General features: G+C 39.4%; 1 protein-coding gene across 3 annotated transcripts; it reads left to right on the forward strand.

Annotated features, from left to right (window-relative positions):
* The first annotated feature begins 17912 nt into the window (after positions 1-17912).
* On the forward strand, positions 17913-36230 carry LOC140819923 (alpha N-terminal protein methyltransferase 1). Of its 3 annotated transcripts, none has more exons than XM_073180201.1 (9): positions 17913-18179; positions 18272-18416; positions 18742-18800; positions 19237-19356; positions 34660-34761; positions 35336-35390; positions 35513-35610; positions 35731-35890; positions 35992-36230. In XM_073180201.1, the coding sequence occupies exons 1-8, from the start codon at positions 17931-17933 to the stop codon at positions 35854-35856; spliced, it is 954 nt and encodes a 317-aa protein (XP_073036302.1). In that variant the 5' UTR covers positions 17913-17930; the 3' UTR covers positions 35857-35890; positions 35992-36230. The 3 variants fall into 3 exon arrangements, with proteins under 3 accessions (XP_073036302.1, XP_073036303.1, XP_073036300.1); XM_073180202.1 differs by having other exon boundaries at positions 35731-35879; XM_073180199.1 differs by having other exon boundaries at positions 35731-36230.
* The last annotated feature ends 35859 nt before the right edge of the window (positions 36231-72089 follow it).

Raw genomic sequence — 72089 nt, forward strand, 5'->3', positions numbered from 1 at the left:
TTTTGCAAATATTAAAGAATTTGGGGACTAGTTTAGCAATAAGCGATAATTTGATTGTTTAAATGATAAGAATTTTGAGGATTTAGACTTTTGAGAATATTTGGAACCTTGGGATATCTTGGTTTTAGTATTATAAGAAATTTTAATCAATGGTTTTTAGGGATGAATCGATGTTAGGCTTGAAAATTTAAGCGATAGCGATTGCGTTTGAGATTTTAAGATTTAAAATTGATAAGTGATGAATATTTTGGGTATAAAATAAGGAAGGAAAAAAAATTTGATAAGCGTGGTCAGCCATATTTTTATTGGGAATTTTAAGAAAAATTGAAATTCGAGGCCAAAATAATATAGCACTAAGAAATTATGGGTCTTTTTAAGTTGCGATTTAAAAATAAAGATTTAAGAAGGAAAATTTAATTGGGATACTAGAACTGATTCTAAACTTTGGTTAATTAAGGATAAGCGAATTTCGAGGACGAAATTCAATTTAAGGGGGGAAGATTGTAACGCCCCGAAAAATTTAAAGGGCCACGCGAACCACATGCATATAAATTATTAAATTCGTTGTATTTTGATTAATTTATTTTAATTACTATTAAATTATGTGACGAACATGCTTATTATGATTTTATTGTCATTGTTGCACGAAAATACATTTTTTAAAGGTTTATTCAAGTGACGATCGAGGAACGGAGACCGGGGGCTGTATTATGTGGAAAAAAATGTTTTAATTAAATAATTAATTTTAATTATTTAATTTAGGGGAGTTGTTTCTTATTCTTTTTAAAATCAAGAATTTTGAGGTGATTTAATACGCCGGGACTAATTTTATCGGTATTAGAATTTTTAACAAAAACTCGATCTTTTAGCAGTCCGGCTATTTAATTCACTAATTTATTTTATTATGAAAACTTTTTTAAATTTTATTTAGGCCTAGCTTGCACTAGTGGGCTTAATTAAATTTATCTAGCCTTAAGCTTAATTATCTTTGAGCTAGCTTATAAATAAAAGTGAGATTAACCTAAACCTATTCACTCTCACTCACTTTCACGCCGCCGAGAATTAGACAAGAAAGAAAAAGAGATTTCTCTCGGCAGCTTCATCTCTCGGCGTGAGTTTGTGGCTTGTTCTTCACGGTTTGTGTGCGTATAGCCTCGGTTCCTCTCCGTTCATCGTCGTCGACGGTATATCGTGCGTATTTTACGCAAAGGCACGCTAACATCTTCCCTTTTCTCATCCAATACATCATATATCGATCGCTGAAATGCATGTGTACAAATTGTGAAGTTTTATTACGGTTTTTACGTATTCGTGTTGCGATCTAACATGTTCTTGTATCGATTCATGTCATGCTTGTTTTAGGGGACTGCCATGGTGTTACTTGTTGTCTAGATAATGTTTTCGGGGCAAGACACAACCTCTTGAACGCACCACAACCAGCAGAAACAGAAAATAACCGAGGGAACCATAGGCAGTGGGTTGCTGTCTTGAGTGTTGGGGTTCGGGTTCCATGAGGGGGTGGCGGGCTTCGCCTAGGCAGGGGCCAGGGCTCGGCCAGGGGCTGTTCTTGGTCCAGGGAGGGTCCTAGCCATGCTAGGATTCAGTCTGAACAGCAGGGGGGAGTCCTTGCAAGCAAGGACTCCCACCCGTGAAGGGCACAAACCTGTGCAGTTTTCGTGAATCAGTCCAGGGGTGAGGGCTCGGTCCAGGGTTCAAGGGCTGGGCTGGGACGAGTCTTTAGGGTCTTAGGAAGGTGTGGGGGTGACTGGTTGGGGGCCTGGGCTCGTGGGCTGGGTCCTGGAAGCAAACCAAAGAAACCTGCCACACTAGAACTCTCGGCCAGCATAGGGTATTGTTGAAGGCTCACGTTTTCTTGGTGTGGGTCAGGGTATTGGCAATTTTTAGTGACCAGTAGGCTAAACAAACATGTTGGGCACCTTTGGGCTCGGTTTGGTTCGGGGGTAACTCGATAAAATTAGGAGATGGCTCGGGGTTGAAATTCGAGTGTCAAAATGAGTTTTAAAAATAAAGAAAATTGGAAAACGGCTCACGAGGATCGGGTCGTGGTCCATAAAAGCTAAAATAATATAAAAAGACTAAATTTAGAATTTAGGAATTTTATATTAAAGTTTGGTATTTTTCGGGATTAAAACACCGTTAAAATAGCTATTAAAAGATAAATTGAAAAGTCTAAGTTTTAAGCCAAATAAAATTACGAGAAAATTCTTATAAGCTTAAATATTTATTTGGGACATGTTAGAGTCATGAAATCAAGAAAATAGTCGATTTTTGTAAAAAGTCGAGTCCAGGGGTAAAACGGTCTTTTTACACCTAAAATTAGTAACGGTCATGGCAGTGCCCTAAATGCAGTTTTTATGTTATTATGTGAATTTTTAAATGCTTATGAATTGTTCATGATTTATTTATGATTTATTCATGATTTATTTTAAATGTCCATGAAATTTTATAATTAAAATTGACATTTAAAATACATGGTGCATGCTTGGTTTCAAAGGAAAATATATTCATGCATAATTTTATAAGGTGATGAAAACATGAAAAATATTGAGGAAAGTGAAGTAATTGTGACTATGAGGAATTCAGGATTCAAGTTTATGATCAAGATTAGGCCAAGGCTCAGTTGACGATCTTGTGTCGCTGATGTCCCCGCCGCCCAGTACTGTGGTTTCATGTAGATGGTACCATCGTCATGTCATGTCATGTCAGGAATTGAGGATTTGAGGTTACGATCAAGAATAGGCCAAGGCTCAGTTGACGATCTTGTGTCGCTGATGTCCCCGCCGCCCAGTACTGTGGTTTCATGTAGATGGTACCATCGTCATGTCATGTCATGTCACGTCAGGAAAGTCACAATTAACGATCTGAATTCAATCAAGAGAAAGATAATGTTGATCATGAAAAGAATCACGTCATGTTATCACGTCATGTTATTATGTCATGTTATGATTGAGGAAAAGGTAAAGGTTCAGGTTCATGTTATGCATCATGAAAATATTTACGAAAATGTTCATGCTCAAGTTTATGCATTTTCATGAAATGATATTTTAAGTACAAGTATTTTCACTGTTGCATGTGATTTTATATCTGTTACTCGTTACAAAGATTTGGTGTGTTGAGTCTTTAGACTCACTAGGTGTGATGGATGCAGGTGAGGTTGAGGGAGGACTTGACGTATGAGATGACTGGACTGAAGGTGCACACAACCCGAGGACCAGCGCTTCTATTGTTTTTCCGCACTCATGATATTGATTATGATTTTACGTTGAAGGATTTTTAAACCATTTATTTATGCTTTATAGTGGTTTTGGAAAGGAAAATACGTTTCACGATTATTGCTTTCTAGGTTTGGCAACTCATGCGATTATTTTATTTTATGACGTTTGCAATTGATTTTTAAATGCTAGCTAGCGAATGTTCGAGGTCATGGACAAAAATATTTTATTAAAATATTTTTACAAGGACCGAAATTTAAAAAAAAAAAAAAAAATCTAGTACATTTTAAACGCAAGAACATGGGACGTTTCAGTTGGTATCAGAGCAATGGTTCTGTAAAGGGTTGTGCCACCATCAGTGCCGGAAAGATCAGTCGTCAAGCCTCAAACTTGTAAGTTTACATGCTTTATATGATTTTGTGATGTTACCTGCATAAGTATATGGATCATATGTTTACGTCACATGTCTAATAGCATTATGAGGATATATGTTTTATATGTTTGGAATGTTTATACGTGATACGATATGAAATAAAAATTATTTTAGCGCTGGTTGGTTTGTGGTGGAATTGGTTTAGGTCGATTTTTTTGGATTTTAGTATTGACGATCTATTTTTGGGCTATAAGTTAATCGAGAATATTATGAATGCTTTGGGACACATAGATTTTCTAAGAAATTATTTATGATTCATGGTTACTAGTCGAATTAATTTTTGGGAATTAGACGTAAGGAATAATGATTTAAGGATTTGCAACGACTTAGGAGTAAGAAAATGTATAAATTGATTTTGGGAAATTAAGTTTAAAATTATCGAAAACTATGTTATGGGAAACTGTAGAAGGAAATTAAGAACGCCAAAAAAATTTATGGGTTAATCATAAGTGTAATGCCCGGAAATTTAATCCTAGTAATCTAGAATTATTGAATTATAATGTGATATGATTACGAAAGGATTAATCGGGACACGAAAGAAGATTTCACATGGATTGTGTACGTTTTGGGCAGAAACGTTGGCGCCCGAGCGGTAGAAAATGACCGCCCGAGCGCCAATGCTCCATAGGAAAATGTCTCGGGCAGAAGGTGTGGCGCCCGGGCGGTAGTTTTTGACCGCCCGAGCGCCAGTGCGTGACAAGCCGAGTGCTTGGGCAGAGGGAGCCGCGCTCGAGCGGTAATTTATCACCGCCCGAGCGCGAGTCATGCAAGGTGAAAAAGTGACGCGTTTCTTTAACCGACCAACTTGATATATATATATACATATATACACTCGTTTCCTTCAGTAGAAAAGGAAAAGAAGCTCGAGAATTCCTCTGAAAAATCCTTACGCCTTTTTCGATCAATCCGTCCGTCTGAATTGTAATCCGACTTCGGTACTGTAATCCTATCGACGTAGGCTACACTTTGACGTAAGTTTTACTACGTTTTGACATGTTTTGAAATTATGCTATTGTCAGAATTGAATGGAATTCAGATATGATGTTCCTGATATGTTAGACATCGTATAATCGAAGTCAGATTAAGAAACGGACTGATTATGGAATTATTATGAATTTTCGGGGGTATATTAATTTATACCAGACAGATTCGAAGTGTGATTGAATTACAGACTGTAATGGATATGAGTTATGATTGGTAATTAATGTCTGTTGATTTGGTATTGACGGGGATACTGATATTGTACCGTTATGCCGTTGATTTTGAATTCAATCCAAATTGATCATATTATTATTGATTTGAAAGGTGTATTGATATGAGATTATTGATATTGCCATTGCCAGATTGAGGGATTGACAAAGTTTGGATTCCAGACCGAAACTGCAACGAAAGGTATAAGTCAATGTGTATTGGGACATCGACTCAAGTAGGATGTACTTGAGTTTCCCTAAATCACATACTTATTATTTGTTTATCATTGTATTTAATGATTTGATTTAAATGCTTGTTCTATGGAGTCATAGGAGCATGCATTAGACGAGTAATCTTGTGACAGAAGTACCTGATAGTGGCAGGTAACCACGGGTACATTGCACGATGTCACAAGATATGGCGATAGACCATAGTCTATGACGGATGCGTCTAGACACTGGATGTTGGTTATATCGACTTGGATAGAACTGGAGTCTTTTCTATTACTGTTTGTCGATATAGGAATGCCACATCTGGACACCGGGATCCCTAGGCTAGGATTGAGTCTAGTCTGAATCGTGGAGTCACGAGTATTGTCGACAGAGTGATACTGTTTACATTTCTGATTTTGTTTGTATTACTGTCATATGCTTCATGCTTTATATTGATTGTATGACTGCATGGTCTTTGATTTATACTGGGATTTATTCTCACCGGAGTTATCCGGCTGTTGTCTTGTTTGTATGTGTACTTGACAACAGGTGGGACAGGTTCAGGGTCCAGGAGATGAGGAGAGATCGTGATTAGAGTGGAGGCTCCGGACTTGGATTGTGTATAGGTTGTGAACACTTGATAGTAGTGGTTGAACCTTAGTTTGTACGGATTTGTAGACGGTACATGACTTGTACTTTATTATATACTTAGTTGTATATTAGATTATTGTCACCACGTTCCGCATTTTAAAAAAAAAAAAAAATTTAGACCCTGTTTTATAATTGATTAATTAGTCCCAATGACGATTATGACTATGATTAGCGTCCGGGTCCCCACAACAGGTGGTATCAGAGCCATAGATCCTTAAGATAGAAGCTAGTGAGCGGGGTAGAATGAGGTTTCTTTCCTTGCTTTTGATTGCTAGCACGATTTACTGCTTTATAATACATGTTTATCTGTTTATCTGATTTAATAACATGTGTTATTGAATATGAATGGGAGCCAACTCTGGATCAGCAGTAAGATGATCGGAGGAGGGCTGGAATAGAAGTATTGTTTGGGGTTACTAATCCTTTTGAGTTTCAGATATGCCTCCCCGACATATACCGGAACAGGGTAGTACATCGAATCCTCCCATGGACGTTACAGCCACTCCCATGGAGACACTGTTAAAAAGATTCCAATCATTCCATCCACCCACTCTGAAAGGAACTGAAAATTCAGTGGATTGTGAAAGTTGGCTGGATGATATTGAAATGATGTTTGATTCATTGGAATATACTGATGAGAAGAGGGTGAAACTGATAGGACACCAATTGCATGACATTGCCAAGAATTGGTGGATCAACACAAAAAAGGCATTGGAACACCGAGGTACGATTATTACCTGGAGTGTATTTAGAACTGAATTCTATCAGAGGTTCTTTCCAGTGTCATACAGGAAGGACAAAGGAGCCGAGTTTGCGAACTTGAGACAGGGCCAAACTTAACATCGAGGAATACGTGGCCAAGTTCTCTTCACTGTTGCGCTTTGCTCCACATGTGGCGGATCATGACGAGGCTGTGGCAGATCAATTCATTAACGGCCTGAATCCGGAAATATTCACTTTGGTAAACACGGGAAGACCGAACAACTTTACCGATGCTTTGAATAGAGCCAAAGGAGCCGAAGCCGGTCTGATGAGACAGAGAGGAGCTTCGTTTATGCTTCCAGCACCGGGATTCCAACAACCACCTCCTCGATTTGAAGGTGGCAGCAGTAGTAGTGGAAAGAGAGACTTCTTGAAGACGAGAGGAAAGCAGTTCAAGAAGGCAGGGAGCAGTTCTTCTAGTTCTGGGAGTCCTCGCCAGAGCCAGAGCTATACTGGACCTATTTGCAATACTTGTGGAGGGAAGCACCCCACTGAGCAGTGCCGGGGAATATTTGGCAGCTGCCGTATTTGCAAGCAACAGGGACACTTTGCTCGAGTATGTCCCCAGAGAGGTGCCCAGGGATTTCAGATAGCTGAGTCATCTGGATCAGCGGCTCAGGCAGGTAGACGACCAGCTGCTGTTCATTCTTTTCAGCCAGCACCGTCTAACCAGTCCCAGCAGAGGCCCGGAGGAAGCCAGACGATGAGCCAGCCTCCGAGACAGCAGGCCCGAGTGTTTGCTCTGACTGAGGAGCAGGCACAGGATGCACCTGATGATGTTGTGGCAGGTAACTGTTTCATTTCTGGTTATCCTGCGTACGTATTGATTGATACTGGTGCATCACATACATTTATTTCTGAGAGGTTTGCATTGAGTCGTGCATTACCAATTGAGTCATTGTCTGCGGTAGTTTCTGTTTCTTCCCCGTTAGGAACAGGTTTGATATCAGTGAAATCTGTCAACCCGTGTATACTGCAGTACGATGGACATAGGATTGAGCTAGACTGTATTGTGCTTGGGATATCTGACTTTGATTGTATTATCGGTATTGATACATTGACCAAGTACAGGGCTACAGTCGATTGTTTCCACAAGATAGTGAGATTCAGACCGGAGATGGCTGAGGAGTGGAAATTTTATGGTAAGGGTTCTCGAGCTCGAATTCCTTTGATATATGCAATAAATATGACTCGACTATTGCAGAAAGGAGCAGATGGATTCCTGGTATATTCAGTTGATTTACTGAAGAAGAGTCCATCATTGGCGGATTTTCCAGTGGTGTGTGAATTTGCTGATGTCTTTCCGGATGAGATTCCTGGATTGCCTCCGATTCGAGAAATAGACTTCAGCATCGAGTTGACGCCAGGAACAGTTCCGATCTCGAGGGCTCCATACCGGATGGCACCGATCGAATTGAAAGAACTGAAAGAACAGTTGGAAGATTTACTGGCCAAGGGATATATCAGACCGAGTGTATCTCCTTGGGGTGCTCCAGTACTGTTCGTGAGGAAGAAGGATGGGTCGATGAGACTTTGTATCGACTACCGGCAACTGAACAAGGCAACGGTAAAGAATAAATATCCATTGCCTCGTATTGACGATTTGTTTGACCAGTTGCAGGGTTCTTCGGTGTATTCCAAGATCGACTTGAGATCTGGATACCATCAATTGAGAGTCAGGGACTCTGATATTTCTAAGACTGCATTCAGAACCAGGTATGGACACTATGAATTTATTGTCATGCCATTTGGTTTGACGAATGCACCGGCGGTGTTTATGGGATTGATGAACCGCGTATTCCAGAAATATTTGGATGATTTTGTTATCATATTCATTGATGATATATTGATTTATTCAAAGAATATGATTGAACATGCTAATCATCTGAGGATTGTGTTGCGAACTTTGAGGGCGGAGAAACTGTATGCTAAATTGTCGAAATGCGAGTTCTGGTTGAAACAGGTGATATTTCTGGGACATATCATATCAGGAGACGGGATATCGGTTGATCCCAGCAAGGTCGAGGCAGTGATTTCTTGGCCAAGACCTACATCTGTACCTGAGATTCGCAGCTTTATGGGTTTGGCAGGGTATTATCGCAGATTTATTAAAGATTTCTCGAGCATTGCCAAACCGATTACGCAGTTGACTCAGAAAAACGCTCCATTTGTCTGGTCTGAGGAATGTGAGACCAGTTTCCTCGAATTGAAAAAGAGATTAACCAGTGCGCCTGTGTTGACGATTCCTTCAGGTACTGGTGATTTTGTTGTTTATTGTGATGCATCTCACCGAGGATTGGGTTGTGTTTTGATGCAGCGAGGGCATGTGATTGCTTATGCCTCAAGACAGCTGAAACCCCATGAATCTCGTTATCCAATTCATGATCTTGAATTGGCAGCCATAGTCTTTGCATTGAAGATATGGCGACATTACCTCTACGGTGAGAAATTTGAAATTTATTCCGATCATAAAAGCTTGAAATATCTGTTTTCGCAATCAGAGTTGAATATGAGACAGCGACGATGGCTGGATTTATTGAAGGACTTTGATTGTGAGATCAAATATTATCCAGGGAAGTCCAATGCAGCAGCAGATGCCCTGAGTCGAAAGGTATGTGCACTATCCTTATCGACGATAGGTGTTTCGAATTTGATAGAAGACTGCTGTTTGTCTGGATTAGCTTTTGAAACAGATCGTCAGCCTCTGAGATTATGTGCGATTCGAGCTGAACCGGCATTGATTGTGAGAATCAAGGAGGCACAGAAGAGTGATCAGAACGTGCAAAATTCGATTGCTATGATTAGAGCTGGACATCGATCGGAATATCAGGTTCAGAATGATATTTTGTATGTGAATAATCGTATTGTTGTGCCGAATGTTTCGAATTTGAGACAGCATATACTGACAGAAGCGCACAACAGTCGATTTAGCATTCATCCTGGTGGCAGGAAAATGTATAATGATTTAAAGACACAGTATTGGTGGAAGAAAATGAAAGCTGATATTGCTACATTTGTATCCAAGTGTCTGAATTGCCAACAGGTGAAAGCTGAGAGGAAGAAACCAGGAGGATTGTTACAGAGTTTGTCTATTCCTGAATGGAAATGGGATCACATTTCCATGGATTTTGTGACGCAGTTACCAAAATCCTTCCGAGGTTATGATGCGATTTGGGTCGTAATTGATCGATTGACCAAATCCGCATGTTTTATTCCATACAAGATGACATATAGATATGATCAGATGGTCGATATCTATGTCAAGGAAGTGGTGAGACTGCACGGAGTACCGAAGTCGATTGTTTCGGACCGTGATCCTCGGTTTACTTCGCACTTCTGGCAGAGTTTGCAACAAGCTCTAGGTACGAAATTGCATCTTAGTACCGCATATCATCCACAGACTGACGGACAGTCAGAAAGAACGATTCAGACATTGGAAGATATGCTGAGAGCGGTAGTGCTTGACTTTAGCACTGGATGGCAGGAGGCATTGCCTCTTTGTGAATTCTCGTACAACAACAGCTATCAGACGAGTATTGAGATGGCCCCATTTGAAGCGTTGTACGGAAAGAAGTGTCGATCGCCTCTTTACTGGGATGATATCTCTGAAGTTCCTGAGACTGGACCTGATATGATCAGAGATATGACTGAAAAAGTGAGATTGATTCAAAAGAAAATGAAGGCAGCCCAGGACAGACAAGCTAAATATGCCAACCTTCGACGTAGACCGTTGGTATTTGAGGCAGGAGACCGAGTGTTCCTGAAGATTTCACCTTTCAAGGGTGTTGTTCGATTTGGAAAGAAAGGGAAGTTGTCTCCACGATACGTCGGTCCTTATGAGATTCTCGAAAAGATAGGAGATCGTGCCTATCGACTAGCCTTGCCGCCTTCTTTAGTTGGAATACATGATGTTTTTCATGTATCGATGCTGCGGAAATATCTCCCTGATGATTCACATGTTATTCAACCAGACGAGACTGAGCTGGATGAGACATTGAGTTATGTCGAGAAGCCGATCCGGATTATCGATCGTAAAGAAAAACAGCTCCGAACAAAGATGATTCCGTTGGTGAAAGTGCAATGGACTCGTCATGGCGTTGAAGAAGCTACTTGGGAGACTGAATCGGATATGAGACAAGAATTCCCAGCATTGTTCCACTGATGTAAATTTTCTTATACAGTTTTTGTATATATACTCCTTATTAATGCGATTGACAGTTTGTGATTTCGAGGACGAAATCGTATCTTAGGGGGGGAGAAATGTAATGCCCGGAAATTTAATCCTAGTAATCTAGAATTATTGAATTATAATGTGATATGATTACGAAAGGATTAATCGGGACACGAAAGAAGATTTCACATGGATTGTGTACGTTTTGGGCAGAAACGTTGGCGCCCGAGCGGTAGAAAATGACCGCCCGAGCGCCAATGCTCCATAGGAAAATGTCTCGGGCAGAAGGTGTGGCGCCCGGGCGGTAGTTTTTGACCGCCCGAGCGCCAGTGCGTGACAAGCCGAGTGCTTGGGCAGAGGGAGCCGCGCTCGAGCGGTAATTTATCACCGCCCGAGCGCGAGTCATGCAAGGTGAAAAAGTGACGCGTTTCTTTAACCGACCAACTTGATATATATATACATATATACACTCGTTTCCTTCAGTAGAAAAGGAAAAGAAGCTCGAGAATTCCTCTGAAAAATCCTTACGCCTTTTTCGATCAATCCGTCCGTCTGAATTGTAATCCGACTTCGGTACTGTAATCCTATCGACGTAGGCTACACTTTGACGTAAGTTTTACTACGTTTTGACATGTTTTGAAATTATGCTATTGTCAGAATTGAATGGAATTCAGATATGATGTTCCTGATATGTTAGACATCGTATAATCGAAGTCAGATTAAGAAACGGACTGATTATGGAATTATTATGAATTTTCGGGGGTATATTAATTTATACCAGACAGATTCGAAGTGTGATTGAATTACAGACTGTAATGGATATGAGTTATGATTGGTAATTAATGTCTGTTGATTTGGTATTGACGGGGATACTGAGATTGTACCGTTATGCCGTTGATTTTGAATTCAATCCAAATTGATCATATTATTATTGATTTGAAAGGTGTATTGATATGAGATTATTGATATTGCCATTGCCAGATTGAGGGATTGACAAAGTTTGGATTCCAGACCGAAACTGCAACGAAAGGTATAAGTCAATGTGTATTGGGACATCGACTCAAGTAGGATGTACTTGAGTTTCCCTAAATCACATACTTATTATTTGTTTATCATTGTATTTAATGATTTGATTTAAATGCTTGTTCTATGGAGTCATAGGAGCATGCATTAGACGAGTAATCTTGTGACAGAAGTACCTGATAGTGGCAGGTAACCACGGGTACATTGCACGATGTCACAAGATATGGCGATAGACCATAGTCTATGACGGATGCGTCTAGACACTGGATGTTGGTTATATCGACTTGGATAGAACTGGAGTCTTTTCTATTACTGTTTGTCGATATAGGAATGCCACATCTGGACACCGGGATCCCTAGGCTAGGATTGAGTCTAGTCTGAATCGTGGAGTCACGAGTATTGTCGACAGAGTGATACTGTTTACATTTCTGATTTTGATTTGTATTACTGTCATATGCTTCATGCTTTATATTGATTGTATGACTGCATGGTCTTTGATTTATACTGGGATTTATTCTCACCGGAGTTATCCGGCTGTTGTCTTGTTTGTATGTGTACTTGACAACAGGTGGGACAGGTTCAGGGTCCAGGAGATGAGGAGAGATCGTGATTAGAGTGGAGGCTCCGGACTTGGATTGTATATAGGTTGTGAACACTTGATAGTAGTTGTTGAACCTTAGTTTGTACGGATTTGTAGACGGTACATGACTTGTACTTTATTATATACTTAGTTGTATATTAGATTATTGTCACCACGTTCCGCATTTAAAAAAAAAAAAAAAAAATTTAGACCCTGTTTTATAATTGATTAATTAGTCCCAATGACGATTATGACTATGATTAGCGTCCGGGTCCCCACAATAAGATTTTCGAAATTTAGGACGAATTAGGATAAATTTTGAGAAAATTAAGAATCTATTTTGCAAATATTAAAGAATTTGGGGACTAGTTTAGCAATAAGCGATAATTTGATTGTTTAAATGATAAGAATTTTGAGGATTTAGACTTTTGAGAATATTTGGAACCTTGGGATATCTTGGTTTTAGTATTATAAGAAATTTTAATCAATGGTTTTTAGGGATGAATCGATGTTAGGCTTGAAAATTTAAGCGATAGCGATTGCGTTTGAGATTTTAAGATTTAAAATTGATAAGTGATGAATATTTTGGGTATAAAATAAGGAAGGAAAAAAAATTTGATAAGCGTGGTCAGCCATATTTTTATTGGGAATTTTAAGAAAAATTGAAATTCGAGGCCAAAATAATATAGCACTAAGAAATTATGGGTCTTTTTAAGTTGCGATTTAAAAATAAAGATTTAAGAAGGAAAATTTAATTGGGATACTAGAACTGATTCTAAACTTTGGTTAATTAAGGATAAGCGAATTTCGAGGACGAAATTCAATTTAAGGGGGGAAGATTGTAACGCCCCGAAAAATTTAAAGGGCCACACGAACCACATGCATATAAATTATTAAATTCGTTGTATTTTGATTAATTTATTTTAATTACTATTAAATTATGTGACGAACATGCTTATTATGATTTTATTGTCATTGTTGCACGAAAATACATTTTTTAAAGGTTTATTCAAGTGACGATCGAGGAACGGAGACCGGGGGCTGTATTATGTGGAAAAAAATGTTTTAATTAAATAATTAATTTTAATTATTTAATTTAGGGGAGTTGTTTCTTATTCTTTTTAAAATCAAGAATTTTGAGGTGATTTAATACGCCGGGACTAATTTTATCGGTATTAGAATTTTTAACAAAAACTCGATCTTTTAGCAGTCCGGCTATTTAATTCACTAATTTATTTTATTATGAAAACTTTTTTAAATTTTATTTAGGCCTAGCTTGCACTAGTGGGCTTAATTAAATTTATCTAGCCTTAAGCCTAATTATCTTTGAGCTAGCTTATAAATAAAAGTGAGATTAACCTAAACCTATTCACTCTCACTCACTTTCACGCCGCCGAGAATTAGACAAGAAAGAAAAAGAGATTTCTCTCGGCAGCTTCATCTCTCGGCGTGAGTTTGTGGCTTGTTCTTCACGGTTTGTGTGCGTATAGCCTCGGTTCCTCTCCGTTCATCGTCGTCGTCGGTATATCGTGCGTATTTTACGCAAAGGCACGCTAACATCTTCCCTTTTCTCATCCAATACATCATATATCGATCGCTGAAATGCATGTGTACAAATTGTGAAGTTTTATTACGGTTTTTACGTATTCGTGTTGCGATCTAACATGTTCTTGTATCGATTCATGTCATGCTTGTTTTAGGGGACTGCCATGGTGTTACTTGTTGTCTAGATAATGTTTTCGGGGCAAGACACAACCTCTTGAACGCACCACAACCAGCAGAAACAGAAAATAACCGAGGGAACCATAGGCAGTGGGTTGCTGTCTTGAGTGTTGGGGTTCGGGTTCCATGAGGGGGTGGCGGGCTTCGCCTAGGCAGGGGCCAGGGCTCGGCCAGGGGCTGTTCTTGGTCCAGGGAGGGTCCTAGCCATGCTAGGATTCAGTCTGAACAGCAGGGGGGAGTCCTTGCAAGCAAGGACTCCCACCCGTGAAGGGCACAAACCTGTGCAGTTTTCGTGAATCAGTCCAGGGGTGAGGGCTCGGTCCAGGATTCAAGGGCTGGGCTGGGACGAGTCTTTAGGGTCTTAGGAAGGTGTGGGGGTGACTGGTTGGGGGCCTGGGCTCGTGGGCTGGGTCCTGGAAGCAAACCAAAGAAACCTGCCACACTAGAACTCTCGGCCAGCATAGGGTATTGTTGAAGGCTCACGTTTTCTTGGTGTGGGTCAGGGTCTTGGCAATTTTTAGTGACCAGTAGGCTAAACAAACATGTTGGGCACCTTTGGGCTCGGTTTGGTTCGGGGGTAACTCGATAAAATTAGGAGATGGCTCGGGGTTGAAATTCGAGTGTCAAAATGAGTTTTAAAAATAAAGAAAATTGGAAAACGGCTCACGAGGATCGGGTCGTGGTCCATAAAAGCTAAAATAATATAAAAAGACTAAATTTAGAATTTAGGAATTTTATATTAAAGTTTGGTATTTTTCGGGATTAAAACACCGTTAAAATAGCTATTAAAAGATAAATTGAAAAGTCTAAGTTTTAAGCCAAATAAAATTACGAGAAAATTCTTATAAGCTTAAATATTTATTTGGGACATGTTAGAGTCATGAAATCAAGAAAATAGTCGATTTTTGTAAAAAGTCGAGTCCAGGGGTAAAACGGTCTTTTTACACCTAAAATTAGTAACGGTCATGGCAGTGCCCTAAATGCAGTTTTTATGTTATTATGTGAATTTTTAAATGCTTATGAATTGTTCATGATTTATTTATGATTTATTCATGATTTATTTTAAATGTCCATGAAATTTTATAATTAAAATTGACATTTAAAATACATGGTGCATGCTTGGTTTCAAAGAAAAATATATTCATGCATAATTTTATAAGGTGATGAAAACATGAAAAATATTGAGGAAAGTGAAGTAATTGTGACTATGAGGAATTCAGGATTCAAGTTTATGATCAAGATTAGGCCAAGGCTCAGTTGACGATCTTGTGTCGCTGATGTCCCCGCCGCCCAGTACTGTGGTTTCATGTAGATGGTACCATCGTCATGTCATGTCATGTCAGGAATTGAGGATTTGAGGTTACGATCAAGAATAGGCCAAGGCTCAGTTGACGATCTTGTGTCGCTGATGTCCCCGCCGCCCAGTACTGTGGTTTCATGTAGATGGTACCATCGTCATGTCATGTCATGTCACGTCAGGAAAGTCACAATTAACGATCTGAATTCAATCAAGAGAAAGATAATGTTGATCATGAAAAGAATCACGTCATGTTATCACGTCATGTTATTATGTCATGTTATGATTGAGGAAAAGGTAAAGGTTCAGGTTCATGTTATGCATCATGAAAATATTTACGAAAATGTTCATGCTCAAGTTTATGCATTTTCTTGAAATGATATTTTAAGTACAAGTATTTTCACTGTTGCATGTGATTTTATATCTGTTACTCGTTACAAAGATTTGGTGTGTTGAGTCTTTAGACTCACTAGGTGTGATGGATGCAGGTGAGGTTGAGGGAGGACTTGACGTATGAGATGACTGGACTGAAGGTGCACACAACCCGAGGACCAGCGCTTCTATTGTTTTTCCGCACTCATGATATTGATTATGATTTTACGTTAAAGGATTTTTAAACCATTTATTTATGCTTTATAGTGGTTTTGGAAAGGAAAATACGTTTCACGATTATTGCTTTCTAGGTTTGGCAACTCATGCGATTATTTTATTTTATGACGTTTGCAATTGATTTTTAAATGCTAGCTAGCGAATGTTCGAGGTCATGGACAAAAATATTTTATTAAAATATTTTTACAAGGACCGAAATTTAAAAAAAAAAAAAAAAATCTAGTACATTTTAAACGCAAGAACATGGGACGTTTCACAAGACATATCAAAACGTAACAAAACTTACGTCCAGTAGTAGCCTGCGTCGATAGAAACACAATACTGAAGTCGGATTGAAATTCTGACAGACGGATTTCCCGCAATTCAAGTTCTAAAATCAAGAATTGGAAATTTGCTCTGAACCCTTCGTTCCTTGTTTTTTCTGAATGTTCCGAAGGATGAACTTGATTTATATATATATATTGCATGCAACTTGCTACGTGTCAATCTCGAATTTTGTCCAAAGTCTTTCGCGCAGATGCGCGATTTCATCCCGCGCATGTGCGCGCAACGTTCTGTTCTCGCATCACAGCCTTCGGCAGCTCGCGCAGATGCGCGTGCAATCTCCGCCCATGTGCGCGACATACTCTGGAAATCAATTTTGGCTACTGGACATCTCGCGCATGGGCGCGCTCCCCGTCGCGCATGTGCGCCTACTTCTCTGGAAAATGACTTTGAACCCTCGCACAGCTCGCGCATATGCGCGCACACCCACCGGGCAGATGCGCGAGACCCTCTGCCCGTTTGCGCATGCGCGCGCATCACGTCGCGCATGTGCGCAAGAGGTATTGTCCTCGCACATACATTATCACATATTACCTCAAATCTTGTCTTGGTTGGCCCCTTTCATAATCACATTAAATTATAATTCAATAATCGTTAATTAACAGCGATTAATTTTCGGGCATTACACACATCCTCAAATAATCGAATTTGTGTATTAAAGTGTAAAATCAAGTATTTGTGGACTCGAATTATGTCTTATTTGTATTAATTTAGGTATCATATTTTTGCTTCAAGAATGTCATCATCAGTGCCATTCATATTAACTTCAAACTATATTTTGACATCCCTAAATAATTGGATATGAGTATTTATGGAGTAAAATCAAGTATTTGTTGACTTTAATCCGATACTCTTTATACAAAGATCTGGAACCCCAAAATAGGTACGTTTTCGAATAAAATAAGTAATTTTTCTAATTCCACGATGAATGAGAAAAAATATTTTTTCAAAAATTAGATGACATGAATAAGTCATCTTAACACATTTTCAATGAAAAAACTAACAATGACTGAATTTATGGCGATCGTTCGAAAATCTAATATTTTCTTACGCATTTAGAGTCTTCAAATAGCCAAATCAAGCATCTGAAATTCCAAAATAGATATTTTGTAGGTAAAAAAAAATTAATCTTATTTCATGATGAACGATGAAATATGTTTTTTTTAAAAAATAAAATGACATGAATAACTCATCCTATGTATTTTTAATGAAAAGTCAATAATGACTGAATTTATGGTGATTAATCCAAAATATAATATTTTCTTATATATTTGGAGTATTCAAAAAGCGAAATCAAGTATCTGAAACCCAATAAGTATTAATTTGGTAGATGGAGAAGATAAAATTATTTTGGTGGAGAAAACTATATATTTATTTAAATAATAAAAAGACAAAAATGTAAATTTGTCGATGTAGGAAGTTAAAACTAGAGTAGGTCTTTCATAAGACGATTTCACGGATCTTTATTACTGAGATTGATCAATCATGTCCATATTTACAATACAAAATTAGTATATTTATCATAAAAAATAATACTTTTTAGTGGATGATCAATATAAAATATCCGTTTAACAAAATTTACCTGTGAGACAGTTTGATATAAGTTTTTGTGTTAAAACTAAGTTTATCAGAAATATTTTTTTTCAAATTTACCCCTAAAAAATTTAGATTCTAGATTCTTAATTTAATTTATATTTATATGGTCGTAAATTTATCTTTGGAATGGAATACAATGGACTCCCGATTATCAAATTTCTCCATCGGCCGCAGCTAGTACGCCCACGCCCAATTCACTTGAAGTTTTCTTGGAGATTGTTGAAATTGAGGGTGGAACTCGATATGGACGGCGGTGGGATAGATTCCGACGGCCGTGAATTCAAGAATGCACAGGAAATGTGGCGTGAAGAGGTGGGAGAAGCAGATCCTCTGAAGAAATCCCAGTGGTACTCCCAAGGCGTCGGCTATTGGCAAGTATGGAGCCCCGATTTTTTTTAATCAATTTTTTGTATTTATTTTTACTTGTATTTATTTGGTGATTGTCTTGGTCGGTCGGGGAGGAATAGGGTGTGGAGGCTACAATGGATGGAGTAATGGGAGGCTATGCGAATATCAACGAAGCTGATATTGTGGCCAGTGAGGCGTTCTTGAACACGATTTTGAGTGAAAGATTTCCTAATGCTGGCAGAGGCCAAAATCTCGTTGCTCTTGGTAACCTTCATCGTCCTAAAATCCGCTTAGAGATTTGTAAATACTTGTATTTTTATTACATCTGTCTTCAACAAACATCTTTTCACGAAAACGCTCACCATTTATCTATCGATTAAATGCTTCGAGGTTTGTGTTTTGAAGCTCTGTTTTCGTGGAAAACCAAGTAGGTAGCTGCATCTAATAGTTGGTTAGGGTATTTTCTAGATTGCTTCTTCAACTGATATTGTGATTCTTTATAACATTCTGCTCTCGAACTATTTAGCGAAAGAGTCTGTCTTCACTGGCTGCTGTTTTAAAATTGACTGTTTTCTGCAAATCCTGGTAGATTGTGGCTCGGGAATTGGGAGGATATCCAAGAACCTTCTTATTAAATATTTCAATGAGGTAGTTCTCCTAACCCTTGTGTACATATTGCTTTATGTGGTACATCTGAATTGCCAATACCATGTTATTCTAGAGGGAGAATGGCACCACTACATGATGCCACGAATAATTCTTCCCATTTGTTTTTTTCCTCGTCTTTTATTGTTTCATAGACTATAATTATGTTTTCTTTTCATTTGTTGTTTTTAGTTCTTCACTTCGTTTTTTCCCCTTCTTATTACATGAAACCTAAGTAGTCAGGATTGTTTCATGGGTAAGTTCTCTGATGGTAGGCAAGTTGAAGGCATCATGTTTTTAATTGCAACAAAGATGATGCTTTCGCTGTATCTTTTAAGTTCTGGTCCCTGAATGCGGTATGTATTGTGGGCATATTGAATGTAAATTTCAAATTTTATGTATTATCTTTGTAATTGTTGTTGTACTTGTTACGATCCAGGTTGACCTTCTTGAGCCTGTTGCACATTTTTTAGATGCTGCTCGTATAAATTTGGCACCAGAAAGTTTGATCGTGACGGAGGAGCACAAAGCTGTCAACTTTTTCGATGTTCCACTTCAGGTAGAATGTTTTTTTATATTTATTGTCTAAAATATAGTTATCATTTGCAAAAGGTATTGAAGTTGGTACTCTGTTAATATCAGTTTTCCCTCTTGGCAATGTGACCATTTTAGTAGAAATGAAGGAAAAAAGCTTAACATTTTTATTGAAAGTGGTATCATTTGATTGGGGAATGTTGTTTTAATGTAATTTGTTTTAGTCAGATTTTTTCGTAAATGAGTGAACGTGATGAAAGCGGACCGGTTACGGTGGCAGGAAGCGCAACAGAAGTAAAATTTTTTTAATTTTAATGCTAAAATTTCGGCCACCTTGTTTTTGTGCAACAAATACAATAAAAACACATTCATAGAGTGTTTTAGAATTTTACCTATCAACCTCTTGAGGTTGATGTTTGGCTCCAACTTTGTTGTAAACAACAAAGCTCTTCAAAGGATAGAAAAATCTACAAGCTCCTCCTCCTTTGCTTCAAAATAAGGCCCACCACTAACAAGGTAAACCCCCTCAAATATTGCACTAGAAATATTTGAGGATTTATTAAAGAGAAGACCTTTTATTCTCCAACACCTTGAAGAACAAAAGGAGAGAAAAATTTGAGAGAAAATTGAGAGAGGGTTTCGGCCAAGGTGAATGTTGAGTATTGGGGTTGCAAAAAGCTAGATCCAAAAGTTGCATGCCATGCAATATTTTATTCAAAAATAATACACACCCCTTCACCTCCCAAGCATGCAAACCCTAGTGGGCTTGTAACTTTTACAAGGCCCGTGGACTTTTTAATTGTCTCAACATATTTGAGCCCAATTAGACTTTACTTGATTTTACTCAAGCCCACTAGTTAAATAATTATTTCCAATTGGGCTCTACAAGGCCCAATGTTATTTAATTAATCCAACACTTGAATTAATTTAATTATTTGGACTCTACTAGGCCCACTAGTGTTTAATTAATTCAACACTTGAATTAATTTAATTTAGTCCATAATAATGTTTATGAAAATCACAATTTTCAAATACATTATTCACTTGGCCAAATTTTAATTTAGGAACACTTCCATAAATTAAAATTTATATTTCTCTCATAGAAGTCATACTTCTATTTTTCTTTACGCTTATAAACACATTTATAAGCCGTTCAACACATTGAACTATTTTACTTCTCATCGGGATTTACAAAGCTAGTACTTGTGTGGCCCTCAATGGTTCATTGATACGACTAGCCGTGGGTTCACATCTCCATGTGATTAGGACTAAACATGTCCTTATATGAGCATACCCCAATTGCTCCATTCTTATTTATCAACCCCTTGATAATAAGAACGTCAGAACTCAAGTCTGATATTACCCAACCCATCATGTTAAACGCATAGCAGCATCGCTTACATGATTCCCTAGGTATCAAATGATAGTGCCTGCAAGAACCATTTTATTATGGTTAGCGTACAGTACGGTCCCTTCAACTCATATATCCCGACCGATTCGACAACCATTGGTTTATCGAGAGTTGTCAATGAATCGATACTACGTGTCATGTCGTAGTTGCATCGATGGTGTAATATATGAAAACCCTTTCATAATTACAACCATACTCTGATCAGAGATTTCAAACTACACGCACATGAAAACACATAGGATATCCATATTCCATACCCGTAGGTAAGCGGTGAATCCCCGACTACAATGCATCGACTCCTATATGTTTCGCCGTAACACCCAACCTTGCCACCTGATGACCCCACAAGAGTCGGTAAACAAGTCAAAGTGAAACGCTAGCACATAGAGTCTCAATGTTGTCCCGGGTCATAAGGACTAATGGTGTACAACCATAAACTAGGACTTTTCCACTCGATAAGTGAGAACCACTTGGAAAGTCCTTTATAGAGGGTTGTTCAGTGCACTCTACCAGGAGCACCTATCTGCATGCTCGGACATCACAATGTCCCCTACCAATGAAACATGGTACTCACATCGCAGATACTAGTCTCTAACTCGAGCGGCCTATATCCTTCTTATTGGCGGCTGAATCGACTAGGAACCGTTTAGAATATACAGTATTACAAATATGAGTTTCATGATACTCATCATATGAGCATCTCATATTCTTTCTACTATTTGTATATTCAAGGACTTTATCTATGCAACTAGCATGGGTATACAGATAAAGATGCGCCAATATAATAAATTCAAATATTATTAAAATAAAGATCGTTTATACATAGAGTTTCATCGTGAACACTCGGCCAACACTTGGCTCGACGTGCACCTACTCTAACAATCTCCCACTTGCACTAGAGCCAACTACCCATATACTTCAAACCCATTGATTCGCGATGCTTCTCGAATGATGGTCCAGGTAAAGGCTTAGTAAACAGATCAACAACATTATCTGCGGAGCCGACTTTGTCAATCGTGACATCTCCTCTTTCCACGATCTCTCTGAGGATGTGGTACTTTCTCAATACATGTTTGGACTTCTGATGAGACCTTGGCTCCTTCGCCTGAGCTATGGCTCCCGTGTTGTCAACTTGTCACACATCACCGGGATAGGAGCAACTCCATTAGGAATGACGCCCAGCTCTTGGACGAAATTCCTAACCCAAACAGCCTCCTTTGCTGCAGCCGATGCAGCAATATATTCTGCCTCAGTGGTGGAATCCCCAGTACTGTCTTGCTTGGAACTCTTCCAAGAGACAGCACCACCATTGAGCATGAATATGAATCCGGAGGTTGACTTCGAGTCATCGATATCGCTTTGGAAGCTAGAGTCGGTATAGCCTTCCAATTTTAGTTCTCCACCCCCATAGACCAAAAACAACTTACTGGTCCTTCTCAAATACTTGAGGATGTCTTTCACAGCTTTCCAGTGTGGAAGACCAGGGTTGGATTGATATCTACTCACTACACTTAGTGCAAATGCCACGTCAGGACGTGTAGATATCATCCCATACATGATACTACCAATAGCCGAAGCATACGGAATTCGTGTCATCGCCGCTATCTCTGCATCAGTCTTGGGAGACATAGACTTGGATAGGGACACGCCATGACACATTGGTAGATGTCCTCTCTTGGACTCATCCATCGAGAACCGCTTCACGATGGTATCAATGTATGTGGACTGGGTGAGACCAAGCAATCTTCTTGATCTATCTCTATAGATCTGTATTCCCAATACAAATGATGCTTCACCAAGTCCTGCATCGAGAACTTACTTGCTAACCATATCTTAGTTGATTGCAACATTCCTACATCATTCCCAATGAGTAGAATGTCATCAACATAAAGACAAGGAATGTCACAGCACTCCCACTGACCTTCTTATACACACAGGGTTCCTCAGGATTCTTATTAAAACCAAACTCTTTGATTGTACTATCGAATCTGAGGTTCCAACTCCTAGATGCCTGCTTAAGACCATAAATAGATCTTTGAAGTTTGCATACCATAGGTTGAGACATGTAAATCTCTTCCTTAATATCCCCATTAAGGAAGGCAGTCTTGACATCCATCTGCCATATCTAATAGTCATACCATGCAGCTATGGCTAGCAAAATCCTAATGGACTTGAACATTGCAACTGGAGAAAAGGTTTCCTCATAGTCAACACCTTGCCTTTGAGTATATCCTTTTGCTACCAATCGCGCCTTGAAGGTCAATACCTTCCCATCCGCCCCAAGTTTCCTCTTGTAAATCCATTTACACCCTATGGGAACAGTTCCCTCAGGTGGATCCACAAGATTCCACACTTGGTTCGAATGCATGGAACTCATCTCAGATTCCATTGCTTCAAGCCATTTGGATGAATCGGCATCAGATAATGCTTCCTTGAAGGTCCTTGGATCACATCCAAGGTTAGGCTCATCATGGCCCTCTTCAAGAAGCAGACCATACCTCATAGGTGGTCTCGAGACTCTCTCGGATCTTCTAGGAGCTTGTATCTCCTCACTTAGCTCATTGGGTGTGGGTTCTACAACTGTGGGTGTCTCTCGAACCTCTTCGAGTTCTATCATCTCGCCTTTTCTATCCAATAGAAATTCCTTGTCCAAAAAAGTTGCATTCCTAGAAACAAACACCTTTGTTTCTTGGGGATGATAGAAATAATATCCAACGGAATTCCTTGGATATCCCACAAAGTAGCATAAAATGGATCGACTATCCAATTTATCTTCCACTGCCTGCTTCACATAAGCAGGACACCCCCATATTCTAAGATAAGAATACTTGGGAGGCTTACCCATCCATATCTCATATGGAGTCTTGTCAACTGCCTTTGTATGGACATTGTTCAACAACAGTGCCGCTGTTTCAAGCGCATATCCCCAAAAGAATGGCGGCAACTCCGTGAACCCCATCATAGACCGAACCATGTCCATCAAAGTCCGGTTACGACGCTCCGAAACACCATTCAACTGCGGTGTAGCGGGCGGAGTCCACTGCGAGAGAATCCCATTCTCCCTAAGATACTCTTGGAACTCGGCACTCAAGTACTCACCACCTCGATCCGATCGAAGTGCCTTGATGCTTCGTCCCAATTGATTCTCTACTTCACTTCTGAATTCTTTGAACCTTTCAAAGGCTTCAGACTTGTATTTCATCAAATACACATACCCATACCTCGAAAAGTCATCGGTAAAGGTGATGAAGTAGGCATGTCCATGCTTAGTGGTGATGCTAAGCGGACCGCACACATCGGTATGGATCAAATCCAATAACCCTTTGGCTCGCTCCGCATGGCCCTTAAAGGGAATTTTGGTCATCTTTTCTTTTAGACAGGATTCACAAGTCGTGAGAGCATTAATATCGGACATATCAAACATGCCAACTCCCACTAGCTTGTTCATCCTTCTTGAGGAAATATGTCCTAATCGAGCATGCCATAATTGTGCCGAATTAAGAGTATCTTGTTTGCGCTTATTTGTTGTTGTTATTGCTTGGACATTGTTAAGTGGAATATCTTTCAATTTTAAGGTGTAGAGATTGTTTTCAAGTTCTCCGGTACCAACTAAACATTCATTCTTGTAAATATTGCAAACACCTTTACTAAATAAACAAGAAAATCCATCAATATCAAGCATAGGAATGGAAATAATGTTTTTAATCAAGTCTGGTACGAACAAAACATTTCTCAAAACAAACTTAAAATCATTGTTCAAACATAAATAAACATCTCCCACAGCCTTGGCATCAACCTTTGCTCCATTGCCCATCCTCAAGAAGGTCTCACCTTCCCTGAGCTTCCTACTTCTTTCCATCACCTGCAAATCATTACAGAGATGTGAGCCGCAGCCGGTATCCAATACCCAAGAAGTAGAGTTAATGGAGATATTTACTTCAATGTAGAACATACCTTTGCCAGAACCCTTCTGGGCAAGATATTCCCTGCAGTTACGCCTCCAATGTCCCGGCTTCTTGCAGTGATGACAGATGTCAACTGTCTTCTCAGCCTTGGCTGGCGCGGCTGCCACAACGGGACCCGGAGTTTGCCTCTTCAAGGGCACGCTCTTTTTGGGACGTTGGAAAGAACGCTTCTTTCCTTTCCCATGTGGATCGTTCTTTGTGCCAGATGAAGAACCTACATAAAGAGCCAGCTTCTCCTTTTCGATTGTGGACTCAAAAGTCACAAGCATGTTCACCAACTCTTCAAGGCTTGGCTCAAGCTTGTTCATATTAAAGTTCTCGATAAAAGGATCATACGAGCTAGGCAACGACAGCAGCAACACATCCGTGGTCAACTCCGAAGGCAAAATCAGATCTATGCCAACGAGCTTGTCCACGAGCCCAATCAACTTTAGGCCTTGCTCATGGACCGAAGCCCCATCTCGCATGCGTAAAGTGATGAGCTCCTTGACTGTGGCATGCCTTAGAGGCCGAGTCTGCTCACCAAAGAGCTCCTTGAGGTGCAAATGAATGTCAGCAGCATTCTTTGCATTCTCGAATCGCCTCTGCAGCTCATCGTTCATCGAAGCCTGCATATAACACCTCGCCTTCAAGTCATGGTCACACCATTCCTTGTAGGTCTGCAATTCCTCGGGAGTGCAGTCAGTCGGAGCCTCAGCAGGGGGCGACTCAGTGAGTGTATATGCAATCCTTTCCGAGTTTAGGACAATTTTTAGATTTCTTAGCCAAGTGAGATAGTTAGGTCCGGTTAAAACGTGTTTGTCGAGTATTGTGGACAGCGGATTGCGAATCGAAGACATTGTCAAAAATTGTACTGAAAAGTAAAACAGATAAATGTTAATGACTATTTTAAAATATTTAATAAGATATAAAGTTTGGACTTTTACTTTATAAATTATCGCTCCCACTGTTTTGACATTTTCACTACCCTCTAGTGAAAACGGGAAACACTTTCCTCAGAAGATACGTAAGGTCCAATTAGCGAATTGTGATCCCGAATAATATCAACCAATCACAATTCCTAAAAGGTAGTTTCCAATTGCATCACCATGCAACCCTCTACGTATACTTTTGTCTCACGTTTGATTAAGACCCAATAATATGACGTCGTTCATCTTTACGTGTCAAGCCTAACCCATCGATATTGAACCTTAATGGACGGTCGCCATGAGTTCCCCCAATAATATGAGCCGAAATCATGGGAGTTCCACGTAGTTCACATCACCATGTCAATGGATGTCACAGCTTTCCGGCACCCAGGGCCCCCCAATAATATGAGCCGAGCCCCGAGTACGGGTAGCGTTCATCATGCACCCATTGTCGATGGAAGACAAGGAAATTATAAACAAAATTATAATTCCCCTTTTCGGACTTGATATTAATTTTGAATCTTATTCAAAATGAGAGTTTTTAATTTTGAAAGGTCTCATCATTAATTTTATTTTAAAAGCTCGCCATGTTTGATCGTATGTTTGCCGGATTCATGCAACTTTGTTATTATCATAATAATAATGCACATACTCATTATTTATAACATATCATGCATATATTATAAACAGTAAACAAACAAGGATGATCAATCGGCCCAAAACTAATGGCCCGTGTGAGCTAAACACGGGCCTAGGTCCAATCCTAGGGTGAATACACGGGATGCAATGCAACTATTACATTAGCTTCCAATATTTACATGTCTTCGATCTTCATAATCATCATGACCACCATCTTCCAATCTTGATCATCCACTATACTAATATTTACAATTAAATATCCATGGCAAATAGGGATACATCTCATGGGGGTGGGAACGGGCCATAAACCAAGCCCACTTTATAAATTGATAATTATTACAATCATTCAACATCAAATATCCTAGCATACACCTAGCAAATTGGGCTTGGGCTTTTGATCATCCTTCATGCATAATATCACATATCATACACCATCAATTAATTATCACAATAATTAATTGATCCAATATTATATATCTTGATCCAATCACTAACCGCCACAATTATAAATTAAATTAACAAAGTATACAAACACATTTGTGTACTTTCAAATTAATTTATTTATAATCGAATTTCTTGTAAAACACAATTTACTATAAATAATTAAAGTCCTACTTCAATTATTTATTTTATGAGAAAATATATGCAACAATTGTAAATTTAAACTTAAGGGTCCAAAACTCATTTTTCACCAAAAATACTTTGGCCCATTTAAATTTTACAAAATATGTTAGCCATCCAATGGCCCAACAAATCAAGGCCCATGACACTAAGATTGTCCAAAACATTTTTGGAAACCCTAGTCGCCGTCGCCGGAGCTCCGTCGCCGGATTCCGGCTACAAAAATATTTTTTTTTTATTTAAAAATCTGGATTTCGGGCAGCCCGAAGGCTGCCCCATTTGCTGCCCGAAATTCTCGGGCAGCCCCAGATTCACGGGCAGCAACAAGCTGCCTGAAATTTTTAGTAGAATTGAAGGAAAAAAAGGTTAACATTTTTATTGAAAGTGGTATCATTTGATTGGGGAATGTTGTTTTAATGTAATTTTTTTTAGTCAGATTTTTTCGTAAATGAGTGAACGTGATGAAAGCGGACCGGTTACGGTGGCCGGAAGCGCAACGGAAGTCAAAAATTTTTAATTTAATGCTGAAATTTCGGCCACCTTGTTTTTGTGCAACAAATACAATAAAAACACATTCATAGAGTGTTTTAGAATTTTACCTATCAACCTCTTGAGGTTGATGTTTGGCTCCAACTTTGTTGTAAACAACAAAGCTCTTCAAAGGATAGAAAAATCTACAAGCTCCTCCTCCTTTGCTTCAAAATAAGGTCCACCACTAACAAGGTAAACCCCCTCAAATATTGCACTAGAAATATTTGAGGATTTATCAAAGAGAAGACCTTTTATTCTCCAACACCTTGAAGAACAAAAGGAGAGAAAAATTTGAGAGAAAATTGAGAGAGGGTTTCGGCCAAGGGTAGGTTAGAATGAGAGTGAATGTTGAGTATTGGGGTTGCAAAAAGCTAGATCCAAAAGTTGCATGCCATGCAATATTTTATTCAAAAGTAATACACACCCCTTCACCTCCCAAGCATGCAAACCCTAGTGGGCTTGTAACTTTTACAAGGCCCATGGACTTTTTAATTGTCTCAAACATATTTGAGCCCAATTAGACTTTACTTAATTTTACTCAAGCCCACTAGTTAAATAATTATTTCCAATTGGGCTCTACAAGGCCCAATGTTATTTAATTAATCCAACACTTGAATTAATTTAATTATTTGGACTCTACTAGGCCCACTAGTGTTTACTTAATTCAACACTTGAATTAATTTATTTTAGTCCATAATAATGTTTATGAAAATCACAATTTTCAAATACATTATTCACTTGGCCAAATTTTAATTTAGGAACACTTCCATAAATTAAAATTTATATTTCTCTCATAGAAGTCATACTTCTATTTTTCTTTACGCTTATAAACACATTTATAAGCCGTTCAACACATTGAATTATTTTACTTCTCATCGGGATTTACAAAGCTAGTACTTGTGTGGCCTTCAATGGTTCATTGATACGACTAGCCTTTGGTTCACATCTCCATGTGATTAGGACTAAACATGTCCTTATATGAGCATACCCCAATTGCTCCATTCTTATTTATCAACCCCTTGATAATAAGAACGTCAGAACTCAAGTCTGATATTACCCAACCCATCATGTTAAACGCCTAGCAGCATCGCTTACATGATTCCCTAGGTATCAAATGATAGTGCCTGCAAGAACCATTCTATTATGGTTAGCGTACAGTACGGTCCCTTCAACTCATATATCCCGACCGATTCGACAACAATTGGTTTATCGAGAGTTGTCAATGAATCGATACTATGTGTCATGTCGTAGTTGCATCGATGGTGTAATCTATGAAACCCCTTTCATAATTACAACCATACTCTGATCAGAGATTTCAAACTACACGCACATGAAAACACATAGGATATCCATATTCCATACCCGTAGGTAAGCGGTGAATCCCCGACTACAATGTATCGACTCCTATATGTTTCGCTGTAACACCCAACCTTGCCACCTGATGACCCCACAAGAGTCGGTAAACAAGTCAAAGTGAAACGCTAGCACATAGAGTCTCAATGTTGTCCCGGGTCATAAGGACTAATGGTGTACAACCATAAACTAGGACTTTTCCACTCGATAAGTGAGAACCACTTGGAAAGTCCTTTATAGAGGGTTGTTCAGTGCACTCTACCAGGAGCACCTATCTGCATGCTCGGACATCACAATGTCCCCTACCAATGAAACATGGTACTCACATCGCAGATACTAGTCTCTAACTCGAGCGGCCTATATCCTTCTTATTGGCGGCTGAATCGACTAGGAACCGTTTAGAATATACAGTATTACAAATATGAGTTTCATGATACTCATTATATGAGCATCTCATATTCTTTCTACTATTTGTATATTCAAGGACTTTATCTATGCAACTAGCATGGGTATACAGATAAAGATGCGCCAATATAATAAATTCAAATATTATTAAAATAAAGATCGTTTATACATAGAGTTTCATCGTGAACATTCGGCCAACACTTGGCTCGAGTCTCGACGTGCACCTACTCTAACACGTGATTGGTAACTTGATAACTAGGCAATTCCTAGGTTCGTTTCTTTATAATCTGGTAGCGATTCGGTCGTATCTCACTCAAATTAATCTATCTCAATCAAATTAATTAAAATGAAGTTGCGTGAGTAGGGGATCATTCCCACGAGGAGGTGCAAATTATTGTGCTAAAAATTGAAAACAATAAAACCAAAATATGGAGATTTTTTTAAATTTATCCCAAGGACAAGTAAATTAAAAATTGAATTTAATAGTATGATAAGTAGCATGCAAATAAAAATTTAACTTACTAACAGTCAATGAAAACAAGTCTTGTTAGGTTGACTACATCTTTGAAATATATTAGCTCGATCATCAAATCTCTTAAAATTAATAATGTTTGAATATTCATCATTGAAAATGTAATTTCTATGTTACCCTATTTTGAGTCAAACAGAAACAAGCGTTCTAGTTTAAACCTTACCGATTAATTAACTCGAATTAGGTCAATTAATGTTTAAATTAAAAGATGACATTAAAACTAGTAAGAATAATTGATGCGATCCAAGTGAAATAGGTGTGCTGGGTCGGGTGCTCCACTGAATCTGCTATCAAGATAATGAAGAAAATAAGTGCAGTGTGAATTGTCTGAACCAGAAGCTTCTTTCCCGGACAGCTATGGCGACCTGCGCTTAAGAAGACAACCAAGTGAATGGTCGCTGGAGGGTTGTCCGGCGGAGCCACTCCAATGCTTAAGTCAGTGAATGTTTTAACAAAAAACCAATGTAACCAAATGATGATTGATATTGGTGTCAAATGAGTAATGAATGCTCGTGTATTCAGTCTGTATATATATTAAATGCAAAGAGAGAACCTGATATTTATAGTAGGAGAAGTGATGATGACCTCGTTCTGCATGCTACCTACTAATTATAGCATGACGGATGATCACATCCTATATTCTGACACATCAAGTCACACACTAGTCACATCATCCCTGTCTGATTTTGTCAACCACTTGGATCGATGTCAGAGATGGGACAACCGCCCATATCCTATTTTACTAGTACACTCGAGTGCGGTGTTCTCATCGGGGTAGACCCGGGTAGAAAGTTCCCGGGAACTTTCATGAGAGCCTAGGCATCCAATAGCCCGGGGAGGAGACGTCCCGGGCTTTCACCTGCCCGGCTTCTGATGAACCCTTCCTGCTGATTCCCCCCGATTTGGGCCATCCATTCAGTATCAAGGGTTGTCCATGACCCAGGCACAACCCGGGCTATCCCGAGGGTATCATCACTCCCTTCTTAAATAGTCGGGCTAGAGTCATACTCGTTGTCCCGATTAGTCTTGTGTGCCCTGTCATGAGAAATATTTTGTCGTTTAGCTTCCTTAGGCTGGTAGGACTGGTGTCATTTCATTAGTGCTGACGTAAGCCCTAGAATCTTGAACCGTCATAATCTTTCCGTAATCCGAGAAGATAAATCATCATGACGCCTTGTACTCTGACCCCGTCTTTTCACATTTCCTGCATATTTCCCCACGTAAATCGCAATAGTCCAATTGTTTTGCGATCAACGGCTCAGATTAATACTTTTTTCCCTATATATACCTTTTTCCTAAGTTTATTTCAGACTTTTCACTTCTTGCACTCTTCTTCTCTGAACTTCATCTTCTCTCCTCCGGCGACGTGCTTTCTCTGTTTCTCAGCTCCAGCGATCTCTCTGTTACCAGTCACTCACCACCATCTTCACATCGCAAGTTCATTTTTCCTTTAACTCTGCCTCGGTGCCTCCTTTTTTCTTTTTTGATCATGTCAAACTCCACTTCTTCTATTTCCGGCCAAAATGCCAAGGGTTTTTCGGAGAACAAATCCCCGACCCATTCTGAAACTTCTGTCCACATGCCTATAGCCATCCCTATTCCATCCTTCCGACTTCTTCCAAAAAAGCAAAAAACCAAAACCACAACCTCCTCTTCCCGAGCAGCTGGTCCTCGGGACAAAGGGAAGAACAAGGTTATAGGACCCTTGTGGTTCTCTACAGTGACCTCTTATTTTCGTCCTGGGACCTCTGAAGACCTTAGGTCTCTTGGATCAATCCCCTTCAATTACAAAATCAAAATCCCCGAGCCAAACGATCACCAGGATACCCCACCCCTGGGCTTTCAAACTTTCTTTGTAGAGCAACTTAAAATGGGCTCGGGTTCCCGGTTCACCATTTTTTCGAAGCGTTTGCCCGGCTTTTTGGGCTCCCGATTAACCACCTCCACCCCAAAGCTTTCAGGATCATGGCTGCTACTTTCATTCTATTCCGTATGAAAAGTCTCCTGATCAACCCTTCCATCTTTCATTTCTTTTATTCCTGTCCGTTTAATGAGGGGTTTTTTCCTTTATGGCCCGGATGAAATACCATTTTCTGAAAGAAATTCCTTCTTCCTTGAAGGGGTGGAAAACCAAATTTTTCATTTTACAACTCCCAATCCCCCTGATCTGTTCAACATGCTTCTTATCCTCAATGCCCGAGCAACCCGAACTCCCACGCGATTTCAAACTTCTTTCCCTATCAACCAGGCTCGGGACGTTTTAGAGGGCCAATCTTTCTTATCATCAGTGCTGTGCAGAAGACGAAGAGATGATCAAGGCCTATCTCCTTGAAGCGGCCGCCTGAAAAAAGACCGAGTAGAAGCAAGTCCGGGCTGAGGCTGAGTCCCGGGAGGAAACTGTCCCAAACGCGGAGGGGACCACTTCATTGGTCAGCGAGGAGGATCCGGCTCCTCTGAATCACCGCAAGAGGAAAGCCTCGTTGGAGCCGATCACTGAGACGGCTCCCTTGATCACCATACTCGAGGGAGGGCCCGAGATAACTGCCTGGTCACACCTCCAACCCGGCTCACCTACCGGTCTCTTTGCTTCACAAGGTGAAGTGCCCCTGGTCTTGCCAAACATTTTTGGTGATGAAATCAGCACGGACCTTACCAGGATGGTGCGGGGTCTTCTTCGTCCCGAGGAGGTCGAGCAGCTCAGGGGACTTCACCCCAACCAGAAGCTATACGAGGGGGTTGCCCAGTCTTTTTCTGTAAGTGGCTTTTGTTACTATTATTTTTACCTGGTTGTTGCCAACTTTTTAATTTTTTCCTTTGATTGCAGGGCTTGCAAATGCTCATATCTGCATGATCAACTCCTGGTGGAATTGGACCGGGTGAGAGAGCTCCACAAGCTATAGTTAAACCGGGAGAAGGCCACCTGGAAACAGCTAGATCTGGCCCAAACGGAACTTGCTGCGGCTCGATCTGAGTTGGAGTCATCTCAGAGACCGCTCGTCTGGAGGTGCAAGCAGCTAGGGAAGAGGCGGAATCCTCCCGGGATCGAGCTGAAGAGGCAACTGCTGCTCTGGAGCTTGTGAAGACTTCCCATGAGAAGAAGATGGCTCAATTTTTGAAGTACCTGGAGTTTAAGAAAATGGTGGCTGACAAGGCCTTCGTCTATTTTGACCTGGGCTTCAACAAATGTCTTGAGCAGTTTCAAGAGAAGGCCTCGTTCCTCATGACCGGGAAGACTTCCCTGATTTGCTTAAAGTTGTTGCTTCTCTCCCGGAGGATGAAGAGGAGGAGAAAGATAAATCAGACCCGGAGGCGTAAATAGAGTAGGGTTTTTTTTCTTTTTTTTTTTGGGCTTCCGGGCACAATGTAGTTTCTCTTTTATTTCATTTCTTTTCCTAGTAATCTGGTTGGATAAGTAGACAACGTCAAAAATATATTCTAAGTATTAGAAATGGCTCGGGCCTCTTTAAATAACCTGGCAAATTTCCTAAGAAACCGTGTTTCTTTATAATAACAGTCTTTATCAAGAATATCTTAAGTTTTAGATTCTTTTGAACATATCCCTGGGGCTCTGCTTAGTAGATGACCGGGGTACGAGTCCCCGGGCCAGGGTATGGATCCTTGATCTTAGTAAGTGACCGGGGTACGGGTCTCCGGGCCAGGATACGGGTCCCTGGTCTTAGTAAGTGACCGGTACGGGTCCATGGTCTTAGTAAGTGACCGGGTATGGCCTCCACCTAACATTAGAAAATCAAATTCTCAGTGCGAGGTCAGGTCGGTGAAGTCAGGGGAGATCAGCCTTCTTCTCGGAAGTGTTATGGAGAAATGGTCCGAGTGGATCAGAAGAAGGCTAGGAGGGAAGATAAGAGAAAGCAAGCAATCCAAGCAAAGAAGAAGATGACTGAGGAAAGAGAATTGCATTTTGTTGCCGAGGAAGGGAAGGAAACAGTGGAGATTGAGCTAGGGAAGCAGTTCCGGGTGGCCCGAGATCTCAACTTCTCCACCCGGGTTAGTCTTTTGGCTTGTTAAAAAGCTAACGTCTGTGTTTTTTCTTGGTCTCAACAGGAACTAGTCGGGATCTCACCCCAAGTGGTTGAGTATAAATTGAACATTATATCGGGATCTCGACCTGTCAAACAAAAGAAGAGACATTTTGGTCTTGAAAAAGATAAAAGTCATTGACGAACAGGTGTAGGAGTTGCGGGGGGCCGGTCACATTCGGGAGGTACAATTTCCTACCTGGCTCTCGAATGTGGTTTTTGTCCTGAAAGCTATGGGGAAGTGGAGGATGTAAGTGGATTTCTGAGATTTGAACAGATGGCCCAAATCGGGGGGAATCTGCAGGAAGGGTTCATCAGAAGCCGGGTAGGTGAACGCCGGAGACATCTCCTCCCCGGGCTATCGGATGCCCGGGCTCTCATGAAAGTTGCTTCAAAACTTAGATGGATCAAACAATTGTAGATTTGACATCTAATTTGAACTTAGATTGCATGAAAAATATCAGTTGATAAGGCTAATAATCAAGCACACAAGCATGATCAATAAAAGCAAACACTCACTTGATACTCAAGCCAAAATTAAACAATATAGAACTTATTTAATTCTTACGAGGAAATAAAATAACAAAGTATCGTCTTCCAACCAAAAATTAGAAGTTAGCGGCGCAATTTCATAAAATCAACTAGAAAATTATTAGTGTAATGAAATCTGAGAGTAAAAGAGAATGAAAGAAAACACAAGAAATGACCTAGCCGCCAAGGAGAGCTAAGAAGTGCCGAAGTCCCTTCAGTCTCAGAGATTGTTTTTTATTATCTGTATTTCTAGAAGTTATAAATTTCAATTTGCCAAATCATTTTCAATGTTTATCTGATATTCCACTTTTAACATTTTTTCCGTGGAATCTAAATCGATGTATTGTAGTTCATCTAATCGAATAGTCTCTGGGTCTCCTTGGCATTCTTTTTAGGAGTTCACCCCTGAAGCAGAGAGGTATGATGTCATATGGGTGCAGTGGTGTATTGGACATCTTTCAGACGACGACTTTGTATCATTTTTTAAAAGAGCAACGGTGAGAAGATTCTCTCTATTTGAAGTAGCAATGTACATAGAGAAAGATTATTACAGTTTCAATAATGTTGAATATTTGATTTTTTCTCTAAGATCAGATTTAATCTTGTCCACGTGGGCATGCATTCTATGAATGTAAGAGTCCTGTAAATATTTCTAATCTATTCTACCATTCTATGTTATTTAATACAGTTCTATGATAATTTTACTGATCACTTGGGATGTTTTGGACCTGTTCTGCGGCTTCTGTAATAGCAAGAGTTGGTGTGGAACTCTGTAGAAAATCTTTTGTTTGCCAATGAATCTTGTACAGTGGAGATCCTTGTTAGTTTCGGAAATAAGATAATGTGGTAATTTTCAACTATCTGAAGGACATTTTTTAAGGTTAACAAGATTTATTGCCATCGAAAGTATAAAAGGCTAAATCAAACATGTATATTTTGACATTCAAATCTCAAGGAACTCGGAGTATTGTGGTGTTGTAAGAAATTTGAAGTGTGGTTTGACCACATTTTCCTTAGTAGTTTATACATTTATTGAGCTCGTCATGATGCATGGTGTATCCTTTCCCATAGGTTGGTCTAAAGCGCGGTGGACTTTTTGTTCTGAAGGAGAACGTTGCTAGAAGTGGTAATAAATCTTTTCCCCCTTCAATCCATGTACTTTCCTGAATGATGCATGTGTGGGTCATGTTCTCCATGGTTTGAGATCAAGTAATTGTCGTTTCTCACTTTCATTAAATTTTTTCCAAGGTTTTGTTTTGGATAAAGAAGACAAGAGTGTCACCAGATCGCACTTGTATTTCAAGCAGCTTTTCAAGCAGTGTGGACTGAATATATATAGAATGAAGGTATGTTGCCATATCCCAATTCTGTAATATGGTAGAAAAGCTAGCACCCTTGAGTGCTTGATAGTTGATACTATATACATATTTTATGACGAATTTCAAGTTGGTTTTCGATTTTTTCAGGATCAAAAGGGATTCCCAGACGGATTATTCCCTGTAAAGATGTATGCATTGACAGGTGAATCTTCTCTGAGAGTTGGCATGCCAAGATCAGCAAAGAAGCTACCCAAAAGACCTGGAATCATCTAATGATTATCAACAATCACATTATTGTACTATTTTTGTAAACCAAGACTAACTCCTAAGGTTTTTTTTTTTTTTTTTTTTTTTCTGTGTGTAGATGTTAGTCTTAATCTCATTTTCATTGGGCTCGTGGTCGTGCAGGCTCTAGGAATTGAATTCAAATGACACCCAATTCAGGTAATGAGAAAAGAATACTATCTAAATACATCCAAGTTTCAGCTTGCTCAATTCGTCCATTGGACGATTGTAAGAGCGAATGGATTCTTCTTTGTTTGGCTTGTTACCTTTAAATTCGTGAGTAGCATATATTTTATGAAAAATATTCACACCTTGATACTTACTATATATCAATGGTTGTATGCTATGAGTAATTTTTTTTTCAGTTTGTTAATTTTGCTGGAAATCGGTTTTTTTGTGTCTAAAACGCAGTAGAAATTTTAAAAAAATTTATTTGAAATTCAAATATCGTCTTTGTGTACTCGTATGATTTGAACAAAATAAAATTAATAGGATGTTTAAGAATATACCTTTAGTGAATAAATCATTAGGCACCAATTATTTCGGGATTGGCAGAGATAGTTCTTGTAGTATATCTTCTTGATATCCAATCAAGTCCACAACTGAAATATTTATTCTTCTTCTAAATTGTATTAAAAAATTTAGAGAAATTTTATCGTTGAGATCAATAATCCAAAAACCGGCTCAAACCCTAAAATTATTTTAAGCTTGAGATGACAAATTTTTGGAGAATTTCGAGAATTGATTTTCGAAAATCAGAGTGTGGAGGCTAGGGTTTTGTATCTCTTTTTTAAATCATGAGTCTTTAACCTAGTATTCTTAATTATAGGTTTAGACTTCTTTAATTAAACATTAATGAGCTTAGTTAATTAATTTGACTAATTCAACTAGTTTAATTAATTAATTGGACCAGTCAAATTAATTAATGTTTTAAAGTCAATTAAACAACTTTAATTAATTAGAATGTTGGACTTGTATTCCTACAAGCTCATTAAATATATTACAATTACATTTAATTTAATAAGTTTAATATTTTAAAATCTCAACTTTTATAAATTCAACTCCTTGAATTTATTTTATTCAATTTTTTTTTATAAATTCAATTCTTTGAATTTATTGTCTCAACGGGAACAAATGATTTAGCACTCGTGTGACTTTCAATGGTTCATGAATATAGGTAGTCGTTGGTTCACATCTCTTTGTGATTCATGGCATTGGGGCTTACTTATTTGCCTCATTCTATGTACCAACATTTGATCATGAGAATGTCAGAAATCATTTTTTGATTAAATCCATTGAATCATAGTAACGTCTAGTAGTATCGTCCCATGAATCTCTAGGCATACTGATAGTGCTTGTAAGAATCAATCGGTTATGATTAGTATACAATGCAGTCTCATCATCTCATATATCAAGATCAATTCAACAACCATTGGTTCATCGAGGGTAGCATTTTGGATTTGATATGGAGTGTTAAAATTAGACACGACCCACAAACTCGACACAGTTCAAACCGAAAAAAATCAAGTTTGAGTTCGGGGTTTTCGGGTTTGGGTCAAATCGGGTTGGACCCGGTAGCTGACTCGAAAAAACTGATCGGGTTTGGGTTGGGTTTAGGTCAATCCGGATTGACCCGAAAATTTTATATTTTTTAAAAAATATCTTAATAAATATTGCATATATTTTTATATATTGTATATTTGAAAAAATATTTATTGTATATTTATATCATAAATTTTTATAATTTAATATTTATTTTGAAATTTTTTATTTTTAAACAATTATTTATTTGATTTAGTAAATATAATTTATTTTTCTACAATTAGACTTTCAAATTTAAATCATATATGTAATGCTCGGAAATTTAATCCTGGTAATCTGTAATTATTGAGTTATAAATTTGATATGATTATGAAAGGATTAATCGGGACACGAAATAAGATGTTATGTGAACGGTGCGAATTGTTGGACAGAACAAGTGGCGCCCGAGCGGTAAGAAATGACCGCTCGAGCGCCAAAGTTCAATAACAACACATCTTGGACAGAAGGTGTGGCGCCCGGGCGGTAGTTTTTAACCGTCCGAGCGCCAAAGTGTGATACGCCGAGCGTTGGACAGAAGATGTCGCGCTCGAGCGGTAATTTATTACCGCCCGAGCGCGAGTCATGCAAGATGAAAATTCGCCACTTGTTTGGCTGCATGCACGTGGATGTATATATATATATATATACAAACGTTAAAAATCCTTCAGAAACAAGAATCGAAGGAAAACTTTGGCCAAATTGTTCCTGAATCTTCAAATCGCGATTGTGAGGAATCCGTCCGTCTGATTTTAAATCCGACTTCAGTACTGAGTTCCTAACAACGTAGGCTACAACTGGACGTAAGTTTTGCTACGTTTTGACATGTCTTGAAATTATGATATTGTCAGAATTGAATGGAATTCATATATGATGTTCTTGACATGTTAGACATCGTAGAATCGAAGTCAGATTAAGAAATGGACTGATTATGGAATTGTTATGAATTATTAGGGTATATTGATTTATACCAGACAGATTTGAATTGTGATTGAATTACAGATTGTAATGGACATGAGTTATGATTTGTAATTGATGTCGGTTGATTTGGGATTGACGGGGATACTGGGATTGTACCGTTGTGTCGTTGATTTTGAATTAAATCCAGATTGATCAGATTGTTATTGATTTGAAAGGTATATTGACATGAGATTGTTGGTATTGCCATTGTCAGATTGAGGGATTGACAGAGTTTGGATTCCAGACCGAAACTGCAACGAAAGGTATAAGTCAATGTGTATTGGGACATCGACTCAAGTAGGATGTACTTGAGTTTCCCTAAATCACATACTTATTATTTGTTTATCATTGTATTTAATGATTTGATTTAAATGCTTGTTCTATGGAGTTATAGGAGCATGCATTCGACGAGTAATCTTGTGACAGAAGTACCTGATAGTGGCAGGTAACCACGGGTACATTGCACGATGTCACAAGATATGGCGATAGACCATAGTCTATGACGGATGCGTCTGGACACTGGATGTTGGTTATATCGACTTGGATAGAACTGGAGTCTTTTCTATTACTGTTTGTCGATATAGGAATGCCACATCTGGACACCGGGATCCCTAGGCTAGGAATGAGTCTAGTCTGAATCGTGGAGTCACGAGTATTGTCGACAGATTGATATTGTTTACATTTCTGATTCTTATTCTGATGGCCTGGCCTGGCCTGGTCAGTACCTAGCCGGGCCTTTTTTGGTTCAACGAATTATAGATAATTAATGATTTATATGATTCGAAAACAAAAAGACTTTTGCTTTTCGATTTGTATTACTGTCATATGTTTCATGCTTTATATTGATTATATGACTGCATGTTCGTTGAGTTATACTGGGATTTATTCTCACCGAAGTTATCCGGCTGTTGTCTTGTTTGTATGTGTACTTGACAACAGGTGGGACAGGTTCAGGGTCCAGGAGATGAGGAGAGATCGTGATTAGAGTGGAGGCTCCGGACTTGGATTAGATATAGGGTGTGACACTCGATATATAGATGTTGTACCTTAGTTGTACCGGTTTGTAGACGGTACAGGACATGTGCTTTATTTTATACTGATATGTATATTAGTTTGATCTCACTATGTTCCGCATTTAAAAAAAAAAAAAAATTTAGACCCTGTTTTCGAATTGATTAATTAGTCCCAATGACGATTATGGTTATGATTAGCGTCCGGGTCCCCACAACAGGTGGTATCAGAGCGATAGATCCTTGAGATTGAGATAGGAGCTAGTGAGCGGGGTAGAATGTGTTTTCTTTCCCTGTTTTGATTGCTAGCATGATTTACTGCTTTATAATACATGTTAATCTGATTTGATTTGAAAACATGTGTTAGTGAATATGAATTGGAGCTAATTCTAGGTCAGCAGGCCCGAGTGTTTGCTCTGACTAAGGAGCAGGCACAGGATGCACCTGATGACGTTGTAGCAGGTAACTGTTTTATTTCTGGTTATCCTGCGTACGTATTGATTGATACTGGTGCATCACATACATTTATTTCTGAGAGGTTTGCATTGAGTCATGCATTACCTATTGAGTCATTATCTGCGGTAGTGTCTGTCTCTTCCCCGTTAGGGACAGGTTTGATATCAGTGAAATCTGTGAAACCTTGTATACTGCAGTACGATGGACATACGATTGAGTTAGACTGTACTGTGCTTGGTTTATCTGACTTTGATTGTATTGTCGGTATCGATATGTTGACCAAGTACCGAGTTACAGTCGATTGCTTCCACAAGATTGTTCGATTCAGACCTGAGATGGCCGAGGAGTGAAAATTTTACGGTAAGGGTTCTCGAGCCAGAATTCCTTTGATATCTGCAATGAATATGACACGATTATTGCAGAAAGAAGCGGATGGATTCCTGGTATATTCATTTGATTTACTGAAATCGAGCCCATCATTGGCGGACTTGCCGGTGGTGTGTGAATTTGATGATGTCTTTCCGGATGAGATTCCTGGATTACCTCCGATTCGAGAAATAGACTTCAACATTGAGTTGATGCCAGGAACAGTTCCGATCTCGAGGGCTCCTTACAGGATGGCACCGATCGAATTAAAAGAATTGAAAGAACAGTTGGAGGATTTACTGGCCAAGAGGTATATCAGACCGAGTGTTTCTCCTTGGGGTGCTCCAGTACTGTTCGTGAGAAAGAAGGATGGGTCGATGAGATTTTGTATAGATTACCGGCAACTGAACAAGGCAACGGTAAAGAATAAATATCCATTGCCTCGTATTGATGATTTGTTTGACCAGTTGCAGGGTTCTTCGGTGTATTCCAAGATCGACTTGAGATCTGAATACCATCAACTGAGAGTCAGGGATTCTGATATCTCCAAGACCGCATTTAGAACCAGGTATGGACACTATGAATTTATTGTCATGCCATTTGGTTTGACGAATGCACCGGCGGTATTTATGGGATTGATGAACCGCGTCTTTCAGAAATATTTGGATGATTTTGTTATCATATTCATTGATGATATATTGATTTATTCAAAGAATATGATTGAACATGCTAATCATCTGAGGATTGTGTTGCAAATTTTGAGGGCGGAGAAACTGTATGCTAAACTGTCGAAATGCGAGTTCTGGTTGAAACAGGTGATATTTCTGGGACATATTATATCAGGAGACGGGATATCTGTTGATCCCAGTAAGGTTGAGGCAGTGATTTCGTGGTCGAGACCGACATCTGTACCAGAAATACGCAGTTTTATGGGTTTGGCAGGATATTATCGCCGATTTATTAAAGATTTTTCGAGCATTGCCAAACCGATTACGCAGTTGACTCAGAAAAATGCTCCATTTGTTTGGTCTGAGGAATGTGAGACCAGTTTCCTCGAATTGAAAAAGAGATTAACCAGTGCACCGGTGTTGACTATCCCGTCAGGTACTGGTGATTTTGTTGTTTATTGTGATGCATCTCACCGAGGATTGGGTTGTGTTTTGATGCAGCGAGGGCATGTGATCGCTTATGCCTCAAGACAACTGAAACCCCATGAATCTCGTTATCCAATTCATGATCTTGAATTGGCAGCCATAGTCTTTGCGTTGAAGATATGGCGATATTACCTTTACGGTGAGAAATTCGAAATTTATTCTGATCATAAAAGTTTGAAGTATCTCTTTTCACAGTCAGAATTGAATATGAGACAGCGGAGATGGCTGGATTTATTGAAAGACTTTGATTGTGAAATCAAATATTATCCATTGAAATCCAATGCAGCAGCAGATGCACTAAGTCGAAAGGTATGTTCTCTATCCTTATCGACTATGGGAGTCTCGAATTTGATTAAGGACTGCTGTTTGTCTGGACTAGTATTTGAGACAGATAAGAGACCAATGAGATTATATACTATTCAAGCGGAACCAGAGCTGATTATGAGAATTAAAGCGGCTCAGAAAGGTGATCAGAATATACAGAAGTCGATTGCTATGGTTAGAGCTGGACATCGATCGGAATATCAGGTTCAAAATGGTAATTTGTATGTGAATAATCGTCTTGTGGTGCCGAATGTTTCGAATTTGAGACAGCAGATACTGACATAAGCGCACAACAGTCGATTTAGCATTCATCCTGGTGGCAGGAAAATGTATAATGATTTAAAGACACAGTATTGGTGGAAACAAATGAAAGCGGATATTGCTACATTTGTATCAAAGTGTCTCAATTGCCAACAGGTGAAAGCTGAGAGGAAGAAACCAGGAGGATTGTTACAGAGTTTGTCTATTCCTGAATGAAAATGGGATCACATTTCCATGGATTTTGTGACACAGTTACCACGTTCCTCCCGAGGTTGTGATGCGATTTGGGTCGTGATTGATAGATTGACCAAATCCGCATGTTTTATTCCATACAAAATGACCTGTCGATATGATCAGATGGCCGATATCTATGTCCGGGAAGTGGTGAGACTGCACGGAGTGCCGAAGTCAATTGTTTCAGACCGTGATCCTCGGTTTACTTCGCACTTCTGGCAGAGTCTACAGCAAGCTCTCGGTACAAAGTTACATCTGAGTACCGCATATCATCCACAGACTGACGGACAGTTAGAGCGGACGATTCAGACGTTGGAAGATATGCTGAGAGCTGTAGTGCTTGATTTTAGCACTAATTGGCAAGATGCATTGCCACTTTGCGAGTTTTCGTACAACAACAGCTATCAGACGAGTATTGAGATGGCCCCATTTGAGGCGTTGTACGGAAAGAAATGCAGATCCCCTCTTTACTGGGATGATATCTCTGAAGTTCCTGAGACTGGACCTGATATGATCAGAGATATGACTGAAAAAGTGAAATTGATTCAGAAGAAAATGAAGGCAGCCCAGGACAGACAAGCCAAATATGCCAACCTTCGACGTAGACCGTTGGTATTTGAGTCAGGAGACCGAGTGTTCCTGAAGATTTCATCTTTCAGGGGTGTTGTCCGATTTGGAAAGAAAGGGAAGTTGTCTCCACGATACGTCGGTCTTTATGAGATTCTCGAGAAGATAGGAGATTGTGCCTATCGACTAGCATTGCCGTCTTCTTTATCTGGAATACATGATGTCTTTCATGTATCAATGCTGCGGAAATATCTCCCTGATGATTCTCATGTTATTCAACCAGATGAGACCGAGCTGGACGAGACATTAAGTTATGTAGAGAAACCGATTCGAATTATCGATCGTAAAGAAAAACAGCTCAGAACAAAGACGATTCCTCTTGTGAAAGTTCAATGGACTCGTCATGGTGTTGAAAAAGCTACTTGGGAGACTGAATCTGATATGAGACAAGAGTTCCCAGCATTGTTTCACTGATGTAAAATTTTATACAATTTTTGTATATATACTCCTTATTAATACGATTGATAGTTTATGATTTCGAGGACGAAATCGTATCTTAGGGGGGGAGAAATGTAATGCCCAGAAATTTAATCCTGGTAATCTGTAATTATTGAGTTATAAATTTGATATGATTATGAAAGGATTAATCGGGACACGAAATAAGATGTTATGTGAACGGTGCGAATTGTTGGACAGAACAAGTGGCGCCCGAGCGGTAAGAAATGACCGCTCGAGTGCCAAAGTTCAATAACAACACATCTTGGACAGACCGCCCGGGCGCCAAAGTGTGATACGCCGAGTGTTGGACAGAAGATGTCGCGCTCGAGCGGTAATTTATTACCGCCCGAGCGCGAGTCATGCAAGATGAAAATTCGCCACTTGTTTGGCTGCATGCACGTGGATGTATATATATATATATATACAAACGTTAAAAATCCTTCAGAAACAAGAATCGAAGGAAAACTTTGGCCAAATTGTTCCTGAATCTTCAAATCGCGATTGTGAGGAATCCGTCCGTCTGATTTTAAATCCGACTTCAGTACCGAGTTCCTAACAACGTAGGCTACAACTGGACGTAAGTTTTGCTACGTTTTGACATGTCTTGAAATTATGATATTGTCAGAATTGAATGGAATTCATATATGATGTTCTTGACATGTTAGACATCGTAGAATCGAAGTCAGATTAAGAAATGGACTGATTATGGAATTGTTATGAATTATTAGGGTATATTGATTTATACCAGACAGATTTGAATTGTGATTGAATTACAGATTGTAATGGACATGAGTTATGATTTGTAATTGATGTCGGTTGATTTGGGATTGACGGGGATACTGAGATTGTACCGTTGTGCCGTTGATTTTGAATTAAATCCAGATTGATCAGATTGTTATTGATTTGAAAGGTATATTGACATGAGATTGTTGGTATTGCCATTGTCAGATTGAGGGATTGACAGAGTTTGGATTCCAGACCGAAACTGCAACGAAAGGTATAAGTCAACGTGTATTGGGACATCGACTCAAGTAGGATGTACTTGAGTTTCCCTAAATCACATACTTATTATTTGTTTATCATTGTATTTAATGATTTGATTTAAATGCTTGTTCTATGGAGTTATAGAAGCATGCATTAGATGAGTAATCTTGTGACAGAAGTACCTGATAGTGGCAGGTAACCACGGGTACATTGCACGATGTCACAAGATATGGCGATAGACCATAGTCTATGACGGATGCGTCTGGACACTGGATGTTGGTTATATCGACTTGGATAGAACTGGAGTCTTTTCTATTACTGTTTGTCGATATAGGAATGCCACATCTGGACACCGGGATCCCTAGGCTAGGAATGAGTCTAGTCTGAATCGTGGAGTCACGAGTATTGTCGACAAATTGATATTGTTTACATTTCTGATTTGATTTGTATTACTGTCATATGTTTCATGCTTTATATTGATTATATGACTGCATGTTCGTTGAGTTATACTGGGATTTATTCTCACTGGAGTTATCCAGCTGTTGTCTTGTTTGTATGTGTACTTGACAACAGGTGGGACAGGTTCAGGGTCCAGGAGATGAGGAGAGATCGTGATTAGAGTGGAGGCTCCGGACTTGGATTAGATATAGGGTGTGACACTCGATATATAGATGTTGTACCTTAGTTGTACCGGTTTGTAGACGGTACAGGACATGTGCTTTATTTTATACTGATATGTATATTAATTTGATCTCACTACGTTCCGCATTTAAAAAAAAAAAAAAAATTTAGACCCTGTTTTCTAATTGATTAATTAGTCCCAATGACGATTATGGTTATGATTAGCGTCCGGGTCCCCACAATATATATGAGGGAGATTTTGTTACTATGTGTTTAAATTAAAACATTATTTTTTTTATTTTCGTTAAAAAATATTTAAAAAAAATTCAAAATCCGGTTGATCGGGTTGATTGGAGTTCAGGTCGAGTTGGCTTGGGTTTGGGTTAGCTTGGGTTCATATAGAGCAATTTTTGAATTGTACTATTGCTCAACCCGACTTAACCCACTCGAATTGATACCTCTAGATTTGATAGTTGTGTGACACATTCATGAAATATTCATAAAGTCATCGAATGCACAACTAGAGAAATTTTGTCCCTATTATACATCTTACACCTGACCAGAGATTTCATGCACTACTATTTCATTAGATCACATAAGATATCCACACCCTTAGGTGGGACGTAAATTCCTGACTACAATGCACTGGCTCCTACATATGTCGCAATTGAACCCAAATGTCGCCACCTTGTTACCCTTGCGGAGTCGGTAAACAAGTCAAAACACAATCCTAGTATGTAGAGCCCCAGTGTCGTCTTGGGTCGTAAGGACTAATGATGTACAATCATAACCACATATTTTTCCTCTCGATTAATGATAATCATTTAGTTCCATGTAGATCCATTTACATCCTATGAAAATTATTCTCTCAGTTGGATCCACTAATATACAGACTTGGTTTGAATGCATTTAGTCCAATTCTAGACTACATCACTTCAAGTCATTTGGATGAATCAGTATCAGATATCACTTCTTTGAAGTTCATTGGTCACATCCATCACAAGGCTCATCATGGCCTTGTTAATGAAGAAGCGTATATCTAGCAGGTGGTCTAATAATCCTATCAGACCTTCTAGGTGCGTGTACTTCAACTATTGGCTGTTGAGGATTAGGTTCAACTTCTAGAGTTGATGAAGTATCTTGAATTTCTTCAAGTTATATCATATCACCTTTTATATGTAATAGAAATTATTTATCTAGAAAGATGACATTTCTTCAAACAAACACTTTTGCTTCCTTAAGATGATAGAAATAGTATCTAACATAATTCTTTGGATATCTACAAAGTAGCACAAAATGGAATCACTATCCAATTTGTCTGTCACTGTCTGTTTCACATAAGCAGGACTTCCCATATTCACAATTAAGAATATTTGTAAGTTTTTCTCATGCATATCTCATATGATGTTTTATCTATGGAAATTATTCAACAACATTGCCGCAGTTTCAAGTGCAAATCCCCAAAATGATATAGACAATCGAGTGAATCCCATCATAGATCGAATCATGTCCATCAAAGTTCGATTACAACGTTCAGAAACATCATTCAATTTTGGTGTTGCCGGTGGATTCCACTGTGAGAGAATCTCATTTTCTTTTACATAATCCAAGAATTCAGTACTCAGACATTCTCCACTTCGATCAGATCGAAGTTTCTTAATACTTCTTTCTAATTTGTTTTTCCACTTCTAATTTGAATTATTTGAACTTTTCAAATGATTCAGATTGTGTCTCATCAAATAGATATACACATACTTCGAATAGTCATCAATAAAGGTATCGAAGTAGGATTGCTCATATTTTGTGCTAACACTTAGAGGGCCACAAACGTTTGTGTGGATCAAATCCAGTAGACCATGTGCATGTTCCACATTTTCATTAAAGAAAGTCTTGGTCATTTTTTCATTTTAGACATGATTTACAAGTAGGTAGAGAATTTATGTCTGATAAGTCAAATTACTATATCATAATTTTATTAAATTCAACTATTTGAGTTTATTGTCACAACGAGAACAAATGATGCAGTACTTTTGTGACCCTCAATGATTCAGGATTACAACTAGCCGTGGGTTCACAATTTTATTCGGGTTTACTCTTATTTACCTTATTCTATGTACCAATATTTGATCATGAGAATGTCAGAAATCATTTTCTGATTAAGTCATCGAATCATAGTAAGAGTGTATTGTAGCATCGCCATATGATTCTCTAGGTTTCATTGATAGTATCTGCAAGAACCAATCGGTTATGATTAGCATACAATACGATTCCTTTATCTCATATATCCCGATCGAATCTGCAACCATTGGTTTATTGAGGGTAGCATGTTAGATTCGATACCTATGTGATACATGCATGAAATATTCACTGTGTCATCGCATGCACAACTAGGAAATTGTTGTCCTTAATGTACATCTTCCACTCTGGCAAGAGATTTCATGCACTACTATTTCTTTAGATCACATAAGATATTCACACCCGTAGGTGAGCGGTGAATTAAACTCCTACACATGTTGCAATTGCACCCAACCTCGCCACCTTGTGACCTTCGCGGAGTCGGTAAACGAGTCAAAGTGCAATCCTAGTGTATTGAGCCTCAGTGTTATCCCGGGTCGTAAGTACTAATGATGTACAATCATAACCACTGATTTTTTCTTTCGATGAATGATAACCACTTGGAAAGTCTTAAGGAGGATTGCTCGGTACAATAGTCATATAATTATTCATCTGCATGATTGGACATCTCTATGCCCTTACTATGAAAACGGTACAAAACATTACAGATGCTAGTCTGAAGCGTCCTTTATCCTTGTTTTTAGAAAGCTGAATCGACTAAGAACAAATTTAGAATATACAGTGTCTACAAATGAGTTTCAAGATCGAAGTACGATTCATTTGTGTTAGAGTATAATAAAGGTCTTCATCTATGTCGATTGTATGAGTATACAAATAAAATAAAATGCAACAATGAAATCTAAATTATTTTAAAATAATGACTGTTTATTACAACTAAGTCAATAAATTCCATAGTCAAATGTTGAATTACAAAGGATCTACTCTAACAAAGCTTATACCAAATGGTAGGGCAAAGATGTTTGAATGACGTGGGGAATGGAGATCACTTGTTATTTTGTTTCATAACTGACATTTTTGGCTTTCATAAAAGGGGAAAAAATGTAAACAAATCAATTTAAAGAAGCACATAAATTTTGTCGATAGTTTATTTGGTAGCTTAAACTCAACCGTATACGGTAGCAAACTCCTTTGAACGCTCTAACTAACATCGACTGCTTTGACAATCATCGGAATATTCTGCTTCATTTTGTGCTCTATTATTATATCACATGGTAATTTTAATCATGTAAAGGTTTACTTGCAGAAGGAGCCATATTGTTTTGCTCCACAATAGGGAGAAATTATACCTTACATATTTGTGTTTGAATATTATATTAATTCAATAAACTTGCTTCATTCGTATTGCTAGTGTACCACGGGACGTGTCAAAATTGTCACGTCCCGAGACCGAGATTAGTCGACACGGGTATTGTCACATAATCATTCAATTATCAAACAACAAGCCTCGTTGTAAGATCTAGAAATTCAAACGATGCAACCTGACTGCATCCAAATCTGGGGTTTTACTAAATGCTTATTTAATTATTTTAAATGGTTGTTTATGACATGAATATGTGTTTTATTCTAATGAATTATTAGATTTCATTTATTTGGGCCTTTAGTAGTATTTCACGTTTGAACGAAGAACGTAGACCAAGAATAGTTATGGAAAAAAAAGTTTTTATTAAATAATAATTTTTAATTATTTTGATATATGGTGAATTTTTATGCAATTTTCGAAAATGGGCCTTTTAAGGTATTTTTACACATCGAGCCATATTTTGAATCGGTATTAAATTTTTATCAAAACGTAGGACTTTTTAGAGTTCATGTAATATTTTTGAAAACGTACTGAAACGATATATTTTCGGGAGTGTTAGTGGGCCTAACAGACTTGTTTTAATAAATTTTTGGGCTAAACCCATTACACCTCAACATTGTAAACCCTCATTTTATTCTTCAAAAACCCTCAAACCCTAACCCTCCCTCATAATTTCGGCCGCCTAACACACGTCCAGCAGCTACTCCACGAGTTCAACACCCTTTTGTTCGATTTTTGTGAGATAAAAAGCAGAGAAGGTCTTTCCCATCCCTTCGGTATCCGTTCAACGCGTTGTCGTCGAGATGTTAGAGCGTATATACGTAAAAGCATGCCCTAAACCCTTGTTTTTCTCATCGATCACATCATAGTAGGCATTTTGTTGGGCATGATATAATATAGACCTATCTATATGAACGATTTACACATGGATTTTACATGAATATATTGGATTTTCATCCTTTATAACTCACGTTTTTGATATGTTTCTTAAGGGGCTGCCTAGATCGAGGGATGTAGGACTCAAATCGTGGCTATTAGTTGGTATTCGAAGGTTAAGATCATATCTAGACTTGGTTGGGTGATGGTGCGATCGGGTTTCCTCAATATAGGGCTTGTGACAGCTAGGTCGTGCGAAGAGTTGAGGGCAACGTGCATGGGCTCAGTCTGGGCCGTGCTTCAGACCCTGTTGGGTCCGTGTCAAGGTTGGAGATGGTCCATGAGCCGTTGGACTCAAGGCTTGGATTGGATCGAGTGCTATTGGTAAGCAAGGCAGCAGATTGGTAGTGTTCGAGTGATTCCGAGTGTAGGGACAGTAGGCATGGGTTTGGTCAGTCGAGGAGGGGGCTCATGGTTCGGTCTTGGTCCTATGATGGTTTGGTCTAGAGTCGAGAATTTGGGAGCTAAGTGCACTAGGGTTTGGATCTTCTTGCGTGCAGAAAATTCCAGCAGCTGGTTGAGGGTTTTCGAGGGTCTTAATTTGTTTGAATTATGTGGTTTAAGTGTTGGTAATGTGTGTTTAAGTCATGGTTTAAGTTTGGGAAAATTTGGTTGAGTTTCAGATTAATTCGGATTAAAATCGGGACCCCGGTCCAAGTTTTAAAACGAATTATAAAGATTATTGCATGGGCTCTAGTTTACGTCTATGAAATGGTTATAATTATGTTCTAAGGTGTTTTAATTAGTTTGGATGGATTCGAGTTGAAATTTTAAGGTCCATGTGTAAAATGGTCAATTAGGGTTTGCAGGGACAAAATTTTCATTTCGCACACGGGTCGAGTTAGCAGTCCTAGCAGTGCCCTGATAACTGAAAATTCATGTTTAAAATGTATATGTTAATTATGAATATGGATATTTATGAAAATGCTGATAAATACGGTGCATGCTTGTTTTTTTAAAAAATGTATGTTTATGCTTTAATTTTGCAAGTGATGAATACTTTGACATGTTTTTGAAGGAGGTGAGTTGGTTGTGACTAATACGAACACAAACACGAACATGTAATGCCAAGGCTCAGTGGACGGATAAAACTGTCGCTGATGTCCCCGCCTTCTGGTACCACTATTATAGGTAGATGGATCCATCGACTCAGAGCTGATACGAAAGTCGCAACTAATGATCTGAATTCAATAAGGAAAAATGAACACGTATATGATGATACGATGGGACATGATTTAAATATGTTTTGTTTAAGTTTACGCTTTTGAATATAATGAAACTTATTTTAATTACAGTACATTTCACTGTTGCATGATATGTATATATACTTGTTATTACGGTTCATGTGTATTGAACCTTTAGACTCACTAGGTGTGATTGATGCAGGTGATCATGAGTATGTGGAGGCTGGAGGCGCTGAAGACTGAGTATGCGGAGCTGAGGGTGAACATGATAACTCGAGGACCTTGCATTCTTCCGCATATTATGATCATGAGTCATGAGTGTAAACAATGTTTTAAATGTTTTTCATCTTTTTATACATTGAAGATATTTACAGATGTTGAGTTTTTTTAAAGCAGTAGACTAGGAGATTTGGTTGCATTTTTAAGATTTAATAACCACAGTTATTATATTGAGTTGTTGGGTGGCAGTATATAATGGTTGTTTCGAAATTTTCATCGACGTGGCTTCGGTCATAGCTTCATTTATTTTAAAAAAATTTCTAATAGTATTTTAGTAGTAGACAATAGAGTTGATATCAGAGCAAGGGTTCTTGTAAAGGGTTGTTCCACTGTCAGCTTCAGAAGCTCAGTCGTCATGCATCAAGTCTGTAAGTTTACATGTTTTAAATGTTTTAAATAGTTTAAGGCTTCCACCTGCATGTTTACATGATATGTGTTTTACAGTACATGTTTAGCTGTTTATATGTTTTGAAGATTAAATGTTTTGAAAGTGCGATTGAATTGCATGATGGGTTACATTTAGAATTTGGACTATATCCAAATATTATGCCTCTCAGACGAGCCCCGAGCACAGACACGCATAATGGTAATCCTAGAGGTGACATAGGCTTTCCACCACTGCCGCCAGGAGAACCCGCTACCCGAGTTCTGGAGGGTATTGCGTGACTGATGGAGTAGGCTCAGCAGGCTCCGAAACCCCAGGTGGATATATATGAACAGTTCTAGAGGCTCAACCCAAAGAGTTTGGGGGCAATACTGACTCATTTGTGGCTACGGGGTGGATCCGCTCACTTGAGTTGCATTTCCAGTACTTAGACATAAGAGATGTGGACCAAAGTAGTGCGAAGAACTAGTGTAGATAACTGATCTACCGTACCTGGAGATACCAGAGTTATTTCGTTCCTTTGCAAATCGAGTAATAACGGTTTCTGAATCATGAAACCCAATAAATAACCGGATTTACGGCTTAAAGCATATGCAACGACATTAGCTTTTCTAGGATGATAGCTAACGGTGCAATCAAAGTCTTTTACCAGTTCTAACCACCTCCGCTGCCTCATATTCAATTCTTTCTGCGAAAACAGATAACTCAAACTTTTATGATCTGTAAAAATTTCACATTTTTCACAATATAAATAATGTCGCCAAATCTTTTAGGCGAATACCACAGCCGCCAACTCCAAATCATGCGTGGGATAATTTTTCTCGTATTCTTTTAGCTGACGAGAAGCATAAGCAATCAATTTCTCACGTTGCATCAATACAGCACCTAAACCCTGCTTTGAGGCATCTGTATATACAACAAAATCCTCAGTACCACAGGGAAGTACTAATACAGGGGCAGAAGTTAACTTATCTTTCAAGGTTTGGAATGCTTCTTGGCATTCTATGGTCCATTCAAATTTGATAGCCTTTCATGTCAAGCTTGTTAATGGCAATGCTATTTTCGAGAAGTCTGCTATGAATCGTCTGTAATACACTGCCAAACCAAGAAAACTCCGTATCTCTGAAACTGTCTTTGGAATGGACCATTTCTTAATAGATTCAATCTTGGATGGATCGACTGCTATTCCTTCTTTTGACACAATATGGCCCAAAAACGCCACTTGCTCTAATCAAAACTCACATTTCTTTAATTTCGCATATAATTGCTTCTCACGCAATGTCTGTAACACGATACTCAAAGGCTCCATATGAAGTTCTCGTGTATTCGAATATATCAAAATGTATTCAATAAATACAATCATAATGCATCCAAATATGGCTTAAAGACACTATTCATCAAATCCATAAACACTGAAAGAGCATTAGTTAATCCAAATGACATCACCAAAAATTCATAATGGCCATACCTCGTTCTAAAAGCAGTCTTTGGTATGTCCTCCGTTTCTACCTTCAATTGATGATGTCCGGATCGAAGATCGATTTTTGAAAACACGGTGGCCCCTTGCAATTGATCAAAAATATCACCTATACGAGGCAAAGGATATTTATTTTTAATAGTTACCTTGTTAAGTTCTCGAAAATCAATGCATAACCTCAATGATCCATCCTTCTTTTTCACGAACAAAACCGGAGCTCTCCAAGGCGAGGAACTAGGACGGATAAACCCTTTATCTAATAGCTCCTGCAATTGATTCTTCAATTCTTTCATTTCAGTTGGAGCCATTCTGTTTGGAGCTTTAGAAATTGGGGCTGTACCTGGACTTAATTCAATAACAAACTCTACCTTTCGATCAGGAGGTATGCCAGGAACATCATCAGCAAATACATCAGGATACTCCTGAACTACATCAATATTCTGAAGTTGCACATTACTGTCCCTATTCACATCCGATACTAAGGCCAGAAAACCAGTACACCCCTTATTCAATAAAGTTGTAGCTTGTAGACAAGAAACAAGGGGAATACTAAGCGATGAACCTAGCCCAACAAATTCATCACTATCATAATCACCGGTTAAAAACTTCACGGTCTTTTCCACACAGTCAATCACGGCACGATAAGCGTATAACCAATCTATACCCAAAATAACATCGAAAGCAACCATTGGAATTACAATAAAATCAGCATACAACAACCTCGAACCTATCTGTACCAGACATGCCTTAAGAATACTAGTAGGACAAATCTCATCACCAGAAGGCAACATAATATTGAGTTGTAAAGGCATGATAGTAGGCTCGCGAGATAAGGAGTGCATAAATACTTCAGACATAAAGGAATGCGTTGCAACAGTATCAATCGATGTAAGTGCTTCCTTGCCAGATATTAGAATATTATCTGATATGACTGAAGAATTAGGATTGTATAAGGCTCGAGATTATTAGTTTTCATTGATGTATGACTCGAAGGATATGAGAATGCATGTCATCAGATGAAAGTACAAAACATTTCATGTGTGAGAGACCGCACCCGCGCTTAGAACAGGAGTGCACCCGCGGCCATGCAATTATAGATTTTAGCAAGAAAAATCGAAGTCACACCGCACCCGCGGTGCTAGGAGACACCGCACCCGCGGTGCATGGACAGTAGGTTGGCCAAAATTTCCGTAGCACCACCGCACCCGCGGTGCAACAAGACCGCACCCGCGGTGACAAGACCGCACCCGCGGTCATCACTTTTGAAAAATAAAAATCATGCCGAAGCATGAGCGCACCCGCGGTTAGACATGAGCGCACCCGCGGTGCTGCGTGCGAGAAGTCCACCCCTTCTTCTTAACGTGACACATGGCATGGTATATATATGAATTAGTGCTGATTCATTTCGTTCTTACTTCCAGCAGCTGAACCAAGAGTCCCTCAAGATTTCTTCAAAGCTTTGGGGTAAGAATTCTCAAGATTTAGTTATCCGATTTTAAATCCGAGCTTAGATTATTGATCCTTGCATCAAGAGCTTCAAGGTGATGTAAGTATTATATGGTTTCAGCAGGGTTTAAAGTTTAGAAGTTGGGGAAATTGTTATATGATGGGTATAGTGTGTTTTTGGCATAATAAGCCTCATATATCCACAAACGGATTGAATATCGGATATCGTATGCAATTACTATGAATTTCCAGCATGTATAGATTGAAGTGATACAGATTTTGAGTAGTGTCCTACGCTTATGATGCTGTTTATGAGTTGAGGACTGTATATCGTTGATACAGGTTGAGATTTGATTGACTGGTATCAAGGAATTACGTCGTTATGCCGTCAAATTGTACCAAGATCACGTATAGAAGTAGATATGTATTGATTTGGATTAGCGATTGATATTGTATGTTTCAACATTGCCATTTCAGATTTGGAGTGGCAGAGTTTGTATCCCGACGTCGAGACTTCGAGTTATTTCACAACAAGGAAGGTATAAGCCATGTTTGTTTGGGAAGCCACAACTCAAATAAGATACTATTTGAGTTTCCCAACCAAAATCACATACTAGTATTGTTGTATATATTGTAACATGTTTATGACTTGTTTATAGAATTATATTCAAATCTTGTTACATGATTATGCTTTGATTATAGAATTGTAGTCAAGCATGTAAGATTATTGTAATATTCAGATATGAATATGAGCATGCTTTGTTACAGGTTGATAGTCATTGCATTTAAGATAGGAGAGTCGTTGACAGCCATTGTCAACTATCTAGATGTTCGGTGTATCTCAGCTTAGGAGCAGCCTTGACTCCTATTGCAGTCGTTGATACAGCTCAGACCGAAGTCTAGGAATAAGACGTACAGTCACCCCGAGTGGGAGGGTAGGTGACAGCCATTGACGTCTTATTCACACCGGGATCCCTAGAGTTCTAGTCGAGTCGAGTCCAGACATGGTTTGATTCGCATTGCATTGCATGTTTATATGATTGTCATTCATAATAGCATGTTTCATGTTTAGATGGATTATATGCATGTATACATGTTTATACTGGGATTTGTTCTCACCGGAGTTTCCGGCTGTTGTTATGTCTGTATGTGTGCATAACAACAGGTGGGACAGGATCTGGGTCACGCAGAGGATGAGAGATGGACATAGCGTGGTGATCTCGGGCATAACAGAAGAACTAGTAGTTGTACCTTTATTATGTACTGTATTTTATTACTAGTTGTTGATAATGGATGTGGAACAAGACATATTGTACCTTATGTGTGTAATTTAAATAAAGAATTTATGTTGTTTATATACATTAGATTTAATGTTGAAAAGCGAAAATTTGACCCACTTTTTATATTAATTATCCATTGAATCCCAAAGAAAAGAGTTAGAGCCCGGGTCCCCACAGATTGGCTCCTTCTTTTGTCATCGTAAATATTCTGCCTTGAACTTTTCCTTTATCAGAGGAGAGATGACACTTTTTTGTTGTATGCCCCATTTCCTTGCATTGATAACATCGGCCACTCCCACTAAACACTCACACTTGTGTGGCTTGCCACACTTAGGGCATAATGGTCGCTCCGTATCTGAAGAAGGCGCAGAAGGTTTATTGCGTGGTTCCATCTTGCCTTTGCCTTTACAACCACCTCGAGTGCTAGTACTTGTCCCTTGACCTCTAGCTTGAAAAGCTTGCCTTCTTAACTGCCGCTCATTTTCAATTTCTTGTTCACCGTACTCGGCAAGTAAAGCTCGCTCAACGATGTCTTGATAGGTGATCGCTTTTGCCATGTGAACATCCCTTCTAATTTTCGGTTTCAACCCACGAAGGAAATGTTCTCCTTTATCTTTATCATTTTCAGCAATAAATGGAACAAACACACATCCTTCTTCAAATTTCAATATATATCCAGCAAAGGAATCTTGGCTCAATGCAAGAAATTCCTTAACTTTCTTTGCTTTAACTTCTCTTGAAAAGTACTTGGCATAAAATAACTCTTTGAATTCATCCCATTTTAACTCGCGAATATTGACAGTCACTTTCGTAGCTTCCCACCAGATTCGAGCAGCTTTCACTAGCATAAACACAGAACAACTCACTCTATCTCGATCAGTGAACTTCAAATAGTCAAATATAGCCTCCAAATATTTAACCCATTCAAGAGCTACGAGTGGTCGGCACCACCGACAAATTCGGGAGGGTTCATACGCCTGAAAAATTCATAAGAACTACCTTTGGTGCTTTCCACTCTACTATGTCCTCTTCATTGACCATGACCTTGGGTTGAGGTATGAAGGCTCAACAACTGTTGAATTTGTTCACCATGAACTTTTTCTTGTTCTTGTATTAATTTACTAAATTCATCTACCACGTTGGTAGTCCTATCAATGGTAGGGGTCCTATTATCCCCTTCAGTAACCTTTCGTTTAGGAGGCATTTCCTACACGTAAGCTCACTTTAACACAGATAGAAAGAAAGAATACATCAATAACAATGGAATATGATCAACTCTCAATGTTAAAATCAATAGATGCAAGATCGAAAACATACCGGATTGTCGTAGGTAGAAGAAGTCATATACGGTCCAAGAACTTTCGCTCTGATACCAATTGAAACAACCCCCCTCCCATGACATTTTAATTAACTAATTAACATATGCGGATGCCTTAACATTTAAAAGGGAAAGAACAATATATCCTTTATATCATAAACATTATCCATACTAATATACATGATCGTTCACAAAATAGCATTCAACTCATAGCCACAAGCCAACATACTAACTTGTTTTTCCCCTCATTTATTTAACAAACTACATGATATTTTAAAACTTCTCATGTTCACTCTTCCTGAAATAAAAGAGACTGATAAAAAGTCTTTCCCATGTCATTCTATATGACTTCTTCCGCCTCGAACAATCCGTTTCACTTCTTTTTATCACCAGCATCACATGACTGGAATGAGAATAAACTCAGTAAATAGAAAGCTATACATAACAATTACATATATATAAATTTTGCTTAAAACGTGGCTATAGCAATGGCAATGAAAGTAGAGCGATACTATCTTAATGAACATTACATAATCAAGGCAATATGGATAGTATCTCATGGCACAAGTGAAAGGAAAGGAAATGATAGTCTGTGATCTGTGACCTGTGGATAGTATCTCTTTGACATATAAATATATCAAAACTGTGAGAGATACTCATAATCATGTGATTGGCCAATGACATGCATGAATTACTATCATTCATTGGCTTTAATCATAGGAACTCTTATTGAGGTATTTATACAAACACTTGGTAGGCACAATGGTGTATTAGCTCCTTGATCAATGAATTCAATGAAAATATTTGAACAATGTACATATAACAATATATACCAATGAAAGAAGCTAATTATCAATAAACATGGCTTATATAAATATATTCATCATGTGAGCTCAAGGAGAAGTTTCTACTTGCAACTCACAAGCACTATGGTTGCTATGACAACTTCAATGGAATTCCTACAACATAATACATAATAATCATCAACAATTATCACCAATATTAACGGAATCCATCAACTTAATATAAACCTTCATTTCCTTAAACTTTTCTAAACTACATAATTTCCTTACCTTGTATCTTGGGAATTAAGGTAGAAGAACCTAAGAAATAAACTATGATCTTTGAATTTGAAGTGAGAAATGAAAGAGAGAAATCTTGAGGGAGAAGAAGCTTAGAACCGATAGAAACTAATGGAGCAAGGGAGAATGGAGTGGAAGCATCTAGAAAAGACATATATATAAACCTTCATTCCCTCAAAAAAACGTGTTTTTATTTTTATACAAACTGTTGGGCGCATATGCGCGGCTTTCCGGCCGCATGTGCGCGGCCTGTTCTGCCCATCCGGCGCATATGCGCGAGTTCTGGCGCATATGCGCGAGTTCTGGCGCATATGCACGCCACATTCTACCGAAAAACTCATTTCTAACTTCCGAATTAGCTAAAGTGGTCAACATGAAAATTGTAGCCCTATGTGTTTTCTTGAATCTCACACAGGTTTCAGGTAATTTGGAGGTCTGAGTAAAAATTTATGCCCATTCTCCCAACATGTGTTAGTGCAGGAACAACGAAACACACGACACACTTCGGGCCACTTTTGGCTCGTCTTCCCTAATGATTTGAACAAAACTCAAAACGTGAAAGTTATAACCTTATATCTTATCTTTCTAATGGAAGTGGCCTCATATCAATTGGATCAATATACAAAACATTATACTAAAAACCACAACTACTGCCAAATTTGTCATACCGTTTCTGCACTTTTATTTCCTATTTGGCTCAAGATCAACTTTCTATTCTACCCATTCATTTTCATAATCATCACCAACTATGAACATAATATCAATACAATAACCATATAATAACTATTCTAATAAACATATCCATTACCAGTAACCATTCAACATAATCTCAACTTGTAAAGCATAAAACATGATCATAACTATAATAAACCATAAGGATTAACATAATAAAAGGTTGGGCTATTACAATACTCCTCTACCGATTGTAAGACAAAAAGGAGTAGTGATCAGAGAGAGAATTGATGCAACAACTTCAGGGCTAAGCATTCCTCATGCCCTAACTGATTCAAAAGGCAAAGGGAAAATGCAAGAAGAGCGTAGGCCAACAAACCCAATCCAAACTCATATTGATTTGATACGGAAAGAGATCAATGAGTTTTGTTTGACAAAGCTGAAAGTTACGATGAATGGCTTAAATTTAGAACTGAAGTTTTTACTACGCAGCTTCAGAAGAAATCAGTTCTGGAGAAATTCATAAAACTGGAGAAGGTTGTGCTAAAAATTGTCAAAGCTTCTTCAATTGTTCAAACTCTGGAGCGGAAGAAATACTTCTTTGACCAGATGTGTGAGAAGAAGTTTGAAAAAATGCTTACTCAGTTGCGACACAATTTTGATCCTACCAGTCTAATCGCATTCAATGATAAATCTGTTTATGACCAACTGGACTCGGATATTTTATTGCTCCAGATGGAAATCAAACAATGGGATATGGACCAAGAGCTGACTCTTCCAGAAGATTTCCAAAATCTTTCAACTCAAGAGCCAACTGAACAATCAGCTCAACATCAGGAGCAGTCCAAAGAACCATTTGCTGAGTTTTCCAAGCAAGCAACTGATTCTACTTCCGAAAATGTACAACCATTATCTTCTGGACCTCCATCCTCAACTGCTGAACTTAAACTTTACTTTGATACTGAGCTGTCACTGGCAAATCTTGTTGAAGTTATCAATTCAGTTACGGCTGATATCCCACTGGAAACTACTGGAGCAGTTGAAAATTTTTTTGAAGCTGAAGAACCAGCTGGAAATTCTATTTTTGAAGAAACTGAACAGCTAGTTCAGTCAGCAGAAGTCTCTGTTCCTTTCAGGAATGGCGGTTTGAACAACTGAAATCTCTTTAGTAGCGTTTCCATCGGTGTTGCTGTCACATCGATCGGATTAGCTGAGGTACTCCCCTGTTCTGGGACTCGTCAAGGAGGCATATCTGATTATCAAAAGGGTTAGCAATCACATTTGACAAATCTGTCTCAGTCCCCCTTATGATCATCTTACCTCTGATCAAGAATCGGTTCTGATTCATTCTCAATAATACATATTTCCAAACAAATCAGTTAGTCAGGTAAACATGTATCATATAAAGCAATAAAACGTGCTAGCATTCAAAAGCAAGGAAGAAAACTCAATCTACCCCGCTCAATAGCTTCTATCTCAGTCTAAGGAACCTACAATTCTGGAACCTACTGCTCTGATACCACCTGCTATGGGGACGCGGATGCTAATTCATTTCTTAATCATCTTTGGGAATAATCTGATCAATTATGATAAACATGGTCAGATTTTTTTTAAAAATACAAGTGCGAAACATAATGGAATCAGTCTAATATAAATATCAGTATAAAGTACAAGTCTTGTACAATTATATTACAATCAAACTAAGGTTCAAATACTATGTATCAAGTGCTGAATCCTAATCTACTTTTGATCCGGATCTCCACGCTAACTGCAATCTCTCATCCTCTTCTTGACCCTGATCCTGTCCCACCTGTTGTCATGCACACATACAAACACGAAACAGCCGGATAACTCCGGGGAGAATATAATCCCAGTATAAACAATGTATACATGCAATCATATAACAGATATAAAAGCATGAAACCGATATCAATAACATGTATAAAAATCTGAAAGACATGAATCGATATAAATCTAAAAATCAACTAGTGACTCGTCATTTCAGACTTGACTCCTCTCTAATCTAGGGATCCCGGTTCCTGGACATTGGCACATATATCGAATCTTAGCGATAGGAGTCGATCTACTCCTAAGAAACATCGATATAAATCAAACATCCAGTGTCTTGGTCCGCCAAAGACTTAGCATATCCGCCACTAACTAGGCATCTCCGCCCATGACTCAGTACACGATTTGCTATAACTCAATAGACTAAACATATCAATCTCATGAATTGCAAAAATCAATGCAATAAAATAAAGTATGTGGTTTTTGGGAAACTCAAGTCCAATCCGACTCGAGTCGATCTCCCGGTTAACATTGATTTATACATTTCTTTCTGTCGATCTGACGAAGTCGATGTCTCGAATTCGAAGCCTGTCAATACTCAATCTGGCACTGACAATATCGAGGAGTATAATATCAATATACCACTCAGATCAATACTAGATATAATCAGAATTCAATTTAATTCTGTTTCAACGGCATAACTGCATAATCTCAATATACCCAGCAATACAAATCAATAGATATCAGTTCCCACAGCTCATAATCGATAACAACACAAATCTGATATCAAATCTCAATCGAATCCATTCTGAAAATCATAGCAATATCATATGGCATCTGTTATTCAATCCGGTTTCGATTATACGATGTTTACTATGTCAAGAACACCATATATTAATCATATCCGATTCTTTCAATACCATATTTTCAAATCATAATAGAAATCAATAAAACTTACGTGGTGTGAAGACAGTGTCGAGAGGAGTTCGGTACTGAACTCGGATCGAAAATCGTACGGAAAGATTTTGCGTAATCTCAACTCTACGATTCAAGAAATTAAAATTATTCCAGAGGCTCTCGGCTAGGATTGTTGCTGATTCCCTTATCAATGAAGGCATTTTTTTATATATATATGCATGTCAAATCCATGTGGCACACTCCTTCAAGCTGCACGTCTAGCGCATATGCGCGACCCTCCTCGGCGCATATGCGCGAGACATTCTGTCTCGGCATTTTCCTTCTCGGCAGCTCGCGCATATGCGCGCACCATCTCAGCGCATATGCGCGAGGTTCTCTAGTCTTTGCATAATCTCCTGCACATGCTCGCGCATATGAGCGCACTCTCTTTGCTCATATGCACGAGGTCCTCTGCCCATCTCGTGCATATGTGCGCATCATGTCGCTGAACATCACCAGATAACAGTTACAATCCATAACCAATATCCAATATGATCTATAATCCAGTCCCAATTCAAATCTGTCCGGTATAAATCAATATACCCTAAAAATTCATAACAATTCCATAATCAGCCCGTTTCTAAATCTGACTTCGATTCTACGATGTCTAGCATGCCAAGAACGTCATTTATGAATTTTATTCAATTCTGACAATATCATAATTTCAAGACATGTCAAAACTTAACAAAACTTACGTCCAATTGTAGCCTGCGTGGATAGGAACACAGTATCGAGGCCATTACTCAAAATTGCCAACTCTCAGGTTATCTCGCGCATATGCGCGACGTGTACTAGGCCCTCTGGACATGACTTGCATAGCTCGCGCATATGCGCGCACATCCACCGCGCATATGCGCGAGACTTTCTGCCCATTTCGCACATGTGCGCATCTCACGTCGCGCATGTGCGCGAGAGGTACTGTCCTCGCACATAGTTCGTTTCACGCCGACTCAAATCGTGTCCCGATTAATCCTTTTATAATAACATGAAATTACAAATCAATCATCGTTAATCACAATGATTTATTCTCGGGCATTACATTTCTCCCCCCCTAAGATATGATTTCGTCCCCGAAATCACAGGGAATCCATCATATCAATAAGAAGGTATGTAATAAAACTGAACAGAAATTTACATCAGTGAAATAATGCTGGGAATTCTTGTCTCATATCTGATTCAGTCTCCCAAGTAGCTTCTTAAACGCCATGACGAGTCCCTTGTACTTTCACCAACGGAATCATCTTCGTTCTGAGTTGTTTTTCCTTACGATCGATAATCCGGATCGGTTTTTCGATATAACTCAGAGATTCATCTAATTCGGCCTCGTCTGGTTGAATAACATGTGAATCATTGTGGAGATATTTCCGCAGCATAGATATATGAAAGACATCATGTATTCCAGATAATGAAGGCGGCAATGCTAATCGATTGGCACGATCTCCTATCTTTTCAAGAATCTCATAAGGACCGACGTATCGTGGAGACAATTTCCCTTTCTTCCAAAATCGGACAACACCCCTGAAAGGAGAAATCTTCAGGAACACTCGGTCTCCTGCCTCAAATACCAACGATCATCGTCGAAGGTTGGCATATTTGGCTTGTCTGTCCTGGGCTGCCTTCATTTTCTTCTGAATCAATTTTTCACCTTTTTCGTCATATCTCTGATCATATCAGGTCCAGTCTCAGGAACTTCAGAGATATCATCGCAATATAATGGGGATCGACACTTCTTTCCGTACAACGCTTCAAAAGGTGCCATCTCAATACTAGTCTGATAGCTATTGTTGTACGAAAATTCAATAAGAGGCAATGCATCTTGCCAATTAGTGCTAAAGTCAAGCACTACAGCTCTCAACATATCTTCCAATGTCTGAATCGTTCGTTCTGACTGTCCGTCAGTCTGAGGATGATATTTGGTACTCAGATGTAATTTCGTACCGAGAGCTTGCTGCAGGCTCTGCCAAAAGTGCGAAGTAAACCGAGGATCACTGTAACGCTCCAGATTTGACGACTGTCCTCACTGTATCAAGACGGTCTTTCCAGCGTGCTTATGTCCTCACTCACACGCACCCTGAGAAAATTCCCAGGATGTCACCCATCCCAAAATTGCCCCAAGTCAAGCACGCTTAACTTTGGAGTTCTTATGTGATGAGCTACTGAAAAGAAGATGCACCTTCGTGATATGAGTAGTACCAGTCAAATCTTTTAAGCCCTCTTCAACTGTACAGTCCATTACATTGAACAGTCTCGGAATCCCTCTCATTCCCATGTGGGTCGGTTCATTCATGTTCCCTCCACCTAGAAGCCTGCCAGGAGCCGCTCATTGTCCGTGCAACTGATGGCACCGGCGATCACCCCCCGCCCTCTTCGGCCCCGGGCCTCACATGTCCACCAGCTTGCGCTTGGTTCGTCCCCGAACCACACCGTACTAAGAGAGGTCGTCTCTGATACCACTTTTAACGCTCCAGATTTGACGACTGTCCTCACTGTATCAAGATGGGTTTTTCCAGCGTGCTTATGTCCTCACTCACACGCACCCTGAGAAAATTCCCAGGAGGTCACCCATCCCAAAATTGGCCCAAGTCAAGCACGCTTAACTTTGGAGTTCTTATGTGATGAGCTACTGAAAAGAAGATGCACCTTCGTGATATGAGTAGTACAAATCAAATCTTTTAAGCCCTCTTCAACTGTACAGTCCATTACATTAAACAGTCTCGGAATCCCTCTCATTCCCATGTGGGTCGGTTCATTCATGTTCCCTCCACCTAGAAGCCTGCCAGGAGCCGCTCATTGTCCGTGCAACTGATGGCACCGACGATCACCCCCCGCCCTCTTCGGCCCCGGGCCTCACAATCACGGTCTGAAACAATCGACTTCGGCACTCCGTGCAGTCTAACAACTTCCTTGACATGATATCTGCCATTTGATCATATCGGTACGTCATTTTGTATGGAATAAAACATGCTGATTTGGTCAATCGATCAATCACGACCCAAATCGCATCACAACCTCTGGAGGATCTTGGTAACTGCGTCACAAAATCCATGGAAATGTGATCCCATTTCCATTCAGGAATAGACAAACTCTGCAACAATCCTCCTGGTTTCTTCCTCTCAGCTTTCACCTGTTGGCAATTCAGACACTTTGCTACAAATTCAGTAACATCTGATTTCATTTGTTTCCACCAATACTGTGTCTTCAAATCATAATACATTTTCATGCCACCAGGATGAATGCTAAAACGACTGGTGTGCGCTTCTGACAGTATTCTTTGTCTAAAATCCGGAACATTCGACACAACAAGACGATTATTCACATACAAAATACCATTTTGAACCTGATATTCCGATCGATGTCCAGTTTTAACCATAGCAATCGACTTCTGTATATTCTGATCAACTTTCTGAGCTGTTTTAATTCTCAAAATCAGCTCTGGTTCAGCTTGCATAGTATATAATCTCATAGGTCTCCGATCTGTCTCGAATACTAATCCTGACAAACAGCAGTCTTCAATCAAATTCGAAACACCAATAGTCGATAAGGATAAAGAACATACCTTTCGACTCAGTGCATCAGCTGCTGCATTAGATTTTCCTGGGTAGTATTTGATTTCACAATCAAAATCTTTCAATAAATCAAGCCATCTTCGCTGTCTCATATTCAACTCTGACTGTGAAAACAGATATTTCAAGCTTTTATGATCAGAATAGATTTCGAATTTCTCACCGTACAGATAATGTCGCCATATCTTCAAAGCAAAGACTCTGGCTGCCAATTCAAGATCATGAATTGGGTAACAAGATTCATGGGGTTTCAGCTGTCTCGAGGCATAAGCGATAACATATCCTCGCTGCATCAACACACAGCCCAATCCTCGGTGAGATGCATCACAATAAACAACAAATTCACCAGTGCCTGAAGGAATCATCAGCACAGAAGCACTGGTCAATATTTTCTTCAATTTGAGAAAACTGGTCTCACATTCCTCAGACCAAACAAATGGAGCATTCTTCTGATTCAACTGTGTAATCGGTTTGGCAATACTCGAAAAATCTTTAATGAATCGGCGATAATAACCTGCCAAACCCATAAAGCTGCGTATTTCTGGTATAGATGTCGGTCTCGGCCAAGAAATCACTGCCTCAACCTTGCTGGGATCAACTGATATCCCATCTCCGGATATAATATTCCCCAGAAATACCACCTGTTTCAACCAGAACTCGCATTTCAACAATTTAGCATACAGTTTCTCCGCCCTCAAAATTCTCAACACAGTTCTTAAATGCTCAGCATGCTCCATCACATTCTTTGAATAGATCAAAATATTATCGATGAAAATAATCACAAAATCATCGAGATATTTCTGAAAGACACGGTTCATTAATCCCATAAAGACCGCTGGTGCATTCTTCAAACCGAATGGCATGACAATAAATTCATAGTGTCCATACCTGATTCTAAATGCTGTCTTTGAGATATCAGACTCCCTGACTCTCAGTTGATGGTATCCAGATCTCAGGTCGATCTTGGAATATACAGATGAACCCTGCAACTGGTCAAACAAATCATCGATACGAGGCAATGGATATTTATTCTTTACCGTTGCCTTCTTCAGTTGCCGGTAATCGATACAAAGTCTCATCGAACCGTCTTTCTTCCTCACGAACAGTACTGGAGCACCCCAAGGAGATACACTCGGTCTGATGTACCCCTTGGCCAGTAAATCCTCCAACTGTTCTTTCAAATCTTTCAACTCGATCGGTGTCATCCTATAAGGATCTCTCGAAATCGGAAATGTTCCTGGCATCAATTCAATACTGAAATCGATCTCTCGCATCGGAGGCAATCCAGGAATCTCATCTGGAAAGACATCAGCAAACTCGCACACCACTGGAAAATCTGCCAATGATGGGATCGATTTCAGTAGATCAACTGAATAAACCAGGAATCCATCCGTTCCTTTCTGCAACAATCGAGTCATATTCATAGCAGATATCAAAGGAATTCTTGCACGAGAACCCTTACCATAAAATTTCCACTCCTCAGCCATCTCAGGTTTGAATCTCACTATCTTGTGGAAACAATAAACTGTAGCTCGGTACTTAGTCAACATATCAATATCGATAATACAATCAAAATCAGATAAACCAAGCATAATACAGTCTAACTCAATCGTATGCCCATCGTACTGCAGTGTACTAGATTTAACAGATTTCAGTGACATCAAACCTGTCCCTAACGGAGAAGAAATAGATAATACCGCAGACAATGACTCAATAGGCAAAGAATGCATCAAAGCAAATCGCTCAGATATAAATGTATGGGATGCACCAGTATCAATTAATACATATGCAGGATAACCAGCAATAAAACAGTTACCTGCCACGACATCATCAGGTGCATCCTTTGCCTGCTCCTCAGTCAAAGTGAACAGTCGGGCCTGCTGTCTAGGAGGCTGGCTCGCTGTCTGGCTCCCTCCTGGCCTCGGCTGTGACTGGTTCGGCGGTGCTGCCTGGAAGGAATGAACGGCAGAAGATCGTCTTCCTGTCTGAGCCACTGATCCAGATGACTCAGCAGCCTGGGATCCCTGGGCACCTCGTTGTGGACACACTCAGACAAAGTGTCCATGCTGCTTACAAATGCGGCAGTTGCCGAACACTCCTCGGCACTGCTCGGTGGAATGCTTCCCTCCACAAGTGCTACAGTAGGGTCCTGTATAACTCTGGCCCTGACCAGTCTATCTAGAGCCACTCGAACTGGATGAGCTACTTCCAGCTTTCTTGAATTTCTTCCCCTTAGCTTTCAGGAAGTCTTTCTTCCCACTACCACTGCCGCTCTCAAATCGAGGAGCTGGTAGATGCATCTTTGATCTTGGTGCTGAAGGCATAAACGAAGCCTCTCTCTATCCCATCAGACCGGCTTCGGCTCCCAATAAAGTTGTTTGGCCTCCCGGTATTCACCAAGATAAAGATTTCAGGATTTAGGCCATTTATGAACTGGTCCGCAACGGCCTCATCATGTTCAGCTATGTGGGGAGCAAATCGGAGCAGTGTAGAGAACATTGCCACATATTCCTCAATGTTTAACTGGCCCTGTCTCAAGTTTGCAAACTCGGCTCCCTTGTCCTTCCTATACTATACTGGAAAGAACCTTTGATAAAATTCATCCTTAAACACATTCCAGGTAATGGCCGTACCTCGTTGTTCCAATGCCCGTTTCGTCGTGATCCACCAGTTTTTGGCAACGTCATGCAACCGGTGTCCGATCAGCTTCACCCTCTTCTCATCAGTATATTCTAAAGACTCGAACATCATTTCAATATCTTCCAACCTACTCTCACACTCCACGAAATTCTCCGTACCCTTCAAAGTCGGTGGATGGAATGACTGAAACCTTTTCAACAATTTCTCCATGGGAGTAGCTGTCACATCCATGGGAGGATTCGATGTACTCCCCTGTTCTGGTATTCTTCTCGGAGGCATATATGATAATCAAAAGGATTAGTAACCCCAAACAAGAATTCTATTTCAGTCCTCCTCCGATCATCTTACTGATGATCCAGAAGCGGCTCTAATTCATTCTCAATAACACATGTTTTCAAATCAAGTCAGATAAACTGATAAACATGCATTATAAAGCAGTAAATCATGCTAGCAATCAAAAGCAGGAAAGAAAACACATTCTACCCCGCTCACTAGCTCATATCTCAGTCTAAAGGATCTATCGCTTTGATACCACATGTTGTGGGGACCCGGACGCTAATCATGTTCATAATCATCATTGGGACTAATTAAACAATTATAAAACAGGGACTAAATTTTTTTTATTTAAAATGCGGAACGTAGTGAAATAAAACGTATATACATCTCAGTATAAAAGTACAAGGCCTGTACCACATACATTTATTCAACTAAGGTTTAACATCTAATGCCAAGTGTCCAACCCTATCTCTAATCCAAGTCCAGAGCCTCCACTCTAATCATGATCTCTCTCTTCATCTTCGTGACCCTGAACCTGTCCCACCTGTTGTCATGTACACATACAGACAAGACAACAGCCGGATAACTCCGGAGAGAAAAAAATCCTAGTATAAATCAATGAAACAAGCAATCATATAAACCATGTAAAAGCATGTAATAATATCAGTAATATGTATCAAATCTGCATACATAAACAATATCATCCTGTCGACAATGCTTGTAACGTTACCATTCAGACTAGACTCAATCCTAGTCTAGGGATCCCGATTTCCAGATGTGGGCATTCCTATATCAACCAACAGTAATGAAAAGACTCTAGTTCTATCCACGTCGATATAGTATCGATCACCAGTAATAGAAGAAGCTCTGATTCTATCTACATCGGTATAGTATCGATCACCAGTAATAGAAAAAACTCCGATTCTATCCACATCGATATGACATCGATCATCAGTAATAGAAGAAGCTATAATTCTATCCACATCGATACGGTACCGATCACCAGTAATAGAAGAAGCTACAATTCTATTCACATCGATAGCCAATCATCCGGTGACAGACTTTGGCACTATCACCAATACACTATCTTATGATATCGTGCAATGTGCCCGTGGCGATCCCACCACTATCAGGCACTTCTGTCATAAGATTACTCTTCTAATACCTGCTATCTATAAATCAAGAGAACAAGTACATCAATCCAATCAATGCAATATCAATGCAATAAAGTAAAGTATGTGATTTAGGAAACTCAAGTCTAAACCGACTCAAGTCGTGTAGTGACCCGTTCTAGAATCACCTACTAATCAAGAACTAAGCATGCGATTAACTTAATTAAAAACCATCAGAAATAAAGGCGGAAAACTGTCACCAAAAGATAGTTATACAACCCAATCGAAAATCCAGGACAACTCAAACTAAAATGAAATATACGGTACAACCATATCGAATCAAAAAGATACCGAAGAACTAAACCAACCAGCTACTCAACGTCCTCCTCCTCCTCCTCCTGAGCTGTCCAACCTGAGGCCTGCCCCGTGGGAATGGGGTGTCCAAGATAAACAAAACCGAGGACGTGAGCGATAAGAACGCCCAGTACAAAAGCATGAGTATACAAGCCTATATGAAATGCACATGCTATGATATGATACCAGGGTGGTCAAGAAACAGGAGTAACAAAGGATCTCAATATGCTCAGTCTAGAGGCGCCAAGTGGATAGTGCCGCGCGGTACTCCTCTGGGTCACTGCATCCACTACAGAACAGACGTGGACCTAAAATGTCCCGGATCACCGAAGCCCTCCGGACCCGTCGGCCACTGTGTACTCTCGGTGTCCATGCGTCCACAAGACAAGACAGGGCTGAGCGGCCCCACAAGATATAGCTTATCTCGAAAGAGATACAGCTCAACAGTGAAGGCTATCTCGAAGGAGATACGGCTCAACATGAAATGCAACATGCATCATAAAACGTGACATAATAGCATGCATTATATGACATATATCAATGCACCACATAATCATGCAACACATATAAGAATGTATACTCGACCAGGATATCTCGGATAGTACTTTCGTACCTCTATCACAGCAAGCCTAGCCTTATGCAAACACCGCTAATCAGGTCTAGAACAAGCCTACGCATCAAAAGCATACCCAATGAACAATACTACCATGCTCGACTAGCAAAACCAGTACTCTCCAGTACTACCAAAGGTTTAGGGTTTACCTTCGTCCGTCGACAGCCCTTTGATGTCGATTGCCTTGTAACTCAGGCGTCGCTACGCTACCAATCCTGGCAGCTCTTGGCTATCGCTCGACCGACAACTAACCCTAGAAACCTTCCAAACCTCTCAAATATGAGACACAACTCAAGAATTTGCAATGCAAAATGAGGAAATCCGAGCACTATTTATAGGCTATGTTCGGATCCACCGAACCCACATCGGAACGTCCGAACTCCCACGTGTCCATCGGCTCTTGACACCTCATGATCGGATCCACCGAACCTACACTTCGGATCATCCAAACTTGCATGTAAACTGACGTGTCGATCAACTCTTGACACCTCATGATCGGATCCACCGAACCTACACTTCGGATCATCCGAACTCTTTGGTGCTACCGAACCATCTTCGGTCCGTCCGATCATGACCTCGGTCAAAATTACACATTAAACCTTCTTAATCACCATTAATCCGTTAATTACCCAATTTGGAATTCGGGCTACTACATTCTCCCCCCCTTAAAAGATTTCGTCCTCGAAATTTAGGCAAGAGAATAAAACACCATTGTAATACACTGCAAATATTCTTCATTACAACTGTATAACAATTACATCCAATTACAATGTTTACAACTCAAACAACTCTGGATGTTCAGATTGCATACGACTTTCCAGCTCCCAAGTGGCTTCCTCTGTGCCTCGACGTTGCCACTGAACTAAGACAAGGGGAATGGTCTTATTCCTCAACACTTTGTCTTTCCGGTCTAAAATCCGAACCGGTGTTTCCACATAAGACAAGTTAGTATCAAGCTGGACTTCTGAAGGATGCAATACATGCGATTCATCTGCTAAATACCGTCGCAAAAGGGATACGTGAAACACGTCATGAATCCCAGACAGATACGGAGGTAATGCTAACCTGTAAGCCAAATCTCCCACACATTCTAGAATCTCAAAAGGACCAATAAATCTCGGAGATAGCTTACCCTTGAGACCGAATCTCAGAATTCGCCGAAACGGTGACACTTTGAGAAACACTTTCTCACCTTGCTGTAACTGAAGAGGTCAACGCTTGGTATTCGCATAACTAGCTTGTCGATCCTGAGCAGTCTTAATCCGTTTTCTTGATTACTGCTACTTTATCAATGGCCTGTTGGACTAACTCTGGTCCTTCAACTTGTCGTTCCCCAACTTCGTCCCAAAATAATGGAGTACGACAACGTCGCCCGTACAATGCCTCGAATGGTGCCATACCAATACTACGATGATAGCTGTTGTTGTACGCGAACTCAATCAAAGGTAAATGATCCTGCCAAGCGTGTCCGAAATCCATAACACAAGATCGCAACATATCCTCAAGCGTACGGATAGTCCTCTCTGACTGACCGTCAGTCTCCGGACGATAAGCAGTACTCAGACTCAGTGTAGTACCCAAAGCTGACTGGAAACTACCCCAAAACCGTGAGGTAAAACGAGGATCTCTGTCACTGACAATACTGACTGGCACTCCATGCAAACGTACAATCTCTTGAATGTACAATCGAGCCATACGATCGAAAGTGAAATCACGGTTATATGGCAGAAAATGAGCAGACTTGGTGAGTCGATCTACCACTACCCAAATAGCATCACTGTTCCTCGAAGACAATGGCAAGTGAGTAATGAAATCCATCGTGATATGCTCCCACTTCCATTCAGGAATAGGTAAGTTCAGCAATAATCCTCCCGGTCGACGGTGCTCTGCCTTAACCTGCTGACAAACCAGACACTTGGAGACAAACTGATAAACGCTGCGTTTCATCCCTTTCCACCAAAATCGCGTCCTCAAGTCTTTATACATCTTGTTGCTTCCCGGATGAACACTCAACTTGCTTCGATGAGCCTGAGACAAGATCTCTTCCCTCAAAGTATCATCCTCTGGTACTACAACCCGATTAGACAAACACAGAAGACCATTAGACTGATAATGGAAATTACTATCTCCACCAACCAACCGAGATAATCTCTGAGTCTTGAGATCAGACATCTGAGCATCTCGAATCCGAGCAAACAAAGCTGGCTCAGATAAAATGGTAGCAACACGAATGCTCTCCATACCTTTCCGATGTTTGAAATTAAATCCCAACGAACAACAATCCTGGATAGTACTAATCATAGCACTGGTCTGAAGTGCAGAGGCTCTCACCTTGCGACTAAGAGCATCGGCTGTGAGATTCGCAGAACCTGGATGGTACTTAATCTCGCAGTCATAATCTTTAAGTAGA

Source organism: Primulina eburnea, chromosome 18 (assembly GCF_022965805.1).
Source record: "Primulina eburnea isolate SZY01 chromosome 18, ASM2296580v1, whole genome shotgun sequence".
In the NCBI taxonomy this organism is placed as follows: domain Eukaryota; kingdom Viridiplantae; phylum Streptophyta; class Magnoliopsida; order Lamiales; family Gesneriaceae; genus Primulina; species Primulina eburnea.

Bases quoted from the DNA above. Each gene is read 5' to 3' on its own strand.
- LOC140819923 (XM_073180199.1), top strand. From the start codon at position 17,931: ATGGAATACAATGGACTCCCGATTATCAAATTTCTCCATCGGCCGCAG. The intron at 18,417-18,741 runs GTAACCTTCATC...AAATCCTGGTAG, and splicing joins CCAAAATCTCGTTGCTCTTG to ATTGTGGCTCGGGAATTGGG. The intron at 35,391-35,512 runs GTAATAAATCTT...ATTTTTTCCAAG, and splicing joins GGAGAACGTTGCTAGAAGTG to GTTTTGTTTTGGATAAAGAA.